Here is a 72,089-nt window from a genome sequence, read left to right as displayed (position 1 = left end):
AAAGCAGGCCTCACAATAAAAGCTAAGAAATGCCAGTTTGGACTAAAGGAAGTAATCTATTTAGGACATAAGGTGGGGAGTGGGAAAATCACCCTCTTATGGAGCAAGGTGGAGGCAATACAAGCGTGGCCGATTCCCTCAACCAAAAAACAAGTAAGGGCATTTCTGGGTGTGGCTGGATTTTATAGGAAGTTTGTGAGAAATTTTGGGGAAATAGCAACCCCCTTGCATGAATTAACAAAGAAGAAGTGTTCTGAGCGTGTGGTATGGACGGATGAATGTCAGAAGGCTTTTGATCTATTGAAGCAAACCTTGTGCCAAGGACCCATATTAATAGCACCAGACTATGAGCAACCATTCATCGTGGCTACAGATGCGTCGGACCTGGCGCTGGGAGTCGTCTTGCTACAGGAGAGAGAAGGCACCAGACATCCAGTGGCGTATCTGAGTCGCGAGCTGACGCCGAGGGAGAAAAACTATTCGTCGGTCCAGAAGGAGTGCCTAGCGGTCGTGTGGGGACTGAACAATTTGCGCCCATACGTGTGGGGACGAAGATTCACGGTAACAACGGATCATTGGGCCTTGTTATGGTTGCAGACTATGAAAAACCATAACACTATGCTGCAGAGGTGGTCCTGGGCCCTACAGGACTATCAAGTGGACTTCCAGTTCATAAAAGGCAAGGACAATGTACTGGCCGATGGACTTTCCAGGCAAGTGGCTGGGACTGCAGTGACATGACCAGACAGAGGAACAAACAAAGACATTTTCCCCATAGAGACTTTTATTTGTTAACGTGATGTATAAATCCTGGAACAGGAATAATACTCTGCTGTTGTTTAAGGGGGGGGGAAATGTGATGTTCCTATATTAATGTATATATGGTAAGTGTTGTTGTTTTAGGAGATACATGGTAAGTGGAGTGAAAGAGGAGGGGGAGTGAATGGGCAGTACAATGCGAGATGATTGGCTGAGTGTTTAAAATGGCTGAATGTATAAAAGGAAGAGTGAGAGTGGAATCGGGGGGGAGAAGAGAACTGAGTGGGTTGCTTGGTGGGGTTTAGAGAGTTGTTTGCCAGGAGGGAGGTGGAGTTCGGATTAGTATTGAGTAAAACCATATGCTTATGTGCCTTAAGAAGAAATCTTGTTAATCTTGTTAGCTTTGTTATCTGTAATAAATACTTAATTTGGTTTACCAAAGGCCTGATCCTTGGCTGGGGTTTCACAGACCAGAAGGGAGGGTAAGGTAATGACCAAGGCTGAAGGGGAACTGTAACAAATGGTGGCAGCGGTGAAGAGAATAACAATACCAGTATTCAGAGTCTCTGGGAATACTAGTATTGGGACGTTACTGGTGGTTGCCTAGCAGGGGGATCTGTTGAGATCTGTGCTAGAGCGGATAGGTAAACCATAAGAGAGTGCGGTCCGGACTGGTGGAGTCCCTGGTGGTGCCTAGAGACAGGCAGTAACCACGAGCAGGTAGGAACCTGACAGGAAGAGCCAGGGAAGGGCTGCCACATGTGCCACCCTAGTCAGAGGCAGCATGCTTCTGAAAACCAGTTGCCGGAAGCCTCAGGAGGGGAGAGTGTTCTTGCACTCGGGTCCTGCTTGCGGGCTTCCCCCAGGCACCCGGTTGACCACTGTGAGAACAGGATGCTGGACTAGATGGGCCACTGGCCTGATCCAGCAGGCTCTTCTTATGTTCTTATGTTCTTATGACCCTTCTTTGATCTTTATATGGTTTCAGAATTGTCGCAATTTTTGATTCTATGCTGTTTATGTGATGTTTAACTAACCCAACCAGTTTCACATTGGAACCAAGGTTAGGTCATATGGAACTCCAAAATCTGAGAGAAATTTGAATGGGGAAAATTTTGGAAGAATATGAATTTGAACAAATGTACTATAAAATCCAAAAGTTGCTGCTCCTTAAGATGAATCCCATTTTTTCATCCAAAACAGATCTTTCAGTTGCTTAGGAGGGGTCTTCACTTGGAAATTAGAGCTGCATATTCAGGGTATGATTCCTGCATCATTGCTGTTCCTGCAATACAATATCTCCAGTCTCTTGTCAATGGCACTCAAGCAACAGATGTTTTGCACTGCAGCTCTTCTACTAGGTTCATCCTGGCTATCAGGCAGGCACTTATGTCCCATTAACACACTGGACATGGACAATTATTACCCACAAATAAAAAGATAGTCCCTGTCTCTAGTGGCCAAGAAATGGGAACTCAGGATCTTCACTCTATAAAGAGTTAGAACTTCACACGTTGAAGTTAGTTTGATTCCTAATAGTTGAGATCCCTGGAGCAAGGAACAGAGTTATTCACCACTTTGAAATCCATTAGCCAAAGGCTCACTAGGGTGTGTGTGTGTGTGTGTGTGTGTGTGTTTGTATTATGGCAGTCTATTATAAGCTGCTTGGAGGATATTTTTTTCCAACTGAAAAATGGGATATATATCTTCAAATACAGTAAACAAAGTCACACCCCTTTCTCTCTTATGGGTGAATAGTAGAGTTGGAATGGACCTATAAGAGCAATGCAGGAATCCAACTTAAGGCATACCCAACAGGTGGCTGACCAGCTGCCTCTTGAAGGCCTCCAGTGTTGGCGAGCCCACCACCTCCCTAGGTAATTGGTTCTGTTGTTGTACTGCTCTAACAGTTTAGATGTTTTTCCTGTTGTTCAGCTGAAATCTGGCTTCCTGCAACTTGAGCCCATTATTCTGTGTAGGGTTGCCAGGTTCAGGGCCTGAGACTGATCCTGTATCTTTAGGAGAAGAGAAAGTCAGCCAAGTGCAGGTGTTCTTGCAGCACTGTAATGGGAAAAACCACAAGGTGGAATTCTCCCTTCCCCCTGCACAACTTTTAAAGATACAGAAGACCTCTCGGTTGCCAGGCTTCCTTCCTACATTTTTATGAAGACTATCATTGGGCCCCATTAGCGCCGTTCTCTCAGTGCCTGTGCATAAGCTTTTGTAAATCGTGATCTCCAAGTTTATGTCTCCCTCCCCTTTAGGATTCAGTTTAAAACCCTCCTGATGAAGTTCTTCATGCTGTGATGAAACACATTCTTCCCAGTCCTTGTGAAGAGCAGCCCATCACTTGCCCAGCAGTCCATCTTATAGGAAGTGTAGCCCATGGTCCCAGAATCCAAATCTCTCACATTGGCATCGCCTTCATAGCCAGTCATTCACCTAGTGTATTTTTCTTTCCCTTTCTACTCCTCTTCTAAGTACTGGAACAATGGATGAGAAAACTATCTGGGCCCAAAGTCCTTGAGTTTCCTTCCCAGAGCTTCAAAGTGTGATGTGATTTTTTTGTAGCTTTGCTTGGCAGTATCATTCATTCCCACATGGATGAGAAGAAAGGGATACATGTCAGTGGGCTTTATGAGTGATGGTAACCCTTCAATCACATCTCTAATCCATCCTCCAGGGAGATAGCATACTTGGTGTGTCCGTGGATCTTCTCGGCATACTACTACTAGTGTCCCACTACTTCTACTCTTCTTGTTGTGGGGTGTGGTTTCAATGCCCCTGCTTCGCTGAGCTTCAGCATCTCACTTGCTGTTGCGCAGGGTCTCCTCTAATTCTTCCCTTATCAGCTGTCCTCCAGTCTCATCCTCAAGTTCCTGAAAGTAGTTCCATGGTTCCATCGGTGCAGGGTGTCTTCTAGCTCCTCTGCTCCTGTCACCCTTTTCCATGGAGTTTCTACCACTTTGTTGTTCCCTCCCCAATGCTCTCCTCTTCTGCTTCAACATACAGTTGCTCTTCCTCCTCTTGTACTTCTCTTTGCTGTTGTTGTTCCAGTGTTCTGTCTAAGAACTCTTTGTCTTCTGTTATACTCTTGAGTGTGACCACCCGCTGCTCCAGACCTCTCACTTTTTCTTCCAACAGCACCATCAGCTTGTACTTGTTGCACGTGTATGCCATGTTGTTCTCAGGCAAGAAAACAAACATTGCACACACCTTGCAGGTCACCACCACTGAAGTATCCTTTCCGTCCATAGTCTCTATTACCTTTTGTTTCTTTCTTTCTGTTTGTATTTGAATCGCTAGAGGGGAGCTCCCTACTGGTGTGGAAATCATATTTCGAACAGATGGAAAGCTTTTTAATCTCAGTAGGCTGAAAGCAAAAAGTAAGGTAATGTCAACCTCTGTCGCAGAACTTCAATATGCCGATGATAATGTAGTCTCTGCACATTCAGAGAAAGATCTTCAAACTATCCTAAATGTCTTTGCAGAAGCATATGAAAAGCTTGGCCTCTTGCTTAACATAAAAAAAAAACACCAAAGTGCTTCATCAACAGGTGTGAACTAGTCCCTCTGTAGCACCATCAATCCAGCTTAATGGTGTGACGCTGGAGAGTGTTTGAGGATCGGGATATTCACAGGGAGACCAACAAGTTTATTTACAAAGCCACTGTACTACCGACCTTACTGTATGCCTGTGAAACATGGACCATTTATAAACACCTATCCCAACTTCTTGAAAGATTTCACCAACACTGCCTCCGGAAAATTCTGCAAATTACTTGGGAAGACAGATGGATTAATGTTAGCGTTTTGGAAGAAGCAAAGACAACCAGTGTTGAAACAATGATCCTTCAACTTCAACTTTGCTGGACCAGCCATGTTGTTCGAATGCCTGATCACGTCTTCCAAAGCAGCTACTTTACTCCCAGCTTAAGGATGGAAAATGGAATATTGGTGGACAGCAAAAGAGGTTTAAAGATGTTCTTAAAGCAAATCTAAAAAAAGTAACATGAGCATCGAGAAATGGGAAGTCTTGGCCCATGAATGTCCCAAATGGAGGTCGGCTTTTATTAAAGGTGCTATGGACTTCGAAGATGCAAGAATACAGGGCGAACGGGACAAACGAGCTAAGTGGAAGGCACGTCAAACAAATCTTCATTGCGGCCATCTTCCATTTGGAAACCTATGTCCTCACTGTGGGAGGCTGTGTGGATCCAGAAGTGGCCTCCACAGTCACTTACGGACCCACTGTTAAAGACCTTATCTTGGAAGACAATATTACTCGGCCACAGGTGATCACCAATGAATGAATTGGAATCGCCAGTGGTTTGTCCTGTCCTCCTTTAAGATTAACAGGAGAGTCATGCTGGTATGTCATTCACGCTACTAGATTTTTTTTATTAGGGACTTCCCCCACCAAACTCCATTCATTCCTATGCAGGAAAGTAAAGCCTTGCTTGCACAAAGACAGTCCTTGGGCTGCAATCCGTATCGTTCCTAATCACTGGCAGACCTGGCTGGGCATGGCAGGAGTTGTAGTCCAGTGGCATCTGGGGATACAAGGTAGAAGACCACTGCACTGGGGGACTTTGTTTTGTTGCAGACAGAACCTGCCTTGGCATTGGGTAGTCTGGTGGTCGCTGCTGCCCTCTGCTGCCCAGGGCTCCTACTGGGAGGAAGGGTGGGATATAAATGTAATAAATAAATTAAATGAATAAAAATAAATTTACAGACAGTGAAACACATCGTATCCTTTTGGAGGTCCCTTCAGTTATACATTTATTTATTAATTATTTATTTATTAGATTTATATCCCGCCCTTCCTCCCAGTGGAGGACATGCCCTCCACCCACATATGCTCCACTCATCAAAATGATGGGTACATTAAACTATAATAGACAAGGTCATCATACAAGCATGTCTCGATCAGTGCACACAGACAGTCTTCTCTGTTTTTCTGCCCTGAGGCACAAGGAGCTCATGTGCTTTCCAGGGGGCTACAGGGAAAATTAATATAAAAGTTGCTGGTTGCTGATCTAAACCCAGCTGGCTGCTGTGTTTCTTTTTGCAAACTGTAGGCAAATATTCAAGTATCTTTGTGGCAACTGATACCCTCCAGATGGTCCAGATGCCAGTGGATTGGCAGGGTGCTGTTTAAGCAAATTTACACTGGGAACAGAAAGTTAAGGACAAGTGTGTTCTCCCCCACCAAGGGTTTTTCAGCTTGTGGCTCCTTCCCTTGTTTCATACACCATGGAATAGATGTGGCAAAAGCCTTGTAAACTCATGCTTTCTAGATGGAGAAGAGAGGCTACGCCAATTGCAAAAGTCAGCAATGTGAAGGCACATGAAGGGGCCCTGGATTGCTAAGTAGCACACAAAGCGGAGAGGGGGGCTATTCTCCCATATGGTCTCCACTGAAACGTCAAAGAACAGCATCAGAAACAACCAGCAACATCAATGCTCTGGGAGTGGACCTTTCCATCATCATTCCCTCTCCCCCCATTTCTTCATAAGTCACCATTGCCTTTTAAAAGATTATTATTATTGTCATATTATGTATCAATTTTCACTTGAAGGCCAATTGTCAGGTGGAAAGGCAAGTTATAAGTACTGCAAATAGATAAACAAAAAATAGAGGCATTTATCCAAATTATGGATCTGGACAATTTTACCCTTTCGAAAATACATTAGCATGTTTGGTAAGCTGTGATAAATACTAGAAACATTTCCCATGTTTATTTATTTATTTATTTATTTAATTACGCTTTTAAACCGCCCTATAGCAACGAGCTCTCAGGGCGGTGTACAGCAAAATAAGACCACATTTAAAAAACGAACAAGTGTGGATTAAAACATACAATATAAAACATATTTAAAAACAAAATTAAAATACGAATAAAATAAAAATACAATTACAGTTAAGTTTAAAATAAAATTAAATTTAAGTTTAAAAGTTTAAAATGCCTGGGCGAAGAGGTAGGTTTTTACCTGGCGCCAAAAAGATAACAAAGAAGGCGCCAGGTGTATCTCATCTGGGAGGGCATTCCATAATTCGGGGGCCACCACTGAAAAGGCCCTAGATCTAATTGTTGTTCTCCGGGCCTCCCTATGAGTTGGGACCCGGAGAAGGGCCTTAGATGTCGAGCGCAGCAAAACCAGAGGTGGCCTGAGACACTTTGGAGCCTGAGGCAGAAAAATCAAATCCTCTTCCTCCCACCCATGTCAAAATCATAACGATAAACTAAAACATTTATAATTTGCACCCTTTTAATGCACCCTAACATTTGCTGCATGAGATGGTCATGTCACCCTGTCTAATGCCAGCCTCATGTAAAATGCAGCATTCTATGAAACAATAGTAAGAAAAGCAAGAGCCAGTCCTCAGTTGTAACTCCAGGGATGATCACAGTTTTGAGATGAAGATTGGGAATGATTACATAAGAGAATTGTTTATTTACCAGAATATACTTAGATCTGTCTGAGACATTGTTTAGGGACATCTAAAAAACTAGTTTGAGAGATCTGAGACTTGTGCTAAGCAGGACAAGCCAAAATAGAGAGGTGGCAGAAGCACATTTCTCCAACTGAAGAGAGACTGCATAGTCATTACACAGTATCTGTGAATACAGGGACTGAAAAGTGAACTTGTGGAGCCCTTAAGACATTGCACAGCAATTCTATTGAAATTAACAAGAATGAATGAAATGAGCATGAACAGAATATTAAAAACTCATGAAATCTGCCCCATTAATTTTAAACCTCCTCAAGTTAATTCCTAGTATATAAATGTCTCTCTCATGCAAAGTGGTAATTAGATCAATACAATTTTAGGTGTGTGTCTTCCTACTGATGGGGAAAAACACTAATAGTTGCTCAAGATTGGGCAATCAGGTTTTAAATACTGAACAACAACAGGGAAACTATGCCTATGGTATCAGGCTACCCACAGATTTTAGCACAAGATGCTAATAACTAATATTACATTGAAGCAAGGCTGTCATTGTTTGTCTGGATGTGGCTCACACTTGGTTTCATCCTGAGAACTTGGTAATTTCACTTATTCCTGCTAGCTGCTGTAGTGGCTATGACATGGACCTAGAATATATGGGGGTCAGATCCTCAAGGATTCTGAAAGCTCATCTGAGGACAAGCAGACAAAAATACGGCAATGCAGAAGGAGATCCACTGGCCAACAGGGATTTCTGAACAAGCAGGCTACATCTCCCAAGCCCCTGAGAATGCAGAGCCCTGAATAAGTGCTAGACCTCAAACCAGAGACCAGCCTATTTAAGAGATCTGATCTTCATTAATTAGATGAGGCTAGAGGCTGTCTTCAGGGCTTGCCCAATTTATGTAGAGTTCTGTTCTGGAGGTTGCTGGAACAAGCTGTCTTTGGAGCTGTCCATGGAGTCTTCAAGCCTTTGTGCTAATGAGTGTCCTTTTGCTAACCATTTCGTTGCACAGTACTAATTCACCTCACAGGGACACCTTATTTTCCACTTCAGAATTGTTAGGTGTCCTCTCCTGCTTCAAAACCACAATCCTGGAAGACAAGCCTTCCTGTTCTCCATGTTATTCTTCACTCTTTCACAGTCATCTCTCCTCCACCATCTTCTGAGATTGGAATCTGGAGTCTGTGAGCTCCTGTGTATATTCAGCTCTAGCCACATGTCCCTCTTGTCCGTCCACCTTTTCTTTCTTCTTAGGCTCCTCTCTGTCATCTTAGTTTCTTCTTGCCATTTCTCGGGACCCTCCCCAATCTCCTTTCCTAACCCTTCCCTATCATACATTTACCTCCTCCTTTCCTAAGTTTCTCCTTCTACCCCCGCTTTGCCTAGGCTCTTCTACTCCCTTGGCCCTCTCTATATTTCACATTTAATTTCTGAAAGTTTATATTCTGCCCTTCCTCCAAGAAGCTTAGATTAGCATACCTGAGGTTACCTTCTTATTCTCAGAGGATCTCTGTGAGTTAGGTGAGGCTAATATAACTGGTCCAAAGACATCTACAGAGTCAATGGCAAGCAGGGATTTGAATCCAGGTCTCTCCTGCCCAATCCCAAATCACAGCAGATATTGATTTATAATGAACCCTCTTCTCTGTTTGCAACATTAATCTCAGAACACATCATTTCTCTGGCATCATGTTTTTTTAAATGATCAAGGTGGTGTGAAACAGTAGGCTGGCCCTACCATTAGGCCTAGTAAGGCAGCTGCTTAGGCTGCTGCTTTTGGGTTTTATGAAAGGGCAGTACATGGTGGGTTGGCTATTTAATTCATTAGTGTTGTATTTTTACTGCTAGTGAAGAGGAGAGGAGGTTGTGAAGAAACTGTGTTTGTTTAAATAGAGGTTTAATGGGTATTGTGTAATGAATCTGTCATTTGTGTTGCATTGTATTAATTTATTTATGCATTTATTTAATTTCTTCCCTGCCCTTTACTGTAAGGTCCCAGGGTGGGTTACAACAATAAATACCGATTGATACTCATAGATCAAAACAAAGTCCACTTGGGTCATCAAACTGTCTCAGAGCAATCGTTGGCTGAAGTCCTGGTACGGACAAGGCCATTATAAGAGGCCCTAACTGAAAGTTTGACCATCAGTTTCAGGGACACATTTGCGTCTGCATAAGGCTCACTAAGCACATCACAAGGATGTTCTTCAGTTGGGTAGACATAATGCGAAACAATTTCAAACTCCTCCCCTATATATGGGTGGGGTGGGTGAATATTAGCCCAAGGCTAATATTTTATTTCTTTGTTTCAGTATAGCAACTGTATTTTATTGACATCACCCAAAGAGATGGGTTGGATGCTGCCAAGTCGAAATGTATTATTCATAGTGGGGGCAAGTAAACCAGGAAGGCTATTAAGGCATTTAACTTGACAGCCTTTTAGAAATCATGCTTGCAACTCTATTTGTTCCAAGTTCCATGAGAATAGATCTTGGGTGATGTGCAATTCAGGCTTGCTTATAGGGCTTGGGAGATGATGTGGTTATGTATGAAGAGATGCTTGCACAATTTCACATATATTGCATAATTTATATTATGCATTCTCTTTCATGTTCCCAGAATGTCTTGGATGATTCAAGCATTATTTCTGTCCACCATGAAGATGCAAGGAAACTATCTATGGCAGTTGTTCCTCCTGTTTACAGACACTGAAGCTGTTGAGAATGCAACCATTTTCTGTTCTGTAACCCCAAAAAGAATAAAGCATTCAGCAATCCCCAAGAAAAAATGTAGGCTTCTGAATGTTCCTGACTCTTTCAAGATAATGCTGGTGTGAAGGTTTTTTAATGTTTTTGACAGGGGAGGTATCTCAACTCAACTCTATTTCTCACGGCAATAAAATTGGAAACAACACCCTAATTTTAAAGGCAGAGTGCTACTTTTGTTTAAGTCTGTGGCTTTAAAATCAATACATCAGGTGTGGGGAAACTGTGGCCCTCTGGATATTGCTGGATTACAACTCCCATCAGCCCCAGCAAGCATGGCCAACTACTTCAGCAACATCTGGAGGGTCAAATATTCCTCACCCTGCAATACATACACAAGGCCGATTCAGCTACTAGGCAGACTGAGGTGTCTACCACATGTGGATCTGTCTATTTTGCTTTCTCTCCGTTCCTCATTTTTCCAATCTTAAGTTCAGTTCTCCACCTTTCCACATCAGTTTGTGGATTTTTTTTTAAGTCCTCATGAAAATTTATGCTAATACATACAAGTTGTATGTAATTTTCCCAATTATGCACATTTTTGAGAGCAATTTCCCTCAATATAATGTACTTTTGTATTCATGAATATATGTATTTTTGGCACATTTTACTCCAGTACATGCATTTTTGTACAAATTATTTGGCTGGAGAACTGCACTGAATAATTCAGAGGATTATGAAGAATGGCTGTGTTTTGGGTCTGGTTTTGTTTCAGAAAGTGTGAATTTGGTAGGTTCATCTTTAAATGTGAACTGAAACAAATTTCTCCCCCATCTCTAACACAGGGTAATAATATAAGTATACATTCAAGGTATCAGTTGTGGCTTATTTTCATGCTCAAACTGTTTTTCTACAGGCACATAATGTTCAAAACAATCTTCAGACTCTGCAGTTGAGGGTCTGCCCTTTCCTTAGTAGGCATCCTCTTCCTAAAAAATGTCAAAAACTGGTGCAAGGCTAGATGCATTAAAGAGACTGTAAGATCTAAACTCCCATTTATGCCATGTTGGAATCTAAATACATGAGATGATAGGAGATCCATAATGGAATCTCCCTCCCTTTTCTATGGCAAATGTGGGGAGATTCTGTTGCACTGCTTGTACAAGGTGTTAACCTTTTAAATCCTTTTATGTAAACGGTCCTGGCGATTTCTATTTGGAAAGAGTAGGAATGGGGAGGGGGGAAGGGTAACCCCCAGCCACCCCCAGTGTCATGGTCCTATATATCATGATCAATAGACCAGGAATAAATACAAAAGACAGCCCCAGAGAGAATACATCTCTCTGAGAATTCAAAAATACAATTAAACTATAATTATTTGTTGATAAATAAATAATAAAATGTCTACACTTGTGGAAATCAGAACAGCAGCATTTAAAACAAAAGACAAAGGGAAAGCAGGGCAACTGAAGGGGGAAATATTTCAACCCACTGTTTTCTTGTCCTCTCTGCTAATGCTAAAAGGTTCGTTCCTGTTGACCCATCACTCTCTGCAGCTGCATTTACCATTAAAAAAACAAAAACAAACCATGAGACAGCCAGTGGTGGCTCTCCCACCATCTCGTCTAGTTTGGCCCTTCGTCTGCTACGTCACATTTTAAGAATGTATTTATCGATGTAAAAAAAAATCTGTCCTACTCTTATAGTGTCTGTGCATCACTCACGGTGGTTTACAACAGTTGAAACCACAATACCAAATATATATATTAAAAAGTACAATGAAATACAACAAAATGCACAACATTAAAAAGACGTTCATAAAATAACAATGGCAGGGATCACAAGTAGAAAATAATGACTGTTGCAGATTATACTTAGCAGGCAAGTGTCTGCTGGAATAAAAATGTCTTTACCAGCTGGTGAAAAACATATATAGATGCCAAAATGATAGTGAGAAGAAAAAAAAACACTGACAAGCCTTTAGTGCAGGAGGTTTGTAGGAATGCTAATATATACAATTGCAGCACTTAGACAACACGGATAGGTAAGGTTCAGCAGCAACCACCCGTTGTATACTGGAATGCAACAAAGCTGGATGCAATGGTAAGGCCAAAGGTGTCATCATCAGTGCTGTACACATAATCATAATTCCCTCTATTTCTGATGTCCAGGCGATGAGACTACCTCTCATTAGCGCCAGCCAGTGTCAGGGATTATGGGAGTTGTAGTCCACAGCATCTGGAAGACACCGTGCTAGCTATGCACATGTTAAGTCATTTGCACGGTTCTTGCCTGTTGTACTTTTTTCTTTCCTTTTGGACATGTATTCCTTAAAAATGCTAAAAAAAAACCCTCACAAAAAAGGAAAAGTATTGTTGTAACCAACTTTTCCTTGCAGCACCACAATGTACATTAGAAGACATCACAGTGGTGTGCAGATAAGGAAGGGTGGGAGGAAACAATCCTTTTGAAAGAAACTTCTCAGTATAACATCTGACAACCCCCCCAAAAAAAACCCCTCTTTGAATACCTTACAATTTAACTATACAAAGTTGATAAGGAGACAGAAGCATCAATGAAGTTTTTCACTTATATGTTTCATGTTTGTTTGGAATGCTTTTTTTTTAATACAAAACCTCCTTGCCTCTCGAAAGAGCAAAAGAAGCCATGCTGAGCTCGCCTGAGGCTGAGACTGAAGTGCAAAGCTTTTGCGGGAGAAATACTTGGCAGCTCTGGTCTTTGATCCAACGTCACACATCTATTGTAGCATGATACAAATCGTTTCTATCCTAAGGCAGGAGAATAATGTAGCCTTAGGACGAGGCTCTGCCTTTTTCCTTACCTCTTTCTCTGGGAGATGAAGCCTTGCATGTTTCAAGGTGAAGCAGATTTCCCATGCTCATCATGCATTATGAAAGCCACGATGATGAAAGACCCCTTTAAACTATATTTGAAATGGGGTGTGTGTGAAGCAACGTGGATCAGATTTTTCTTCTATTTTTGTGCTCTGTAACACCTGAAGGATTTAACCAGTGGTTATCAATATCCAATCCACAGGGTTCCAGGGATGTACATTTATTTTTATTGCCTATACACGAGTATGTTTCTATCAAGGAATTATCTCCAGCACAATTTTTTTTGCAAAATTCCATTTACAAGATTACAGTGGATTTGGCTAGAGTTAGCGATTTCCAGTGCCTCACCTCAGAAAGGACACTGCAGAACTGGAAGAGGTTCAGAAAAGGGCAACCTAAATAATCAAGGGGTTGGAGCAATTCCCATATGAGAATTAGGGGATTTTAAGTTTAGGGAAAAGGAGAGTAAGAGGGGACGGAGAGCTTCGGCTATGGGGCGGTATACAAATACAATAAATAAATAAATAAATAAATTGTGCATGGCTTGGAGCAAGTGGATAGAGAAACGTTTTTCTCCTTCTCATAACACGAGAACTCATGGACATTCAGTGAAGCTGAATGTTGGAAGATTCAGGACAGACAAAAGAAAGTACTTCTTTATGCAGCATATAGTTAAACTATAGAATTTGCTCCCACAAGAGGCAGGGTTGGCCAACAACTTGGATGGCTTTAAAAGAGGATTAGACAAAATTCACAGAGGATAAGGCTAGCAATGGCTACTAACCCTGATGGCTATGTTCTCCCCTCCACTGTTGGATGCAGTATGCCTCTGAATACCAGTTCCTGGAATTGGAATTGTAGAGAGCTGTTACACTCAGGTCTTATCTGGTTGGCCGCCATGAGAAGATGGCCCTGGTCTGATCTAAGAGGTAAAGATAAAGGGCACTCTCACTGGAGCCCCTCGGGATTTCCTGGAAACCATGGCTTCCTGGGAACTGCACCTTAGTAATACTGGGCCCACCCATGTAGCCGGTCATGCTCTTGACCTTGTATTTGTCCTGGGAGAGGAGAGAAGTGGTCTGAAATTGGGAGTGGTTGATTCCACCCCTGTGTCATGGTCAGATCACTACCTGGTAAACACGGACTTCTCGATGCCATGCCCCCTCCGCAGGGGTGAAGGACCTATTAGAATGGTCTGCCCCAGGCACCTGATGGATCCGGATGGATTCCTGACTGCGCTAGGGGAATTGGAACCTGCTGAAGGTCACCTGGTCGAAACCCTGGTGAAGGAGTGGAATGATGGGATCACCAGGGCATTAGACCAGGTGGCTCTGAAACATCCTCTCCCCCTGAATAGAACTCAACTAGCACCATGGTATACACCGCGGTTGTGTAGCTTGAGACAGGAGGTGAGACGACTAGAGCGCCGGTGGCGGAAATCTCGCTCCGAAGATGTCCGGACACAGGTTAGAGCAGCAGTAGCTGCCTACCAAGTGGCAATAAAGGCAGGAAAGAAGGCTTTCTTTGCTGCCTCTATTGCATCTGCGGAGTGCTGTCCCAGGAGGCTGTTCCAGGTGGTCCGAAGCCTGGTCGGTCCAGTTGCTCAGGAACCCTTGGAACAGTCAAAGGCCTCCTGTGATATATTAGCAAAGCACTTCACTGACAAAATCGAACACTTACGGAGCTCGATCCCGTGCACCGTGGATACAGTGGATGAACCAGAGTTGGCCAGTTGCATGCCGGTAAGTTGGGATCGGTTTCAGCTTCTCCCTTTTGAGGATGTGGACAAGGTGCTTTCATCTGTGAAGCCTACCACTTGTCTAACTGATCCTTGCCCATCGTGGCTCCTTATGAGCTGCAGAGAGAAATTGGGCGAGGGGATCAAGGCAGTGGTAAACGCTTCCTTGAAAGAGGGTGTGATGCCATCAGCCTTCAAGGAGGCAATTGTAAAGCCCATCCTGAAGAAGTCCTCCTTTGATCCCCAAGTTTTCAATAACTTCCGCCCAATTTCGAACCTACCATTTTTGGGCAAGGTCATTGAGCGAGTGGTGGCCAACCAGTTGTCGACACACTTGGATGAAACGGATTACTTGGATCCATACCAATCGGGTTTCAGGACTGGTCACGGAACTGAAACAGCCTTCGTCGCTCTGGTTGATGATTTGAGGAGGGCATTAGATAGGGGAGAATTCACCTTTCTTGTCCTCCTCGATCTCTCAGCAGCTTTTGATACTGTCGACCACGGTATCCTTTTACATCGCCTGGAGGGATTGGGAATTGGAGGCACTGTATTACAGTGGTTCCGTTCCTTTCTCTCCGATAGGTACTAACAAGTAGCATTGGGGGAGGAGGTTTCAGACCCTTGGCCTCTCAATTGTGGTGTGCCACAGGGCTCTATCCTCTCTCCCATGCTATTTAATATTTATATGAAGCCGCTGGGGACAATCATCAGGAGATTTGGGCTGCAGTGTCACCAATATGCAGATGACACTCAGCTCTATCTTTCATTTAAATCTTCACCAGAGTTGGCTGTGGAGACCTTGTCCAAGTGCCTGGAATCCGTGAGTGGATGGATGGGAAGGAACAAGCTGAAGCTGAACCCCGATAAGACCGAGGTGCTACTTGTGGGGGACAAAAGAAGGTTGGGAGATGTTGACTTGAAGTTCAATGGGGTGAGTCTACCCCTGAAGGACCAGGTCCGCAGCCTTGGGGTTGTACTTGACTCCAGGCTGTCCATGGAGGCTCAGATTTCGGTGGTGAGCCGGGCAGCCTGGTATCAACTACACCTCATACGAAGGCTGCAACCCTACCTTCCTGTTCATCAGCTCCCCCTGGTAGTACACGCCCTGGTCACCTCTCGTTTGGACTACTGTAATGCGCTCTACGTGGGGTTACCCTTGAAAACGGTCCGGAAATTACAACTGATACAAAATGTGGCGGCTCGACTACTTACGAATAGTCGCCGCCAGGATCACATCACATCAGTGTTGTTCGATCTACACTGGCTTCCAGTTGTTTTCCGAGCCCAATTCAAGGTGTTGGTATTAACCTTTAAATCCCTATATGGTCTCGGCCCAGTTTATCTTACGGAGCGCCTTCAACGCCACCAATTATGCCGCCCGACAAGATCAGCCACTCAAGGCCTTCTCTCAATCCCGCCGACAAAAACAGCTAGATTGGCGGGTACAAGAGAGAGGGCATTCTCAGTGGCGGCCCCCACTCTCTGGAACTCCCTCCCACAAGATCTCCGGCATGCCTCTTCCCTAAATGTATTGCGTAAAGCCTTAAAGACCTGGCTCTTTCAACAGGCCTTTGGGATCTCCGGGGAGGGTTAATTACTGTGACTGAAATGCCTCCTACCCTGTTTTAATATTGTTGCTGCTGTATTATTCTCATACTGTTTTTTATTGTATTATTGTATTTTATCTCGTGTTTTAACTGTTTTGTACGTCGCCTAGAGTGGCCTTTGGCCAGATAGGCGACACAGAAATTAAATTTATTATTATTATTATTATTGTACAAGTTGGACCTGCAACAAAATGTTGCTGACTGGAGTGCTTCCTGTTCTAGTACTCCATTCCCTCTCTGTTTTCTGTTCTTCTCCCTTCCAATAGTTAGCCAGTATTCTACTGAATAGCCACTGAGGATGCTCACCTCTCATAGGGCTGTTTCCCCCCCTTCTTCTTACGGTCTTCCCCCTATATTTTTTTTAACATTTCTGCAATCCTTGGTGTTCCCCTGAGCTGCTGATACCTCCTTCTTGTGTATGGGTGGTGCTGGTTTGGCTACAGAAGGAACTGCACTCACGCCCTAAACACTGGAAATAGAGGGAAAGTTTTTTTATTTATTATACCACATTGTTCCTCCAAGAACTTAATGTGGTTTCACATATAATTTCCACATAGTTCTCTCATCTGGGCAGCTTATAAGACCAGATCTGTTTTCATCAGTGAAATGATGGTTTGTGCTTTCAAGCCATTCTGTGGGCCTTCTGTGCTCAGAACTGGCTCTCTTGAAATTAGCGTTAACTAAGTTAATAAGCCTACATTTCTCCACAATTCCATTTGCTTCTTTGTAAGCTAGATAATACTACAATGTCTAATGTGCAATCAGTTTTAATAGCTTCATATACTGGGGAAAAGAATAGGGAATCTACAAAATATTAGCAAAGAAAATTTCTCAGATCTTTTCATATCTTCTTTTTAAAGAAAGGTCCTGTTATTGTCATTCAGTGGCTGTTCAGGAGGTCTGGAGACCTAATCGTTTCAGGGGTGTAAAACGCTGTCTCATTCAGGAAGCAATAACTGAAGCAATGTAAAACCTGCTTCAGGACTCCAAATAGCCCCTTAAAGCAATCATCATTTCAATGGGTTATTGATTCCTGAGATAGTTAAAAGTGCTGCACACATTCTCAGACTTTAGCAACAAATCAACATAAAAGATGTCCAAACTTTTGATTATGAACAAACACTATATAGCCTAACAAGACAACTAATCTGCACTAAAGGCAATGGACTGTAACTAGCTTGAACATGGCAAAGCACAGCTTTTGTGGACATGTTCTGGATTGTTCCATAGGTATAAATGTACAAGTCTTCCAAGTGCCACACAGCTGAAGCCTATCATGTGACTTATGTTGTTGGCTTCATGTGTGTTTAAGCAGGCTGGCCAGCAAATACAATCTTTGTGTTAGATTCTAAATGGTAGAGTCCCTTCTATTTCTGCTGCAAGGTTCCTTGTGTTCGCAATGGAGTAGCCAAAACAGTTTCACCCCAGCACAAGAGTGAGCCAGTAGACTGGGGGTAACCCTTAGGTGTGGATATGCTAAAAAAAAGTTAGGAAAGACACATAAAGGAGTTCCCCCTCCCCCCCTCCAAACAACTCCATAAGTGATTCAGTGGTACAGAGAGGAGACACATAAATAGAAAATGGTAGAAAGAATAATCTTGTTGAATGAATAGGTAATTTCCTAGTTTACACTGAGAAGCTATTTTAAAATGTCGCCAGGGATGGAAGCTGCCCACCCAGGGACATCAGTTAAGAAATGAAAGATTTTAATGTTGTGGCTTGGATTCAGGACAAATGTACCACACACATATCCCAAATATGGATGGAACAAACAATGGGTTAAAGAGGGCTGTGTATGCTTAGTGGACATGGACTATTGACTGACTGTTCTCTCGCTCGCTCTTGCCCTGGAGCCATTTGAATGGAACCTGACCAGGTACACTCTTCACTGCAATATTTTGTGGCAAGACCCCACCTGCCTATTCTGATGGGCCTTCATTGACTCTTCTGCCTTTGCTCTAAGGCAGTGCTTCTTAAAACAGTCTTCAATAAGAAGCTGGCAGAATTTCTCCTCTTCTGAGGGATAGGGCTCTGCTTGGGTGTGGGAACTGGCAAAAACTGGCACTGTGTGTCTGGGTAGTGGCAGCTGCAGATATTTCCCCCTAAATCACAGCCCATGTGTCCTTTGGGTACCTCATGACCAGAGCTTGGAAGATTACTTTTAAAAAGTAATAAATTACAGTTACAGTTACATGGCCCAAAAAGTAGTAATTACTGTTACAATTACAATTGCTCTGAAAGTAACTGATTACTTTACTTTTCCTCCAAAGTAATCACTACAATTACATTTCAGTTACTTAAAAAAAAAGGTCTACAAGTTGCTGGCCTTGGCTGCTGCACATCTAAGTAGCCTAAAACAACATTAAAAATAAACAAACACATACAGAGGTAGTAGAATAATTATTTTTATTCATAAGATAGCAATGGTGGTTTCTCCGCTGGTAAGGGAGATGGGGAGGGAGGCTGAGGCCACTACTCAGATCTTTGCATGTCAAACTAAGTGCAACCCCCCCTCAGCCAGCCAGCATAATCTCTCTTACTTAACCACCTCCCACACCCTGCCCTGCCACCAACCAAGGGACACTCACTCAAGCACACATTTTCCCCTGAGATGCAAAAAAGTTAAAATACTGCAAATGCAGCACAGTAGCTGGAGAGGGTGGTGGAGGCCACTTTGTGTGCCAAGTGCAAACACAGTATTCACACACAGACACACGCTTTGTCATCTTTCACCTCCACAGTTCTTTATCTCCATTCTGCTGCTGCCTCCTTCTCCACCTTTATCCATGTTCTTGACCTCCGGATCCTTTTTCCCTCCACTCCATTCTTCACCACCACTATCCGTTTTTTTAAATAATTCTTTTCTCCACTCCACCCTGTCTCACTCTCCTCCTCTTCCCTCGTTGCTTCCCACCCATCCACAGAGCATGAGGAAAGAGTGATGCTGCACAGAAGCCCAGTTTGAGGCACATGATTTCCATCCACAAATCAGAGGAGCAGAAGACTTCCCCTGCTCCCCCCCCAAGTAATGCCCAAAAGTAATTCTGGAAACGTTACAATTACTCCACAAAAGTAGTAAAATTACTCCTAGTTCTATTACAATCAAAATGTAAAGGAATTACCCACTCATTACTCAAAAAAGTAATGAATTACTCGTAACTAGTTACTGCCAAGCTCTGCTCATGACCCTTAGTTTGCATTTTGCCTAATAACTGAGCTGGAAATGCCACATCCCTCAGCCTCCTTGGGGGCTCGGAAAGGCCAGTTTAGTCTTTTGAATGGGGGGAAAGCAGCATGTGTGCTTCCAGGAAAGCAAAAAGAGTAATTTGAATTGGGGCAGAGAGAGAGAGAGAGAGAGAGAGACAGACAGGCAGGCAGGCAGAGAAGATGTATTATTATTTTTTTCATGTGGGTTGGCAGAAACAACACTGGAACTCTGCATATTATTTCTGAATATTCAAATCTAAATTTGGAAGGAATCCAACTCTCCAAACGGAGAGTTCGTTGGTCCACCACCTTGTGTTCCTCTATTTTGGAATTTTTGTATAGTAATCTCCCGGTATCTATTAGACAAGCGATACTAGCATCCAACACAGATGCTGTGAAGCTATATCAATCAATTGTGCCCCTTATGAGACCTATGTTGACTTTGAACAAACAACTGCCGGTCACTGGGTTCTTGAAACATAGATGGTTTGACGGCGAATGCAAATTTGCAAAGTGTCATTTGACAAACTACGCCCGCTGTGCAACAAGATGTCCGGAAAAGTTTGAATGGGTGCATTTAGTTTATCTTCGCACCTCATATAAGCGATAACTAAAATTGAAGAAAGATTTATACACCAGATCCCAATGGCAACAGCTAGACCAGGCTGTGGGTAATAAGGATGAGCGTTCGTTCTGGGAACTGGTGGCTACAGGGATGCATACATCAAGCCCCCTAAATCCTTGGCAGATCCCTGCTACACTCTGGCATGCGCATTTCTGTAAGCTTTACGCAATCTCTACTAAGGCTTCAGTAGCTCCTTACCAACTGGCCCACCCTCTACCGACCTGGCCTCCAGTTTTGGCTTCTCAAATTAAATCTCTTATCTCTACCTTGAGGTTGGGCAAAGCCCCTGGAGAGGATATGCTCCCCCCCGAATTATTTAAACACTTCTTGGATTGGTGAGCACCTATCCTAGCCGAACTGTTTACTCAAGTTAATAATACTGGCATCTTCCCAGAGGGATGGAAGCAAAGTATTGTTGTGCCCATTTACAAAAAAGGGGAGAGGCTCGATCCCAACAACTATCGTCCTATTAGTCTTCTTGATACAGGCATTAAATTGTACTCTAAATACCTGTTAGCCAAAGTTGAAGAGTGGGAAGCCACTAATCAAATTATTTCCCCAGAACAAGCTGGCTTTCGCAAAGGCCAAGGTACTATGGACAACTGTTTAACCTTATATTACATTGCAAGGAAAAGCATGTTAGGCCCTATGAAGCATTTATATGTCGCCTTTGTGGACCTGGCGGCAGCCTTTGATTCTATCGATAGAGCAAGGCTGTGGACCAAATTAGCCAATACCAATATAGACAAGCGGCTTCTCTTCCTTATCAGAGAATTATACTCTGATAACACTGCTAGAGTCAGGGTGGGCCCTACAGGCTCTCTTACAGATCCTATCCCAGTCAATAAGGGAGTAAAGCAGGGCTGTCTACTGGCCCCAATTCTTTTTAATTTCTATCTTAATGAAATAACCTCTGTATTGGTGGGTCCTGAATTCCCCCCCCCTTGCCCTTGGAAATAGGAAAGTATCGCTACTTTTGTATGCCGATGATATGAGCCTATTATCCATTACCCAAATTGGCCTGAGGAGATTGCTTAAGAAATGTGGTGCATACTGTAAAAAAGAAAATCTCTTGATAAACTATTCTAAAACTAAAGTCATGGTCTTTGGCAAGAGGCCCCAAAATCTTTCCTGGTCTATAGATGGCCACCCAATAGAGCAATGCCATGCTTTTAAATATCTGGGCATATATTTTCAGGATAATCTTTCCTGGAGAAAACATATAGATTCCATCAAAATTACAGCTTTAAGATCATGTGGTGCTATTCTGAGTTTTTTCAGAACAGCTGGTGGTAATCTTGTCCTTCCTGCTTTAAAAATATTCATAAATAAAGTCCTTCCCCAGATTTTATATGGTGCACCCGTTTGGGGATGGGAAGGTTCTATTTTGCCCAGTCTTGAGGCAATCCAAAATAGTTTTTTAAGAAAGCTTTTGCGCCTCCCCCCAGGTACACTGGCGGCATTTCTGCGAGCAGAATTTGGCCTACCACAAATCAGTGCTCGGGTCCATTATGCTTTGTTCAACGATTGGGATTCAATAAAAAATGCACCTACCAAATTATCAAAGTTATGCCTTGAAGTGGCTCTAAGGGAAAGTTACTGGAGTACCAGAATAACGAGCCTATATCACTCGTACCACATAACACCATTGAGTCCAACTATCTCAAACCATGCTAAGTTGAAGGAAGTAATTTTTCAACATAGTAATTGGATGGATCGTTCGGCCATCAATAACTCCAAATTTTCTAGGTGGTTCAGAGAAATAAACTTGACCATCAGAGGGCAAGCTATCTGGCCTACTCCATTCCACCAAACGCATTAATTGCATTTACTGCCCTAAGATTTCAAACAATGCCGTCTGTGATTCTGCAAGGCCGATACAGCCGAGTCCCATGGGATCACCGTTTATATATCTGTGGTGCTGATGTGGTTGAAGATCTACCCCATTATTTGTTGGAGTGCCCAATATATTCCCACCCAAGACTTAAGTTTCTCGACGGTTTGTTGACAAGGCAGGAACCTTTACAAGAGATAATTGTACATCTTCTATCAGACCAGGACCACTTAGGGCTTATCCAAATGGAGTGGGATAATCCACGGTTTTCATATTCGGTTTGTCATCTGATAGTCCTCACTTTGCCTTTTAGTTCGCTCTTTCCCAATTAAAAAAAAATGCTTTTTTGCACCCGCACCTGCAGTGGTAAGACCCCTACATTCTTTTCACTTTTTCCAAGCTGCGCCTCTAAAACCTCCCCCTATCAACCAATTGGTCAGCAAAAAAATTACGTATGCTCCTCTCCCCCTTTGCAACGAAGCACAATATGGCTGTAAAGGAGTTCTTGCCTTGGAAGGAAAGGCTGCTGGTCGGTTTCACGCCTGCCTTCCCACAGAGAATGAAATTGACACCCTTTTCTTGTTTGCATTTGCGATATTACACTTAAACAAATGTATGCTTTTCTGCCTTTATTGATATCTAAGGAGATACACATGCTGGCAATGCACTTATTTCTCCAAAAAAGCAAGAAATGTGTCCCCCCTTCCTTCCCCCTTTCCTTCCCACGGAGAATGAAATTGACAAAGCTTTCCAGAGCAGGCTTGAAACCGACCAGAAGCTCTTTTCTTGTTTGTATTTGCGATATTACACTTAAATGAATGTATGCTTTTCTGATTTGAAGCAAAAACCCCAGCAAGTAGAATGAAATTGACAAGGCTTTCAGAGGCAGGCTGAAACCGACCACCCCCCCTTTCTCGCTTGCTGTGCATTGCAGATCTCACCCAGAGCGGCCGCCCAGTTTGCAGGCTGGCAAAAAATAAAATGCATCTGTGCAGTAGTTGCAGACCCCCCCAACACCCCACCATTGCGATGATTGCTTCAATTTTCCCGGGCTTATTCTCACACATGCGCAAAAGTGCAGTTACGTGATTGGCTGGAATGAGAAGAAGGGGCAGGGGAAACACCCAAGAACCGCCCATCAGCTGTAAAGTCCGAGGTATTGCAACTCCTGAAGGCACAGCGGATGATTCCCGATTTTAAACAGCAAATCGCATTTTTGCCGGCATTGCAAGGAGCGGATTTAACCCGCGAAAAGTCATTTGGACAACTGAAATATAATGAACACACATAGTGGGCGTGCCACACATTTTGCAGTCATCTGGATGAGCCCTTAGTTACCCATAGGTTTGCTCTCTTTGCCTTGGTGGCACAAAAGCTTCGGGCAAAGTATATCGCAGAACTGTCCACCAAACTTTAGGGGGCTGTATTATGGTCATTTGCTTTTTATTATATTTGCTGTTCATGGTCTTTGTTTTAATGTTGCTAATATTGTATATTGCAAAGGCTTATGGCTAGGCAATAAAATTTTATGGTATTTTGATGGACATTCTTTGCCTTTGTTGTCAGAAATACTCATGAGACTCTAGGGATGCTGCTGTTGCTTTGGGACAAACTCTGCCTAGCTTACTACCTGCCTAACTTGTATATTTGCACACAGGGCCTGCGCCAGGCATGCCGGGACCCTTGGGCACCAGCTTTCCCTGGGCTCCAATGCACACGCACATGCACACACATGAGTGTGCCCCACCTACCCACCTTTCCTGTCTTTTGCATCCCATTGAAAGCAATGCAGATGGGTGGCATGCACACTCAAATGTGCATTCTAATGCATATTTGAATGAATATCCAATTAAAGATCACAGTTCCTGATCTAGGAAATGATATACATGTGTAAGGCTGTTTACATGACTTGATGCCCTTCACTGGTTTGAGGCTTCAGCTTCTTTGCTGGTAATTTTAGATGTTATGTTAATGAAATAAGAATTCTTTCCCCTATAATTATCCTTTATATTATTTATATACTTAATCTCTCCCCCCGCCACCGCCACAACCATAAAACACACAAACAGCAACAGTGAGCAAAGTAAGAAAAATAAATAAAAGAAAACAGGACATTAACCAAAGAGAATCCAGAAATATCCCTTCTCTACTCTGCCATTCTCTGTACATACTAAGGGCGTGGGAGATGGAAGATGAGGGCAAATGGACAGATTCCACTGCCTCATTGACATGGAACCACCAGTCAACACTGATTCATGGCTCTACCCACTTTTGCCTCTGGCTCCACCCATCTCTGGTATGTAGCCTCCAGAATGTCATGGCTTGAGGGATGACAAAGGGTTTCCAACCCCTCTTCTAGTTACTACCTGCTTTGTTGCCCCTTTGGCAAGCCAGCTGCCAGGTCCCATTCACATTCCCTGAGCATCCCGATGGTTGTACCCTTGCTTGGAAGGCTTCTCATACAGTAGACTGCAGCACTTCTTCTTTTTTTATGTGCCTGAAGACCAAGCTATATATGACCCATGGGTGTGTCTCTCTCCACTGGCAGGACATGATATTTATAATTCTACCCTTCTTTTGGACTCACCGCAGCTCACAACAAGATAATTTCAAAATCGATAGCAAAATATATATATAATCAACCAACCAACCAACCAACCAAAAAGTATTGCTTAACTTTTTTCCCCTCCAGCCATGTGCCTGCTGTATATCTCCCCTGCCCACTCACAAATTGCTCTTCTGGATGCAGGAGAAATTGGGGTACAAAAGCATATTGACAAGAGAGGCATCTAGTTCGGCCCTGACTGAGACGTTGTGTTCAAATGAGGAGACTACACTAATACACCAGCCTGGAATATTCATTAGCCTCAGGATCTGCAGTCCCTTCGTGGTATGAATAATATAGGAACGGCCAAAAAGAGTCTTCCCTACAGTTTTTTCCTGGCTAAAAAATCTCCTTTTGAGGTTTTAAAAGAGCATTTTCCAATAGTGCAATGAATGGGTCTCTATGTTCTTTTTTTACAGCAAGCAAGGAAGAAGTAGCAGGCAGTCCCAGTTGATTTATACATTGCCTCAGACAAGATTATATATATATAAAAGAAAAAGACCAAAGACCTCCAGAAATGCACACCATATCGGCTCTTTCAATGCTTCACCAGAGCACAGAGAGCTACAATTCTCTGAAAATGTTCATTTCTGAAACAAGACACCTGAAGCCTAGTTTCTAGTACTAGAGCTGTCCAGAGTCCCCATGATCTGTCTCGGGGTCCCAATTCGGGGTTTCTGGATTGAGCAGACATGCCCTGTGCCAACCTGGGGCCAACCACCCCAGATTAAGTCCTGGTGCTATCATTTAACTGGCATTTAAAAAACCCAATAAAACATAGTTTTGGAAGGGAAGGAGAAGGCACTACGGGCCCATCCATACAACTGTATAATCCACAATGTTATAGCTTTGTGTCCTCATTAATTCACTGTTGTCCATATGACGTTGCGAGCTAGTATGGATTTTCGCATTCAAAAATCCACATTAAAAATACAGTCGAAAAACCAATATAATTTCCTGTATCAATAATCAATTGCATTAACATCCGTTCTCTTGGATGCAATGTCAGGGACTTTCCTTCAATAGGCAGTCCATGGACATTCCTCCATCATATGCCAAGCCCCTGTCTCCTTCCCCCCAATAGCCAGTTGCATTTCTGGTACAGTAGGGCCCTGCTTACCGGCGTTCCGTTTTGCGGTGTTCTGCTCATGCGGCGGCTTTAAATTTGGGGAAATTCCCCTTTTTAAAGCCGATTTTGCGCTTTTATGGCGTTTTGCGACATTTTTGCATCATTTTTGCGCAATGTGGCCCATTATAGTCAATGGGTTCCACTTTACGGCGATTTCTGCTTTACGGCGGGGGGCTGGTCCCTAACCCGCCGTATTAGCGGGGCCCTACTGTACTGAAGTTGGATCCACCCTCTGTCCATGCCTCCTTCTCGTTTCTTACAGTTCATTTCTGCTTCTGGTACTGAACTGGAATACTTCCTCCTTCTGAATTCAATAACTGTATCGCACTGGGTTTTTGTTTTTTTTTAAATACTATTTTGCGATCAAACGTAAAATCAAATGCTTAATGAATAATATTTCCAGTTAAAGCTATTTTGCAATATTACGCAAACAATTCATTAAAAACATGAAGTTTAAAGGAGGACTTTTTAACTGAGCTTCCTTGGGCTGATGGGGGTAAAGGGGGGGAGAGGAGCAAGCTCTAGTACTTTACTGTGGCATTGATCTTGCAGCCGATGCAGCAGCAGGCAAAGCCTCTTTTTGCTGCCCAACAGCTGAAGGGAGGAGGAGCCAAATTTACCAATGATAAAGTCATGATAAAGTTATGGGACAAAGTCTGAGTGGATTTCCTTTTATCGTTTCCTCAGAACCTTCATTAGGAAAGCTCTTTAATAAGAACATACCCCCTCATTAGCTATTTCAGCTAATGATTTTGACATCTTTGGGATGAGAGACACGTTCTAATTATTTGATGACGGAGAGATCCTGTATTCTTCCTTTGAACCTAGACCTAGAACCTAGAACCTTGCTTTTTATACTATTCACACTTAGATCCAACCAAGTTCCACCTATTATTTCCCCTTTGTCAATCTTTTGTCCTCCCTCACAAGCCTCCTTTCAACATCTTATCTCTAGGCATTCCATTGTCCACCTAGTCAAACTTATTCTCATCCTTCTCACACAAGCTCAGCTACCTGTGATTTCTTACCCAGTGTTGTCCTCCATTTCTGAGGCAGGCAGACTACCCTGTGTGTGTGTGGCTTTGAGTTTGGTCTCAGCTAAAAAAAACTCCTAATAAACTAAGCCTGAAGTTCTCTGAAACATCCTTTGTATGTTTTCTGTCCTCATGGAGACAAGATGTTTACATGGTGACATATGAGGCAGGATTCCATAGCAGAGAATACATTGTTGAGTGGAAAGAGAATCTTGGTTGCTGAAGAAGGCGGCTTTACAGGGAGCACAAGTCGCTTATCCAGTGGGGAAGAGAATGAGACAATGTGAATGGAATGAATATTTAGAGCAGGGCAGTGGCATTTCTTTTCTGATGGAGATTCACATGGAGGACTTCCATGCACTATACTACATGTAATGTTGGCATGTGAGACCCCACCATACATTAAAGCACATGTGCCAGTACTATTTTTTAGCAATGTCAGTACAGAGAACCTGGTATTGAAAAATAGCTCTTTGATGTGTGTATGTGTGTGTGTGTTTAGTAGCATGGTACTTGTATAAACCTTACTTGAAATTAAACTTTTTGATATGTTCCTCTAGGCTTAGTGGAGGCTCACATGCCCGCACTATGCAAGGTACATGGGTAAAATGTGATTGCGTGTGTGGTAGATTTGCACATTAACAGCAATTTGCTGTTCTTGTGCTGTTCTTTCTAAGCTTCATGTAATGTATGGGGTTAACTGTGATTTTGCTAAAATGGGATTCAAGCAAGCATTCAAATTGAACTTTTTTCTAGTGGCACATGAATAAATCATATGCTTGCTTACTTAAATTTTGAGAAACCAGTGTGTAAATAATGATGTGCATTTAAATCCGCTTATAGTCAGTCAACCACAGAGGCATACAGAGCCCAGTATGAGCAATGTTTGTTATCCAGGGAACCCTCTTCAGCTTCCGATAAGGATCTCGAGTGCTCCATGATAGTGAGCTTTTGTAGCCTGGGGCCTTTGTGCCACTTGCTGCCTAAGGCAGTCTCTTTCATCTTCATTCATCACAGCATTCAGTAATTGATCAGACGAACATTCATACCAAACATACTGATTGGATATTAATATTAAAAATTATACCAACTTCTTCAAGAGGTTTCCCTCCATATCTCCTAAGTCCGGGGGTGGGAAAATCTAGGTCTGGAGGCCAAATGCAGCCCCCCCCCGGCCCTATCTATCTGGCCTTTGGGACTAATCCCAGGGTAAACCCCTTATCAGCCATGCACGGTCCTTGAGGGTTTTTGTCTTCCTAGAATGTGATATCCGATAAAGCTGTGATAATTGAACTCAGATTCACTAATAGTCAAAAAACCTTGCGGTTTAAGAATGTACCTACAGCCAACTGATATTTCTATCAAACTTTAAAAAGCAGAGAATTGGGCAGCTATAGTGAATGTACCAGGGGAGCAGGAGACCTGACCTCCTCTCTGAGATATTGTACTGCCCTGCAAATTTGTCAAAATGCAAACACCATTTGGGTTGGTCTTTCACAGTCTAATCCACTCCCTGTGTAGCTTGGAAGAATTTGGTAACATGTACCTCTGAGCATATGGTGAGTAGGGGCAATACCTGCCATCTCCAAAGATGGAGAATTATATTTTTGTATGTTTGTTGGTGCTCTTCTTACTTTGCTTCTTTTCTGTGTTACTACTGTTTCTACAGAGAATCTAATCTAGAAAATTATATTTCTCTCATTAATCATACTAGAAATCTGTGTCAAATTAATTCTTATTAATTTCAAAGCATTTTTATTGGTCAATGTCATATGATGGTGAATACAGCCTTTTGTGTTTCAAATTGGAGGTTATGTTGCAGTCGAGGGGCGAAATAAGACACAGAGACATCAGCTTGGGTTGAACAAGGGCCACTTTATTAAATTACAGCAAACCAAACCCAATTTAAAGTGACCTGCAGAGGGAAACCTAGGTGCGGGAACTGTCTATAAGCAAGTAGCTTGCCACACAGCTCTGGGCGACCAGCCCCTGCTGGGGCAAGGGCAAGCCCATCTGCTTACCCTTTACCCCGGCCACACCTTGTAGGTGAGTAGGGGGGCCTTCCCACGTCATCCCCACCCGGGGCCGTATAACCCCTGGGTAGATGAGGATAAGTTGGCCCCAGAAGCAGCCCATATCCTGCCCTCGAGCCGTAAAGCCCTGACAGACAGGCCTCCGGAACCGCCAATCACCTCCAAAGGTGCCTAAGGGGGCCACCTAGCTGTCCTTACCTATTTCCCTTCCCGCACCTTCCCGCACCAGTGCAAGATGCATAGCCCGGTAGGGCATTAACCTGTCTAATACATTCAAGTTAGCCAAATAAGCCAAAACCACCTATTAAACACAACGCCCCCTAACCCAATTCCGTCCCACTCCCATGGTGTGGAGCAGGCAAAAAACCTGCCCGCCAACGAGGGTGGGCAGGATAAAAATTCCTACTTGGCCCCGAAGCAACCCCTAGGCACACCATAAAAGAGGGAGGGTGGGGTGGGCGTCACGCTGGCAAAGAGGAAGGTAGGAGGGGCGGCTGGACTTAAATAAGCCCCAAAGCCCTGCCCCTCCACACTGCACGTTGCACGCACACAATAGGTGCGACGCGCGATGTTGCCCCAAACAAAGATGGAGGCGGCAGCTTCGCCCCCATCTGCAACCTTGCCCCACTCGTCAGCTGCGCGGCGAGCGGGGCATCATTTCTATTTCTATTTTGGGTGCATTAACAGTTGAATCTGAAACTGAATCTGAAAGGAGGAAGGTGAAAGAAACCCAGCAGAACTTACACCTTGCTGCTGTTGGCCTCCTGCAAAACTCCATCTGCAGGCTTCCTCGGGTGTCAACTGCTACCCCCTGCAAGGCCTGGGTGCCAGCTGAATCAGATGGGGCTAACAAGGGAGAAGACAACTGCCAGAGGGTGGGAAGAGAGCTCCCCTTCAAAAGAGCCACCTCTAGCCAAGGTTCCTCCCCTCAGTGTCAGGCTTCTTTTAACATGTGCCAGGGTAGGAGTAGTCGGGGGCCTGCCATTGAGGTAATATTGGACAGGGGACATAATAGTGGTGGGAGGCAGACTGCCTGTTACAGGGGAAGGGATATAAGACATATTCATGCTTGCATCCCTTCTGGTCTCCCTTCCAACCCTCGAGACACTGGTAGCTATTCTGGGAACTCCCTGGATCTTACTGTCCTGCTGATGAATGCAAGGTGAGTGACTAACAAAACCACATTAATTCAGGACTTAATCCTAGATGAATGCGCTGACCTTGCTTGTATTACCAAAACCTGGCTAAATGACCAAGGTGAAGTAGGTCTCTCCCAGCTCTGCCCACCAGGTTTTGTGGCACTCCAGCAGCCTAGATCCAGGGGACGGGGAGGTGGGGTCACAATTGTCTGCAGGGAATCTATCTCCCCTGTCAGGTACCCTGTCCCGAGGTTAGCCACATGCATTAGTCCAGATGATATTAGAGACAGCCCCATGGTTGTCATGGCAGCCATGAAGTCCTGAGCTGGATCTGTGAGTCTAACCTCGGCATGTATGTTGAAGTCACCCAGGACCATCAACTGCCCTCAAGGATCGGTATTGGGACCTGTACTTTTCAACTTGTTCATTAATGACCTAGAATTAGGAGTGAGCAGTGAAGTGGCCAAGTTTGCTGACGACACTAAATTGTTCAGGGTTGTTAAAACAAAAAGGGATTGCGAAGAGCTCCAAAAAGAACTCTCCAAACTGAGTGAATGGGCGGAAAAATGGCAAATGCAATTCAATATAAACAAGTGTAAAATTATGCCTATTGGAGCAAAAAATCTTAATTTCACATATACGCTCATGGGGTCTGAACTGGCGGTGACCGACCAGGAGAGAGACCTCGGGGTTGTAGTGGACAGCACGATGAAAATGTCGACCCAGTGTGCGGCAGCTGTGAAAAAGGCAAATTCCATGCTAGCAATAATTAGGAAAGGTATTGAAAATAAAACAGCTGATATCATAATGCCGTTGTATAAATCTATGGTGCGGCCGCATTTGGAATACTGTGTGCAGTTCTGGTCGCCTCATCTCAAAAAGGATATTATAGAGTTGGAAAAGGTTCAGAAGAGGGCAACCAGAATGATCAAGGGGATGGAGCGACTCCCTTACGAGGAAAGGTTGCAGCATTTGGGGCTTTTTAGTTTAGAGAAAAGGCGGGTCAGAGGAGACATGATAGAAGTGTATAAAATTATGCATGGCATTGAGAAAGTGGATAGAGAAAAGTTCTTCTCCCTCTCTCATAATACTAGAACTCGTGGACATTCAAAGAAGCTGAATGTTGGAAGATTCAGGACAGACAAAAGGAAGTACTTCTTTACTCAGCGCATAGTTAAACTATGGAATTTGCTCCCACAAGATGCAGTAATGGCCACCAGCTTGGATGGCTTTAAAAGAAGATTAGACAAATTCATGGAGGACAGGGCTATCAATGGCTACTAGCCATGATGGCTGTGCTCTGCCACCCTAGTCAGAGGCAGCATGCTTCTGAAAACCAGTTGCCGGAAGCCTCAGGAGGGGAGAGTGTTCTTGCACTCGGGTCCTGCTTGCGGGCTTCCCCCAGGCACCTGGTTGGCCACTGTGAGAACAGGATGCTGGACTAGATGGGCCACTGGCCTGATCCAGCAGGCTCTTCTTATGTTCTTATGTTCTTATGTTAACACCAACGCCAAGACCAGCTCCACCAGCTTAGGGAGGGAGACTGTTGGGCAGCAGGGTGGACAGTACACCAACAGAATCCCCACTCTGTCTCCTTGACCCAATGCCAGGCACACATATTCAAAGCTGGAGGTGTTAGGGACAGGGGAGAGTAGAGGGAAGGAAGAATGGGGAGAGGGGAGCAGAAAAAATGGGAATGGAAGGGGGATTGGAAGGAGGGGATTGGAAGGTGAGTGAGGAGGGGTGAAGGAAGGGGAGGGAAGGGGCAAAATGGTGGTGATGGGAGGGAGGAGGAGGGGAGGGCAGGTTTGATCGTTTGCATGCTTATTGAGTTCAGTGGGATTTACTCCTGTGCAATCATGCTTGAAAATGAAATGGACTGCCTTCAAGTCAAGTCCAACTTATGGCGACCCTATGAATAGGGTTTTCATGTTAAGAGGTATTCTGGCAGTTAGTTCTTACTGAGCATGCCCAACATTATCATTGAGTTCAATACAAAATTTCTTAAATTAATTAAAAATCAGTCAGGCATGCATTTTTTTAAACGTTTAAACTGCAGAAGATGAAGGTCAGAGTATCAGTAGTAGGATTACAGGGACTTTCTGAACATGGATTTTTTAAAATTAATTTCAACAGATTATGAGAACTCTGACAAAAAAAGTCCAAAAGGGGTCTGGTTTCTCTCTCTCTCTTTTTGTACTTTGAACCCTCAATACTCTCTGACTGTTTTGTATATCGCCATGAAAATTGAGAGGGTTGTTAAGCAAGAGTTTCTGAGTACAGGACTATACATTTTGTAAGGTTTTGTTTTGAAATGAGCTTATGGGAAGCATCAGAATGGCATGGGGGTATTTTAACATTGCGGAATGCAAAAAATCCCTGCTCACTATAGTATACAGCCACTCTTGTGGCTGTATAATAATGCTTCATGCTTGCCTGGATGGAGGGGAAAGAAGGGTGTGTCACTCTGTGTAAAACTAGACTGCTGTAGAAAGGTAAAAATTACATTAATTGTTCCACCCATTTTTGCCTCTGGACCTGCCCACAGCTTGCATGTTGCTCCTGAAAGGTTTCCAAGAAGGGAATGTGGCCCTCCATTTGGAAAAGGTTCTCCACCCATGCCTAAGTCCAACCTACTTAAAATCCTATCTCTAGTTTTGTCATTCCATGATTCCCCAGTGGACAAATCCCAAGGGGGGCTTTGGGGAAGAAATCCTTTCAAATCTCTGTGGAGCTCAATTTATTGACTAGGCAAACCAGATCCTCTTCTTTCAATTCCACCTCATATAAATAGTTCATGTGATCCTTCTGATTTCTATCCTTTGCTTTCTTGGTTTTACATCATTCTTGAACACAAGTGATTGAAGTTGAGATAATATTCTATGCAGTGACACACACTTCTCAAATTGCACATCTTAAACTGCATTTGTCACTTGGAATCATGTTGTAAGCCAACCAAGATCAGCAGATATTTCTTGTTTGGATATTTCTAGCATATGAATCCTTAGCTGATAGCAACAAAAGTTTGAGTTCCCCAAACATCTTCCATTTGTAATTCAAGGAGATTCTCAGACAATCACATGGATCAGATTTGAAGGGAGCCAGCCCACTGTGTGAAGATTCCGAGGCAGTTTAGGATGGAATGAAAAGGGCACGTGAAGAATAAAAGAATTTGGAGCTTAAAAAGAAATTGACAAGTAAGGAAAATCCTGCATTTGGATAATTTCTGAGGACTAACTAATAGATTTTTGTTTGGAGGAGTGTGTCTATGCTGTTGCCCTTGTATTGTAATTTGGATCCTCCCAATGCCATATAGGAGTCTTTGCTACGACTTAGACTTCAGCATATGCTATCGTAAGTCAGATAGAGAATGGAATGTTGGTTTATATTATCATCAGTGTTCTGATAGTGTCTGAATTGTTTTTGCCATTGATTTAGTGACCTTTCTTCCCTCTTATTCCTAGAATCCCTTTGTAGCATCATATCCTTCCTTTGTAAAACATCTGTCATAAGAGCCTGGCTACATGCTACATTCACCGCAGTTCCGAAAACAACAGAGTCTCGTGGCATCTTAAAGATTAACAAACTTACTATGGCATAAGTTTTTGTGCACCAGGCTTTTTGGTTTTGCTGCAGCAAACTAGCATGGCTGCCCCCCTTGAAACTGTCACCATTCCAAAAGTGCCCTCCTGTTAGTCAGTCAGCACTCAAGGAAGGCTTGGTGGTGTTCATCTTGATGTCATGCTGAGAAGGAGGAACAGCTGCTGGCCTGTGAGCTTTTGTCTCCTGCTATCTTGTACAGTTAATTTCCCCCATTTCTCAATTGTTAGGGGAAATGAGCAGAGTAAGATAAGAGATAGGCCAGCAGCCTTTCCTTCTCTCTCAAGTGTGACACCAAGGCAAACACCTCCAAGCTTTCTGCAAGAGCTGACTGTTCCGAGGGCACCTTCAGAATTCTCAGTGGTCAAAGCCTGTTGACTTTTCATGTGATAAATGTCATTGTTTAGCCAGGCTGTTCTGTTGTTAGTAGAGGTTCCACATCATTAGAATTGAGAAAGTATAGAAGTGGGGTGGTCTGGGGAAGAGAGTCGAGATACTCAAGAGAGAGAGAGAAATGAACTAGCAAGACTCCAGGTAGCTGAAACTCAGCATGTAAATAGTGGAACATCTGGTAAGATTCCTGCAACTGCACCTTTCCATTAGAATTTTAATTATTTTACTCCTATTTATAAAGCCACCCTATTCCTCCTGCAGAATGTCCAGTTTTTCTTTTTTTATTTTGAGAAAGGAGTCTCGAAAAGGGACTTGGTCAGTTTTCACTACATGTCAGTCTTGATTGATTGTCGAGTTGCCAGGTTCCATTAAAAGTGAGACACTATTTAGAAAGTGGAACCATATAACTACAGCTTCCTGGTCTTTTAGAAAGTGTGGTGCAGCTAAGTGCAGACAGAATGCACTAGAAGGTGGGATTCTTTTTCTCTGATTAAAGGACGGTGTCCAAATTTGTAACTACAAAGCTCACTCATTGATATGGTTGTCAGGTAGCAACCTGCCCCCCCCATTTTCTCTTGAATGTTAACAGTGCAGCAGGTCTCCCTCCCTCCTCACCTGTCACCTGGCATCAGTGCCTCCGGGGAGAGATGAGAAGCAGAGTTCATTCCATCAGCTTTGCTACAAGACCAACTCCATCAGACACCTTCTACATCTGAACTGTTCCTATGCTACCTGGTCATTTAAAAATGACCATTTAAGTATTGGTGCCTATTCGCTTTTTACCTTTTTCTTCCCTGTCCCTTTTCCCTTGTGTGTCATGGTGTTTTTTTTTTAATTATAAACCCATGGGCAGAAGCTGTCTTGTTTTAATTAATTGAAATCACTCTGGCAGCCATTTTGGTTGAAGAGGGAGGAACAAATACTATAAATAATGATGACAATGAAATGCCATTGCTGGCCTTCTGGCTCATTCTTTTCCTGGTCCATCTGCATTCCCTTCTCCCCTACCTACAGCTAGCTGGGGAGGAAAGTGAGTAGATGGATTGGGGGAAGGAATGAGAGGCATATGTGCAGCTGAAGGCAATTTTCTCCTACATTGTTAAGGGAGGAGGTAAACTTTCACTTTCCAAATTACAACCGGACTATCTTCTCGATAAGCGGTCCTTGGATTTGGACACTAATCAGTGAGAGGAATCCCATCCCATCATCCTGGTGTTGCTTATCCACCCAGCTGTGGCACATTTCATCAAAGATCAGGAAAGTTTCCACTTTCTAGTGAGTGTTTCACTTTTACTCCAGAAAGATTATCTTGTTTGACCCTGGATACACGCAGACAGATTGCATTCCGCTTGTTTGGTACTGACCTTTGTACACTGCAGCTGTTCTACCCGGGTTAGTCGAACTGTAAACAACGGAGAGCATGGATGGTTCTCCAAATTACAGAATAATGAAAAGGTCAAAGTCTTTTACAGACTGTCTTGCATTTCTCCAGCCACAAGGTATTAAACAACACAATACTATGCCTTGTTTGGGTGTCTTGAGGTTTTAATGAGAGCAGAAAATGCCTCTGCATGAATCTGTGCTTCTGACAGAGATTGTAATGAGAAGAGCAAATGGTGATAAATTCGTGGCTCTTCTTTTTTGGTTCTGGTCATGTGGCATGTTTTGCTTGTCATGCGAGGAGGAAAGCAGTTACATGGAAAAGTTGCTGCAAATATGCCATTCTTTTTGTGAGGTGATTATAAAATTTGGTAACTAGTTTACTCCAAAGAATAGGTTTTCAGATCACAGAAAGCTTGCCATTTAAGCTGGTCTCATGGACTTTATGAGGCATTGTTAGACAGGCCAGTAATTAGTTTTACTAGTCAATATTGCAGGCACCCTGGGTTCTGTACTGAAGATCACTAATGGGATTTCAGACACACCTAGCTGTATAGTGAAAAAGAGGAGAAAATCATTATATCATGCTTGCTATCTCTTTTCATGCTCAGGATGGTTGAGAAATGGTTTGTTAGGTTAAAAAAAGATCTTGATTATAAGTCCCCTGCATATTAAAACTTTTTTTAAAAGCACACAGAAGAATTCCACATGAATGAGACCACCAAGTTCTAAGTGGTTTGGTGTTTGACCGGGGCCTGTCCAAGACTTTGGCCCATGAGGCAGCTCTCTCATTAGTTAACATTAGGCTCTTGTGCAGCTCCTATTGATTTGACAGGACAACATCCTGGTGGTGACTGGTGAGGTCTGTCTGTTTCCCATTCTGGTAATCTTAATAGCACCCAAAATCTGCCATCAGGCCACTTCTGTTTTGTATTCATTGCTTCCTGGAATACCACTGAGGAGCAATCCAGCAATCAGGCACAAGGATCTAGTTTTGTCTTAGAAAAAGACAGACTGGAGTTGGTAAATTCAAATCGGCAGAGTGTGTTCATTCATTTCAAATCAGCTCATGAAACCTTGTGATGTAAGACAAAAAACATTCTTGCAACCTTTTCGTATGTAGAAAATGCATCACTCTATCATTCAGCCTCTAAATGTTTTTAAACAATGATGGCAATCCATTCTACCTGAAGAACTTTTGTGTTAAGGCAGAAGGGCCTTATTTTGTTTTCCTCATAGGAAGTTTGTGTTTCAGTGAAATGTTCAGAAATGGGTTTTTTATATCAAACCACAGGGAAAATAGTTCAAGAAGAAGATCCAATGATGAAAGTCTGCCACCTTATTACTTTTGGACTGTGAAATAGAGTCATTTCAGGTGCACACAAAAATGTGGAGTAAACAGGGCAATAGATTTACTCTTTGAATACAACATTTTTATAAAAGCTATTTTAAACTGGAAGAAGATTCTAGTAGGGGTCCTGACAACATGTGACCGGTTAGGCCAAATACAACCCACTTGTTATGTACTTTAGTCTAACTAGGTATTTGACAACCCCCAATCAGCCTTTGGGTCTCCTGCCTTCTTGGAGAAAACAAACAGTTCAGTTCTACATATACTTAAAGACCAAAGCAACTCCTTTGCCCCAAGAGATTGTTTCACACTAAGGGAACATCACCAAATCCTCAATTACCTACAACAGATACTCCCCATCATATAACATCAAATCACCATCAAAATGATCACTTATTTATTATTTAGTACCAGGGCAGGATGTTTTACCACAGGGAAGCCATTTTCTATACCATCCCAATGGCCTCCAAAACATGTGTTCTGTCTCAAACTGTATTTCTATCAATGATTATACGGGTCTATACAGTTATATCCCCAAGTTTTGAATAACTTTCGCCCAATTTCGAACCTACCATTCCTGGGCAAGATCATTGAGCGAGTGGTGGCTAATCAGTTGTCGACACACTTGGATGAAACGGATTATTTGGATCCATACCAATCGGGTTTCAGGACTGGACATGGAACTGAAACAGCATTGGCCGCTCTAGTTGATGATATGAGGAGGGCATTAGATAGGGGAGAATTCACCTTTCTTGTCCTCCTCGATCTCTCAGCGGCTTTTGATACTGTCGACCACAGTATCCTTTTACATCGCATGGAGGAATCGGGAATAGGAGGCACTGTACTACGGTGGTTCCATTCCTTTCTTTCCGACAGGCATCAACAGGTAGCATTGGGGGAGGAGGTTTCAGACCCTTGGCCTCTCAATTGTGGTGTGCCACAGGGCTCTATCCTCTCTCCCATGCTATTTAATATCTATATGAAGCCGCTGGGGACAATCATCAGGAGATTTGGGCTGCAGTGTCACCAATATGCGGATGACACTCAGCTCTATCTCTTGTTTAAATCTTCACCAGAGTCTGCTGTGGAGACCATGTCCAAGTGCCTGGAATCCTTGAGTGGATGGATGGGAAGGAACAGGCTGAAGTTGAATCCTGATAAGACTGAGGTGCTACTCGTGGGAGACAAGGGAAGGCTGGGAGATGTTGACCTGGTGTTCGACGGGGTGAAATTGCCCCTGAAGAACCAGGTCCGCAGCCTTGGGGTTGTTCTTGATTCCAAGCTGTCCATGGAGGCTCAGATTTCAGAAGTGAGCCGGGCAGCTTGGTATCAATTACACCTCATTCGTAGACTGCAGCCCTACCTTCCTGCTCATCAGCTCCCACTGTTGGTACATGCCCTGGTCACCTCTCGGTTGGATTACTGTAATGCACTGTACGTGGGGTTACCCTTGAAAACGGTCCAGAAATTACAACTTATACAAAATGCTGCGGCTCGACTACTTACAAACTGTCGCCGCCGGGAACACATCACCCCAGTGTTGTTCGACCTACACTGGCTCCCAGTTATTTTCCGGGCCCAATTCAAGGTGTTGGTATTAACCTTTAAATCCCTATACGGTCTCGGCCCAGTTTATCTGATGGAGCGCCTCCAGCGCCACCAACCATGCCGCCCAACAAGATCAGCCACACAGGACCTTCTCTCAATCCCGCCAACTAAAACAGCTAGGTTGGCGGGGACAAGAGAGAGGGCATTTTCAGTGGCGGCCCCCACTCTCTGGAACTCCCTCCCATATGACCTTCGACATGCCCCTTCCCTGAATGTATTCTGCCAAGCTTTGAAGACCTGGCTCTTCAGACAGGCCTTTGGGACTTACGGGGAGGGTTAAATTTTTACGACCAATAGCCTACTACTCTGTACTGGAACTGTTTTATTGTTTTATTGTTATATTGTATTTTATGATGTATTTTATTATGATGTAATGTATTGCTGTTAAATTGTACGTCGCCTAGAGTGGCCATTGGCCAGATAGGTGACCCACAAATTAAATTAAATTATTATTATTATTATTATTATTATTATTATTATTATATTGCCGGAGTGAAGGTGGTGAAGAGCTGAATAATGTGTGTGTGTTTAAGAAAAGTATTTGCTTTTCAAACTGAGCAAGATGAGATGAAGTCATAATTCCTTACAATAAGGCTAGCTTCAATGAAACACAGTGATAGAGCTGATATGTACTGTTAGCTTGTGTAGAGTTGTACAGATCTCAGTATTATATAGCCATGAGAGTGCCTATATACTATAACCAGCATGGATATTTTGTGTTCCGCAATGTTAAACTGAAAATACCCCCATGCCATTCTGCTGCTCCCCATAAGCTCATTTCAAAACAAAACCTTACCAAACGTATAGTCCTGAATGCTTGCTTAACAACCATCTAAATTTTCATGGCAATACACAAAACAGTCAGAGAGAACCAAGAGTTCAAAGTGTAAAACAAGAAAAAAAACTCTAGACCCCGTTGAACTTTTTCTGTCAGTGGTCTCTTAATTTGTTGAAATTAATTAAAAATCAGCCTTGTTCACAGAGTACCTGAAATCCTGTTATTGACTTTGCCCCATATACTGACCATATTCTGCAGTTTAAAAGTTTAAAACATGCATGGCTGATTTTTAATTAATTTAAGAAATTTAACATTGGAGTCTATGATAAGCACAGGCATGCTCAGTAAGAACCAAGCCAGACTCACAGCTGTTTGGCTTGGCTAATCAGGTGGCCACACCCATGTTAGACATTTATTTTGCTTTAGACAGTCATGGCTTTCCCCAAAGAATCCTGGGAAGTGTAGTTTGTGAATGGGAGTAAATCCCATTGAACTCAATAAGCATGCAAATGATCAATCCATTGTCAGCAAATTTGCACAGGATCCCATTTATTACCTCCTGGATTAAAAAGCAGAGAAATTCACTAATAGGCAAAAAAGAAACCTTGTGGTTTAAGAATGCACCTATAGCCAACAGGTATTTTTATCAAACTCTAAAAAGCATGGAAATTGGGCAGCTATAGTGAATGCACCAGGGGAGCAGGAGAAACATAGGATAGGAGGAGAGCCTGCCTGGGAGTCCAGAGTCTGTGAGTTCAAATCCACGCTTGTGTCTTCTGGGTGTCAAGAACCAACTAAAGATCACCCCCACAGTGAGTGGCTCAGGGGTTACGTGCCCTGCCACATGTGCAGTCATGGGCAAGCTGCATAATCCCAAGAAGCCCAATTGCCCCCCAGCTGGCAGTTGCAGACAAGGAAGGGGCTGGCTTGTGCACCTGTGGCAAGCTGAGCAGGCCCTAGCCAGCTGGGGAAGTCTAGCCTCAGAGGGAGGCAATGGTAAACCTCCACTGAACACCACTTACCACGAACACCCTATTCATAGAGTCTCCATAAGTCAGGATTGTCTTGAAGGCAGTCCATTTCCATTTTTCATAGTGAACGCATCAGGGGATCAGGAGACCTGACCTCCTCTCTGAGATATTGTACTGCCCTGCAACTTTGTCAAAATGCAAACACAATTTGGGTTGGTCTTCCACACTCCAATCCACTTCCTGTGTAGCTTAGAAGAAGAAGACGTGCATTCTTAAACCTCAAGGGTTTTTTTTGCATATTAGTGAATCTACAGCTAAGATACTGGCAAATCTCAACATCTACAGGTGAGAAATGAGTAATGTGTAGCTATTTTTTTACCTTAGGTAAGTGAACTATTATGTGATAACAGTAATGTCTTGGTTGATCTCTAGTGGCATTTAATGGACTCCTATGGATCTTATTTGCTTTGGGAAAATCGTCTGTTGCCTGCATATAATTTATTTATAAAAATATTTATAGCTCATCTTTATGCATAAAACTCAGTCAAGAGGACTTATATAATAGCAGATAAAATTATTCCAATGACAAGAGAATATAATACAAAACCTCCCATAAAACTCACGTTAATAAAACTAGCAGTAGTAACATACTGCTCATACATAAAATACAAGACCACCATCCCAAAGGAACTTAGCAGCACAGAGACTCACTTATGGATAAGCCATATACATAAGTGAAAACAAGTGGGTCATCGAACCCAGTGTAAAGTACCAAAGTGTAGCAGCTTTACAGAGGTCAGCTTAACAGTAAATTGTGATCCTTTGCAGTCCCCATTGATTTTAATTGGACTTGAAAGGGTAGACATCTAGCTGGACTTTATCCTGTTATTGCCGCTGAACTGTTCCCTCTCAGTGTGAATATGTATGAATGATATCCATAGTTAGTATGTCATTAGTCATACTCAGACTAGCTTAAGTCCATGGACAATAACTTGGGTCCATTGATTTCAGTGGAGCTATTGTGAGCATGACTCAGTTGGATATCACCTTAATTCTATTGAAATTTGTTACAGGAGTAAATTCTTGCTCTGCAACTTTTGAATACATATCCTGTAAGTGCTAAGCAAGAGTGTCTAGAACAGAGCTGTGGAAACTTTTGAGCCTCTAGCTGATTACTGAACTCATCTCTTATCAGCAAGGCCAGTGGTCAGGAATTATGGGAGTTGTAGTCCAACAACATCTGGAGGTCCACAGATTTCCCATGTGTTATCTAAAAAAATGTGATGGAAGTATGTACATGCCTCCTTATCTTTGAACCTTTATCTTCAGTTGTAGACAATGCTGGTGCTCTGATCATTGTGGTAGACGACTCCTCTCTAATCTTAGAGGTGTAGGGATTGATTATAGCTGCTTTATACTTGTAAGGGGAAACCTTGGGACACTCCCAGGAACACTTGCTCCCCTTGTTCAAAGTAGAACTCTGCTACTGAAAACAGGCTCTAGCAATGGGCCTGAGAATATATTAAACCATATATATAGGGCACAGAGCTTGGAAGTAACTAGTTACAAGTAACGAATTACTTGTAATTCATTACTTTTTTGAGTAACAAGTGGGTAATTCCTTTACATTTTGATTGTAATAGAACTAGGAGTAATTTTACTACTTTTGTGGAGTAATTGTAACGTTTCCAGAATTACTTTTGGGCATTACTTGGGGGGGAGCAGGGGAAGTCTTCTGCTCCTCTGATTTGTGGATGAAAATCATGTGCCTCAAACTGGGCTTCTGTGCAGTGCCTCTCTTTCCTCATGCTCTGTGGGTGGGTAGGAGGCGATGAGGGAGGAGGTGGAGAGTGAGACGGCGTGGAGTGGAAATTAAAAAAAAAACAGTTAGTGGTGGTGAAGAATGGAGGGGAAAAGGATCCGGAGGTCAAGAACATGGATAAAGGAGGAGAAGAAGGCAGCAGCAGAATGGAGAGAAAGAACTGTGGAGGTGAAAGATGACGAGTGAGTGAGTGAGTGAGTGTGTGTGTGTGTGTGTGTGTGTGTGTGTGAGAGAGAGAGAGAGAGAGAGAGAGAGAGAATACTGTGTTTGCACTTGGCACACAAAGTGGCCTCCACGACCCTCTCTGGCTACTGTGCTGCATTTGCAGTATTTTAACTTTTTTGCATCTCAGGGGAAAATGTGTGCTTGAGTGAGTGTCCCTTAGTTGGTGGCAGGGCAGGGTCTGGGAGGTGATTAAGTGAGAGAGATTATGCTTGCTGGCTGAGTGGGGGGGGGTTGCACTTGGTCTGATGTGCTAAGATCTGAGTAGTGGCCTCTGCCTCCCTCCCTACCTCCCTTACCAGCGGAGAGACCACCATTGCTATCTTATGAATAAAAATAATTATTCTACTACCTCTGTATGTGTTTGTTTATTTTTAATGTTGTTTTAGGCTACGTAGATGTGCAGCAGCCAAGGCCAGCACCTTGTAGGCATTTTTTTAAAGTAACTGAAATGTAACTGTAATGATTACTTTGGAGGAAAAGTAAAGTAATCAGTTACTTTCAGAGCAATTGTAACTGTAACAGTAATTACTACTTTTTTGGGCCATGTAACTGTAACTGTAATTTATTACTTTTTAAAAGTAATCTTCCAAGCTCTGATAGGGCATTTATAAGTAAGTGAAAGATGTTCTTTCAAAACAAGCAAAGAAAGAAAGAAAATGCAGATTTGTTAAATCCTTGGTGGGCGAGCCCATCTTGCAATTTTGAAAGAGAGGAGTTTGCATTACCTGATGATACAGAAAGTCTTTGGTATTTCAAGACCTGCAGGTATACCAGATGAAAAACTTGATTGGATTGAGTGAGTGATGGGCACATGTTTGGGATCAGAATTTTTCAAATTATTATTTTTATTTAGATGTACTTGGCTTCATTTCATCAAGCAATTTTTGAAACAGTGCCACTAATGGGATTCTCAGAAACTGAATGCATGTTAATGTAAAATTACTCAGTTTGCTTGTTTACAACTGGATTTATTGTCATGCCCATGGCTAATTTTTGTTACATTACATGAGCAAGATATCATGTAATTGATGGAAATTCTAAAGATAGTCACTACCTCAACTGGGATGCCTCAAGTTGTTAGGAAGCCCATAATAAATTGAAATACAAGCTTTTTGATATAATCACACACACACACACACACACACACACACACACAAAACACAATAGGATATATGACTTGCTTTTACAAGTAGTGACTTTAATGAATGTATTTAAGTAACTGATTTGGAACAATGCAGCTATCATGGTGCATTCACTGAACAACTGGAAAATTAAGTATTACCTGTCCAAAATAGATCACCTGAATGTGCAGTACCTATGTGCACATATGTGAACGTAGTTGAAGTTGCAAATAATTTTTTTTTAACATGTTCACTTGACTAAGTGGGTAGAAATAAAGGCTAAGAACAGAGAATTAACTTAGGCCACTGCTAGTAAAAGCTTGCCAGTTTGGACCAAAGGACACAAATCAGGAAAGGTGGAGAAGAAGGAGGAAGGGTGAAAGAGCCCAAGGCTTATACCTGGAAAACAAAAGCATGGCTTGTTATTATAACTAAACCATCTCATAGTCATACTTGCAGCCTGATTTTCCAAAGTAAATCCCACGAAATTCATGGAGAGGAGGGGATGAGGAATAAGACTCTGGGCTTATCCACATGGGAGCATACCTTCGTACTAAAGACCAGGGCCAGTTCTAAAGGGCGGCCAGGTGGGGCACTGGCCCGAGGGCCCTTGGAACTACAGGGCCCCCTCCGCTCTCTGGACAGGAGCTTCCGAGCCGCCTGCCATCCCGCCGGTTCACATACCTTTCTCTCTGCTGTTTTTTGTGGTTTGCCATCAATCAAGATGGCAGCCGAGGTTTCCGTAAGGATCTGAAGCCTCTGCTGCCATCTTGATTGATGGCACGCATGCGTGCTACATGTGCGCATTGCTGCCATCAACCGAGATGGCGGCAGAGGCTTTAGCCCCTTAGGGAAACCTCAGCCGCCATCTTGATTGATGGCAAACCTGTGTGTGCAGTGTGCACAGCTGCAAAAAACAGCAGAGAGAAAGGTAGGTGAAGCGAGGAAGGTGGGCGGCTCAGAAGCTCCTGTCCAGCGAGCCGTGGTTGCTTCCACAGATTGTAAAAGGGGAGCAGAGGGGCCCAGGGCAGGCTGGAGCCCAAGGGCCCCAGCATGCCTGGGGCTGGTCCTGCTAAAGACACTGCTTTTACTGTTGTGATAGATTTGCAAGGTCCACACTGGGCAGCGTCGCTGTTTCCTTGTGGCTCCGCCCTCTAATTTTACATGTTTACTCCCTCCAGTTCAAGGCTAAAGCCGGGAGAGTGCCTCCGTGTGCAACGGACAAGAAAAATGAAATTGACTAGACCCCCCCATCCCCTTCTCCATTGTCCAAGCCTGAGTGAAAGGTGGATGGGGGGGAGTGAGTGAAGGACAAAGTAGGCAGCCACAGCTTTTGCAGGTAGCAGAGAGACATGGAGCAGGCAATGGGGCATAAGAGAGCCTGACCACTAAAAAAAAAATGAAGCAAAGTGCCTACAAGGAGGAGCAGAGCACAGCTGAGACGGTTTTTCCTTTCCTTTTTCACATTATAACTGGATTGGGTTAATACGGTTTTAATGGGAAAACTGCATTATAGTTCTGCTTGCCTGCAACATCATCTGAACCATGCAAATTACAAGGGGATGCAAGTAGCACCAGACACACACTATATCACTGTGTGTATGAGCCCTCATTTTTCACTCAAGCAGTGTGTTTCAAAAGTGAATTATAGCAAATTTAAAAGCCACCCTGTCCTTTACCTTTAGGAATTTGAGATATATAAAATATTTAAAACACTTTTAAAAAAGTATATGTTTTCCGTTGTTCTTTTTTTCACTCCCCACCTCCTTTTTGGATCCTTCATAAGAAGCCAGCTTGATAGCAAATAAGGGAGAGAGAGGAGAGTTTGATCATGCTTTGTCTGTCTGGCAAAGCATATCTGAATATGTTTCATTTAAAATAAAAATAACTTGGCCATGTAACACACCAGCACTTTAACGTAAGTTACTAAAAAGAAGACATATTTGACTCTTGCTTTTCTTTTTCTTGAAATTCTACCTTGCAGTTTTATTATGTATATGGCTTGGATCAATGGCTTTAAAAATGACTATCTGCAAGGTCTGCATGTTGGTTCCAATCTGCTGAGACTTTCTCCATCCTGCAGAGACCTGTGTTGCTCCCATGTAGTCAATAGGACTGGTCCAAGACATTTTGCTGCCTAATATATTTTTTAAAAACAATATGTTTTTAACCTTTTTTAAAAAAAGATGTCTTGAAAGCTTTAAAAAATGTTTTTAAAGATGTTTTGTTTTAATGTATTTTAAAGTCTGTTTTTATGATGTTTTAAAGTGCTTTTAGAGCTTTTGTTTGCCGCTCTGGGCTCCTGCTGGGAGGAAGGGCAGGATATAAAGCAAATAATAAATAAATAAATAAATAAATAATTTGGAGCAGCAAATGGTGCCTCCTGTCATCCTCCATCTCCAGGCAAAGTGCATAGTATCCGATCCCAAAGCAAGCCAAGAAATTTTGGAATCTGAGGCAGAAAATTCCACAATTACCTCTCTCCCTCCTTGGCAGTAAAAATACTATGATATACAACACTGTATTAAATCACTAACCATTTGCTGCTCTTTCAACACCCTAAATCAGCCTGAGTCAACCGCCTCACCCTGCCTAATGGTAGGACCGGGTCTGTCAACTACAGGTCTATTGTGTCAAGAAAAAGAAAGACTGTTAATTTTATATATCGGCATACAGTCAGATTTTATAATTGACTCTTTCCCTTTGTTCTTGCTTTCTTGCCTCAAATGGGTTTCTCTCTCTTATGTGTTCCAATAATGAGCTGTTTAGGGCCTGGGATCATGCCTCTTTTAAATTATATGGCTGTGGTCTCCCCTGAGCCATTGGGAATAGGCTTTAAGGAAGACTGCACCCATGGTAACTGGCATGCAAAATGGTTATGTCTCTTTGTGCCTTTATTTTTTAAAAAAAACTCAACTCCATCTAAGACACTCTTAAACGTCAAGCTTCCTGCTTAACAGAGAAGTCTCCAGACAACTGTGTTTCAGATACCTGATGAATTAAAAGGCATCTCTTTAAAAGCTGCACAAATACTTGGTCTCCTTAAGCTGTTCAGTAAGGTTGGTGCACCAGAGACTGAGGCTGAAAAAATGATTGCAGCCTTGTGGCCTTGCCAGAAATTAAATAGAAAGTATTGCATTTTGTTGTAATCTCTCTCTAAGTCTTCCTTAGATGTGAAGCTCATTGACCTTTCTTGTGCACATTTTTTTTAAGAAAAGCATACTGAAGTGGTACCATCTAATTCAGATTTATTAAAGGGAACTAAAAGTTGTAGCGTAAGAGCTGTTCTGCACTTCAAATTGCATGTGGTGCAAAAGTGTGCATCACTTTCTTGAATGCTTTCCCATGTTAAAAGCTCTGTGCATGGAGTAAACTACACACCAGAAAGAGAACAGTACTAAATCTTTCTACCTGATGTGCTAGCTCATTACATGTAAGGAGCTTTTTATCAGGGCGTAATATGGCCTCCTACCTATTCTTCAAAGTGGCATAATTCTACCACCCAAACCTATCATCTCATTCTGCCTGGATCTACTCCAGGATGGTGACTGAAAGATGACATACTGAACCTTGCTGTGCAAAATTCCACATTCAAACTAACCGATTGTCATTTAGTCTATTGCATCAATCACAGTCCTCCTTTGGTTACCCTCACCACTAAGGCTGAGACTGGTTCTTCTCTGGAGTGGCTCCTCAGCTTTGGAATGCCCTCACTAGTGCTGTGTGCCTGATGTCTCTCCTTATGTGTTTTAGCCAACAGGTATTTTAATCAGGCCTTTTAAATTCAGTATATGATGATTTTATTCTGTTGCTGTTTTAAATAGATTTGTATTTATTATCCTATTAAAAAGCTTTTTCTTACTTTCTTATTATTGTTTTAATGTTGATGTTTATTGTTAAAATTATTTCAGGGTAAAATTATTTTTTGGGCAAGGTGGGGTACAAATATGTTAAATAAATATAACTGGAGTACTTTACATACATTTCTAATAACTGTTTTCCTTTTTAAAAAAGAATTAAGGATGTTGTAGGTTGTACGGGTTGGGCAGTGTGGCTATGTTTTACTTGGGGTCCAAAATCTGAGTTCCAGTTTGTGCCCATCAAATAATGGAGATTATTCCACCCATTACACTTTAGGCATCTAAATACAACTAGAAGTGTTTTAGAGGAAAGTGTTTTGGGGCTAGTCATGTCACTAACTATGAACAACAGTCCAATTTACCCAAGTTCCTTTTTTGTGTATTAGAAACTGTTAGCTACCAGTGGAAATATTTATTATGCACATTCAAATTAGTTTTTAGCTTTGCCAAATCCAAATTATAATGTAAATGATTGACCTATTCAAATATTCATAGTTGTCTATTTGCACATCATTATCATTAGTTGCTGTCTTCCCTGATTAAATCTTAGCCTACGCTTTGTACATGAATATGAATCTGTTTCATGTGCATTATATCAGTTTCTTTTGTTCCAGATGATGTCTTGGTTAGGCTGAATGTAAAGGTATGTACTTATTCAAAACTGTAGTTGCTTTGTGGATGCAATGAAACCAGAGTCACCAAAGTTCAAAACAGGATTTGAAAACAGGAACAATGGATTTGAACCAGGAACTATCCTAAGCCACTATTGGGTTGCCAAGTCAGAAGCATCCCAAAGCCTTAGAGCCCTAATGATGTCACATGGGCGGGCCCTAGTGATGTCATTAAGCATGATACATTAAGCATCAACCACAGTTGCTTGGAGCATACGAATCAAACAAAAAAAAATCTGATTAGAAATTAAGATAGAAACTGTAGCTAAATGGGTGCATTCCCAGGTCCAACTGAAATGATGGGACCATTCCTTCTCACCTGCTTAGGGATATGGGTAGGGAACATTTAATCTAGCCTACTTGCTGCTGGTAAGAAGGGTTTAAGTGTCCTCAGGCCAGACCAGTCACCAGAAAGCCATTGTAGGAAGAAGGGAGCCTAGTGTTGTGGAGATGTTAGAGGGGAGCACTCAGAAGTAAAGACGGATGCCCCTGAAGGCCGCATTGCTAAACACACTTATTAAGCCCCATTGAACTCAACAGGACTTGCTTCTGAGTAGATATGGTTAGGATTGTGCTGTTGGTAAGGCTTAACTAGGGATCCTCTGCAAATATATCGCTCTCAAAGCAGGGTTGGCAACCCCCTGCCTGGAATGCCCTGCCTGCCTTTTAAAGTGGCTGCTCCAAACTTCTTTACAGACTTGATCCTTCACTGCAGAAAGAGATTTGAGAAATGAGTAAGAGTAAGAAGATTCTCTACCCTTTCCTACCTTGTGGGCTGCTATAACCTCACTTTGACAGCAACCCGATTCCAGTGACTAATAACTGACAGAGAGAAAACACACCTGGTTTGGTCTGCCTTCAGAGGCAGTAGCTTGGGAGTAACAGCAGTTGAAGCTACATTTCCAAGCATGTGAATTTTCTTTTACCACTACTGAGCAAGAAACAAACCATCATCCAACCAACAACGTGCATCATCAGTGGGTTTAAGGGGGTTGAGCTGAGTGCATGCAACCACTGTTGTTGCTTCTATGGTGGTAAGGGAATGTGGTCAGAGATAAATGAAATGCAAATAGAAATAGAAAGACAGTGATGATTTATTAAATGCAACACCATACCAACCATAACAAGTTTCCTGTAGAAAACTCAACATACCACAACCAGTCAGGGTTCCTAACCAAAAACCAAAACTAAAAAAAACAACTGGCAGCCAAACAGCCAAGGTCACAGAAATCCCCACACAGCACAATCTGAACCGGGAACTGCAGTTAGTGCAGCATGCTGAGTCATGATTGCTGACATGAGTGAGACCCTGTCAGCACATAATACCTGTGCTCTGAAATCTGCACTGGTTGTCGATTTGCTACTAGGCCAAGTTCAAGGTGTGCTTTCCATGTTGTGCGCTCCACATAGTACTTGTTCTGCTCTTGTAAGAAATTTATCTTTTAGTGTGGTGGCACCTACACTTTGGAACTCCCTGCCTATTGACAATAGGCAGACACCTTCATTGTACTCATTTCGGCATCTGCTAAAAACATTTTTGTTTAGGTAAGCCTACACAGGCATGTAGATGCTTTTATGTTTTTTTATCTGTTTTTAACTCATTGTTCATTTTATTATTTTGAATATTTTTAAATTCCTGTCTTTAACTGTGTTTGCCAATAATAATAACCACTTTGAGGGTTTTTTTTACAATAAAGTGGTATGTAAATGCTGTAAGTAAAATACATAAATAAATTTCAGAGTCACTGTGGGCCTTGGGTCTCTTTCCTCTTTTAGGATCAAAGGAATCTTCTTTATACCAACTCAGGCCATTTGGTAGTATCTAGCTCAGTACTGATGACATGGACTAGCATTGGCTCTCCAGGATGCCAGACACTGAATTTTGGATCTTTGCATGTAAAGCATGTGCCCTACCACTGAGCTACAGTTCTTCCCCTGTTTAAAAAAGTATCTTTTGAAATTGTTCTTTTTAGTTCACTAATGAATTCACAGCATACCTAGGGCAGATCTACACCATTCATTTAAGTTTAAAGCACATTCAATATACATTTGAAGCACATGAATCCCACCACAGAATCACGGGAACTGTAATTTGTTAAGGGTGGTGGGAACTATAACTGTGAGGGGGAACCACATTTTCCAGGATTGTTTGGGGGAAGTCATGTGCTTTAAATGCAAGTTGGATGTGCTTTAAATGTATTATGTAGATTTGTATTACTTCATAAACTTTGCCTCAATAAATCATTTTAATTATTTTTTTTAAATGGAAATCAGCTACGAAGTTTACTTGGTAACCATGGGCTATTCACCATCTATCAGTCTAATCTGCCCCTCAGGGTGAAAACAATAGAGGGGGACCATGACCACCCCAAGCAAGAATGGCACACTTAAAATGTAGAGGAATTAATAATTTACAACCATAGTGTGAAATCAGATACATATCGAGACATAGTATGAAGAAATATTTATATAAGCATGAAAGTCAAAAAAATTTATTATTTACACTGCCTGTAAAGATATTTATAGTGCAATCCTATGCATGTTTACTCAGAAGCAAGTCCCAATGTATTCAGTGGGGCTTACTCAAACAAGGAAACATGCACAGAACTGCAATTCAGTGATAAGGAACTTCACTCACCCAATCCAAAATTCAGAACTATATCACTTTAATCTGTTTTGCAACTGTTTTATACTTCTTTCATGATTATTTGATTTATTATAAATGGATTTATTTCTTATGGTGAGCTGCTTTGGTTTCCAACCTTACCTCACAGGGTTGTTGGAAATATTCCATATACACACACTGGAGATGTAACCCCCCCTCATATAATAGCTTATTGTCAAAACTGTCATTGCAGAACATATTTTTTTAAAGTCATTATTAGTTTCCTACCAAATAAAACCGGTGACACCTAAGTAAGCCCTGCCTAATTGCTTAAAACAAAGGATGGGAGGGGGAAAGCAAGATTTCCATCTCAATCCTTTGCTAAGTCCACTCAAAATCCCATTGATTTGCAGCACAATCCTAACCATTTCTACTCAAAAGTAAGTCCTACTGAATTCAATGGGATTTAATCCCATCTATGTGGGAATAGCATTGCAGCTTTACTCCCAGAAAAGTGAGTATAGGATTAAAGCTTCAATTTGGGAAAGTTTTCAAAACAGGCTATGACTTAGACAAATAAACTGACCTCTTCAAGAGCCCTGGAAAATATGAACTTGTTTGACTCCTTATAATTGGAAAAGTATAATATAGTGTAATGGCATCATATGCTGCGGCATGTACACTTTTTCAAATTTCTGTTCAAACATTATTTGAAAGATAAAATGTATAATATGCTATTTTTGCCAGTAATAAAAAGTTGCATATACACTTACTATAATCATAATTGAAGTTGTTTACTGTGTGTGCATGCCTACCAAGATCCTGCTGTGATCTTCACTTCTAGATTTCCTGCTAAGTTATTGTAGAAAGGCCATATTGCTACTGCTGAAAGTTATATACTCAGTCAATCAACTTCTGATGTTCAGACAAGCAGGAAAAGGAAATTCTTTCAGGATTTGCAATGGCTTCTAGCTTTTGCTTGGAGGTCAGCAAATCTTTCATTAACATGGGGATTAGAGCAGCCATTATTAACAGAAGTTGCGGTGGGAGGCCAGGTGCAGTCCTGGAGAAGACCCTCAAAACAGGAGTGTCCAGGCAAAAAACAGAGACCTGACAACCCTAAGCCACTATGATACTCAAGCTCTATGCTTTCTTTGGCTGACTGACTTGCAACAATCAAACAAGTCTCCTTCTCCTATTATCATTATAATCTACTTAGTTTAACTTGTCATACAATTGTATCACATAACTCTGCTCACAGTTAACATGTATAATGTGGCTCTCTGAACTATGTGTGATATATTTATGATATTTGTTATCCTATAGTCAACAAATTCATTCCCAAGGCTAAATGTAGCCTCCAGGCCTTTCTATTTGCCCTTGGGATTCTTCCCAGGTGACACTCCTCACCGACCCTGCTCTGCACCCTCCTGGAGTTCTTTTACATGGCTGGGATGTGTCTTTGAACTGTGATAATGCCTCCTACTTTCCTGAATGGGGAGATGTGCATATGTGGGAATGTGTGTAGAAAGAAATCTCTTATGTAGCTGGGAATGGGATGTAGCCTATTGTAGAAGGGTAAGAGTCACAACCATCGGTCCACCTACTAGCGATGGGCAGTTTGGCTTCTTTCCCTTTCTATCTTTTTTCCAATCTTAAGTTCAGTTCTCCACATTTCTTTTTTCTTAAAACTTCTTCATAACTAAAAGTCTATTTTTTTGTGCAAATGTCTCCTAATATACACATTTTTGTGTGCAATTTTGCCCAATATACACATTTTGCAGTATACTATAACACATTTTTGTGTGCTATTTTCACTAATGCATTTCTTTGCACACTATACTCAAGCATATGTATTTTTGTACACATTTCTTGGCAGGAGAACTGCACTGCAAAATTTGGGGAAGTGCGAATTTTGAAGGAAGGCTGGGGATTGCCCAGGTTTCAACTGTGCAATCACTCTGTGGAATAGGTTAGGATGAGAGATAGTAGACGGCCCCAAATCATGAGCTCCGTGGCTCTGTGGGGACTTGAATCTTGCTCATCCATCCTTGTTCAACTCTGTTACACTATTTCCATTTGCTGTGTGACAGGGTTCTTAGGTATGATTAGAGATTTCTCTTGCAATTCTGGCCAATAATCTGCCTGGTCTCTAATAGTTATGGGTCATTAGTTTTGTCAGCATGCCAACTGTTACATACTGAGACGCATATCCTGTCCTGGCCTTTATCAGTACTACAGGAACCTGTGCACCTCCCTCATTATAAGGGGTACCATTCTTCCAGCTCTTTTCTTTTAATCAGAGGATGCTTTTACCTTCATGCCGTCATCATGATCAAATGGAGTCTTTGCTGAAAGATTGTTTCTGTATGTATACTGCATTGATCTAGTTCCTTACAGTGCAATGAATTAACTCTAACCATATGTTTTTCATCAGGCTTATGTGATGTTTATTTACTTGGGTTTTTAGAAAAGATAGCAAAGAAGTTGAAATCAACTTTGCTTATGCTAAAATGCTGCACAGCAATTCATTAGTATTTGCCATAAATCTCTGACTACAACATAATCTGTATCTTGTCTGTTTATTCCATAGTAAGAATGGGAAGCCACTGTGACAAATCAGAGTCTGTATGATCAACAGAAAACAAAATTGAGCAATTTCTTTAATTTGAAGTAGCAGAATAAATAGATGCTTTAAATGAGCAAGCTCACAATCTAAATGGATTGATAACTGCTGGCATTTGTGTGTGTGTATGGATGTACATGTGCATGTTGCAGCAGCCACAATAGTTAGGAAAACTGCAGAAAGAAAAAAGGAGATCCGTAAGTATGGAAGAGGAGGAAAGACCCATTGGTCCCAGTGCCTGCAGGAAGAAGGAGAACATCACCACCCAGGGAAGGAGAGCCTGCTGTTGCTGCTGCTGTTGGAACACCACCTCCACCACCCTTCCCAGTGGGACTGCTGCCTGGCAGACGTGCCTCCTGCAGGACCAGGTCCCAGGTACCCAGCCAGCTGTGACTAATTTCCATCACCTGTCCCTCTTGGGAGGGATACATAAGCCGGCTGGCTGAGGTGGCCTGGGGTTTTGTCTTTTGTTTTTGTTTTGCTGCTTTTTTTTTTTTTTTTTTTGGGTGCCATTGGTTTTAGCTATGGGTGGGTTCGGTTTCGTTTTATATTGTAGTTCTTGGGTTTTTATGTAGTTTGTATGTTGTATTTTACTTTATCTTGTACGCCACCTAGAGTGGCCGCTTGTGCGGCCAGATAGGCGGCCTAGAAATAAAATTTATTATTATTATTATTATTATAAAATGATTCATTTCAAATTTACTTAGGAAAATAAAGCATCCAATGTCCACTGCAATCTAATAGGCTTGCCTAGTTTGTACTCGGGTCTTATATTCTGAGTTACTCCTACACATTAAAGTAATTATCATGGCACTAGAATACAGCATAAAACAAGGATAAAGAGCACCATAACACTAAATCTCCTGTTCAGAGCTAGAGTTTAAAAACAGGAATGAAGATCTCACTGCAAGTTTAGGCCTGGGAAACAAGCTTTATGAAACTTAAGCCTAACGGGACAGAGAGGGTGGTTTCCTTTTGGCCTCTATGAAGATAACTTTGCTGTCTGTCTCTCATCCATTATCCATTCCATTATAATCACAGCGTAGTCTCTCTATAGTTTTCTGGCCTAATTCATGTGTGCATTTTTCACAAGGGTGGCTGCTCAAAAGGGAAATGCACAGGTACTGCTCTATGTTGTAAGCCTTGTAGGAAGCCGTATCCCTATGCTGCGGAATGTGTCTGCTGAACCTTTTAGAGCAGGGACAGGGAACCTACGGCCCTACACAGAGCTTGGAAGTAATTCATTACAAGTAATGAATTACTTGTAATTCATTACTTTTTGAGGAACGACTGGGTAATTCCTTTACATTTTGATTGTAATAGAACAAGGAGTAATTTTATTACTTTTGTGGAGTAATTGTAATGTTTCCAGCATTACTCTTGGGCATTACTGGGGGGGGGGAAGCAGGGGAAGTCTTCTGCTCCTCTGATTTGTGAATGAAATTCATGTGCCTCAAACTGGGCTTCTGTGCAGTGCCGCTCTTCCCTCATGCTCTGTGGGTGGGTAGGAGGCAACAAGGGAGGAGGTGGAAAGTGAGACATGGTGGAGTGGAGAAAACAATTGTTTTAAAAATGGATGGTGGTGAGAAGAATGGAGGGGAGGGAGATGGATAATGGAGGAGGAGGAGGCGGCAGCGGAATGGAGATAAAGAACTGTGGAAGTGAAAGATGACAATGTGTGTGTGAATACTGTGTTTGCACTTGGCACACAAAGTGGCCTTCACCACCCTCTCTGGCTACTGTACTGCATTTGTAGTATTTTAACGTTTTTGCATCTCAGGGAAAATGTTTGCTTGGATGAGTGTCCCTTAGTTGGTGGCAGGGTAGGGTCCAGGAGGTGGTTAAGTGAGAGAGATTATGCTTGCTGGCTGAGGGGAGGGGGTTGCACTTGGTTTGATGTGCAAAGATCTGAGTAGTGACCTCTGCCTCCCCCCCCACCTCCCTTACCAGCGGAGAGGCCACCATTGCTATCTTATGGATAAAAATAATTATTCTACTACCTCTGTATGTTTGTGTTTATTTTTAATGCTGTTTTAGGCTACTTAGATGTGCAGCAGCCAAGGCCAGCACCTTGTAGGCTTTTTTTAAAAAAGTAACTGAAATGCAATTGTAGTGATTACTTTTGAGAAAAGTAAAGTAATCCATTACTTCCAGAGCAATTGAAATTGTAATGGTAATCACTACTTTTGGGGCCATGTAATTGTAACTGTAATTTATTACTTGTTAAAAGTAAACTTCCAAGCTCTGGCCCTACAGATGTGTTAGACTCCAGCTCACATCAGCCTCAGCCAGCATGGCCAGTGGTCAGGGATTATGGGAGTTATAGTCCAGCAACATCTGGAGGACAAGAGGTTCCCCATCCCTGTTTCAAAGAAGAAAGTGTCCACACATGAACAAGTTGAATTCAATTGGTTTATTAACAAGTTTTTGGTCATCTTCATGGCAGGTCTAGAATTGCTGGAAAAGATGACAAAAGACAACACAAACTTGTATATAATTTGCATATGCTAATTTATTTGTTTAGGTGCAAATTTAGATACAGTTACTATAATTTAAATAGAAATACATCTCCCCATAGTGGGAAAGACTGTGATAATTTGATCTGTGTGTTTGGCCTACTCTGTCTGTTGTCAAGGTGACAACTGTTGATGGACAACTTCATAGCCCCTGCTCTTCTTTCTTAGAGTTCTTCATCTTTAAACCAGACTTGGACCAGATAACCCCTCAAATAGAGGATACCTTCAAATAGAGGACTGTTGTCTGTAAAACAGGACACATGGTCACCAGGCAGGGCCAAACTGGTTGGCAACTGCTACTAGTTGCTTGAGCCAAGGGATCATTGTGACCTGCATAGGAAACTGACAAAATATTGGACACTAATCCTTCCCAAATATTAGAAATTAGAAAAACTTTAATTATGTTTTGCCAACAATAACACAAAGTCACAAAATTAGCATGCTTTACTTAAGCTTCAGTGCTAGTCTTCTTAAAATACTGTCCAATCCAGTAAAAGAATGTCTGTTTTCCTGGTCTGTTGCCTCTTTAATTCAATTGCAGCTCAGCTAGTTGATGCTGTTGATTGTATACAATAATCATAAGATTGTATCTATATGTAAAGTACTTTGAACATCTCTTAGAAGGAAGGACCTCTTAGTGTGATATCAATTATTATTAATGTTTATTATTATTAATATTTATTACCTGCCCTTTACCCAAAGGTCCCAGGGTGGGTTACAACAATTTTAAAATATTTCATTAAAAACAATCTAAAATCACAAAATAGGGTGGGTCCTAAAAATATACGTCTGAGGTGTCAAAGGCCAGGGTAAAGAGGAGTGTCTTTAGCATTTGCCACAAACTGTACAATAGAGTTGTCAGACACACCTTGAGTTCCATAACTCAGGGGCCACCACAGAGAATGCCCTTCCAGAATAGAACCAGACTGCTGGCACTTAAAATTAAAAAGGTAGCAGAGCAGCTTTTAAACTGACTGAGGGGGGAAACCCGACAGGAGCTGAGAAAAGTCCGGTTCGGAATAAACCTCCCCCCTGGGATAAAAGCCAAAGAAATGATGAAATTTTAAAAGGGGTAGGGCTAGAAGTAGGCATTGTGAGAGCAGGGGCACAGGATATCAATTCAGAAGAGCAAAATTACCACAGGCCTAACCACAAGTGCCAAAGACACTTGAAGAGAGACACTGCTTACAAGTGCCTGTACGCTAATGCTAGGAGCCTCCGAACCAAGATGGGAGAACTGGAGTGCTTGGTCTTAGAGGAGAGCATTGATATAGTGAGCATAACCGAGACCTGGTGGAATGGAGAAAACCAGTGGGATACGGTTATCCCTGGATATAAACTGTATCGGAAGGACAGGGAAGGACGTATTGGTGGCGGAGTCGCTCTATACGTGAAAGAAGGCATTGAATCCAGCAAGCTCGAAACCCCAAAAGAGGCAGACTCCTCCACAGAATCGTTGTGGGTGGTGATACCGTGCCCCAGGAGGGACTTAATACTGGGAACGATCTAACGTCCCCCTGATCAAAATGCTCAGGGAGACCTTGAGATGAGATATGAAATTGAGGAAGCATCCAAACTAGGAAATGTGGTAGTAATGGGTGACTTCAACTACCCGGACATAGACTGGCTGCATATGTGTTCCAGTCATGACAAAGAAGCAAAGTTTCTAGATATTCTAAATGACTATTCCCTAGATCAGTTGGTCATGGAACCGACCAGAGGGACGGCAACCCTGGACTTAATCCTCAGTGGGGACCGGGACCTGGTGTGAGATGTAAGTGTTGTCGAACCGATTGGGAGCAGTGACCACAGTGCTATTAAATTAAACATACATGTAACTGGCCAATTGCCAAGAAAATCCAACACGGTTACATTTGACTTCAAAAGAGGAAACTTCACAAAAATGAGGGGATTGGTAAAAAGAAAGCTGAAAAACAAAGTCCAGAGGGTCACATCACTCGAAAATGCTTGGAAGTTGTTTAAAAACACTATATTAGAAGCTCAACTGGAGTGCATACCGCAGATCAGAAAAGGTACCGCCAGGGCCAAGAAGATGCCAGCATGGTTAACAAGCAAAGTCAAGGAAGCTCTTAGAGGCAAAAAGTCTTCCTTCAGAAAATGGAAGTCTTGTCCGAATGAAGAAAATAAAAAAGAACACAAACTCTGGCAAAAGAAATGCAAGAAGACAATAAGGGATGCTAAAAAAGAATTTGAGGAGCACATTGCTAAGAACATAAAAACCAACAACAAAAAATTCTATAAATACATTCAAAGCAGGAGACCATCTAGGGAGGCGATTGGACCCTTGGATGATAAGGGAGTCAAAGGTGTACTAAAGAACGATAAGGAGATTGCAGAGAAGCTAAATGAATTCTTTGCATCTGTCTTCACAGTGGAAGATATAGGGCAGATCCCTGAACCTGAACTAACATTTGCAGGAAGGGATTCTGAGGAACTAAGACAAATAGTGGTAACGAGAGAGGAAGTTCTAGGCTTAATGGACAATATAAAAACTGACAAATCACCGGGCCCGGATGGCATCCACCCGAAAGTTCTCAAAGAACTCAAAGGTGAAATTGCTGATCTGCTAACTAAAATATGTAACTTGTCCTTCGGGTCCTCCCCCGTGCCTGAGGACTGGAAAGTGGCAAATGTAACACCAATCTTCAAAAAGGGATCCAGAGGGGATCCCGTAAATTACAGGCCAGTTAGCTTAACTTCTGTCCCTGGAAAACTGGTAGAAAGTATTATTAAAGCTAGATTAACCAAGCACATAGAAGAACAAGCCTTGCTGAAGCAGAGCCAGCATGGCTTCTGCAAGGGAAAGTCCTGTCTCAGTAACCTATTAGAATTCTTTGAGAGTGTCAACAAGCATATAGATAGAGGTGATCCAGTGGACATAGTGTACTTAGACTTTCAAAAAGCGTTTGACAAGGTACCTCACCAAAGGCTTCTGAGGAAGCTTAGCAGTCATGGAATAAGAGGAGAGGTCCTCTTGTGGATAAGGAATTGGTTAAGAAGCAGAAAGCAGAGAGTAGGAATCAACGGACAGTTCTCCCAATGGAGGGCTGTAGAAAGTGGAGTCCCTCAAGGATCGGTATTGGGACCTGTACTTTTCAACTTGTTAATTAATGACCTAGAATTAGGAGTGAGCAGTGAAGTGGCCAAGTTTGCTGACGACACTAAATTGTTCAGGGTTGTTAAAACAAAAAGGGATTGCGAAGAGCTCCAAAAAGACCTCTCCAAACTGAGTGAATGGGCGGAAAAATGGCAAATGCAATTCAATATAAACAAGTGTAAAATTATGCCTATTGGAGCAAAAAATCTGAATTTCACATATACGCTCATGGGGTCTGAACTGGCGGTGACCGACCAGGAGAGAGACCTCGGGGTTGTAGTGGACAGCACGATGAAAATGTCGACCCAGTGTGCGGCAGCTGTGAAAAAGGCAAATTCCATGCTAGCGATAATTAGGAAAGGTATTGAAAATAAAACAGCCGATATCATAATGCCGTTGTATAAATCTATGGTGCGGCCGCATTTGGAATACTGTGTACAGTTCTGGTCTCCTCATCTCAAAAAGGATATTATAGAGTTGGAAAAGGTTCAGAAGAGGGCAACCAGAATGATCAAGGGGATGGAGCGACTCCCTTACGAGGAAAGGTTGCAGCATTTGGGGCTTTTTAGTTTAGAGAAAAGGCGGGTCAGAGGAGACATGATAGAAGTGTATAAAATTATGCATGGCATTGAGAAAGTGGATAGAGAAAAGTTCTTCTCCCTCTCTCATAATACTAGAACTCGTGGACATTCAAAGAAGCTGAATGTTGGAAGATTCAGGACAGACAAAAGGAAGTACTTCTTTACTCAGCGCATAGTTAAACTATGGAATTTGCTCCCACAAGATGCAGTAATGGCCACCAGCTTGGATGGCTTTAAAAGAAGATTAGACAAATTCATGGAGGACAGGGCTATCAATGGCTACTAGCCATGATGGCTGTGCTCTGCCACCCTAGTCAGAGGCAGCATGCTTCTGAAAACCAGTTGCCGGAAGCCTCAGGAGGGGAGAGTGTTCTTGCACTGGGGTGCTGCTTGCGGGCTTCCCCCAGGCACCTGGTTGGCCACTGTGAGAACAGGATGCTGGACTAGATGGGCCACTGGCCTGATCCAGCAGGCTCTTCTTATGTTCTTATGTTCTTAACTTGGTAGTTGGCAGAACTACCAAAGGGCCCCCTCTGCTGATCTCAAACCCCAAGAGGATCTGTAAGGAAGAAGGCAGTCTCTCAGACATTTGGGGCCTAAGTCATTTAGGGCTTTCAACACTACTGTGAGCACATTGAATTGGGCCCAGAAATAAACTGGCAACCAATGCAGCTGTTTTAAAACAGGGGTTATATGAGATCTAAAGGGAACTCCAGCCAGTAATCTGGCTGCTACATTTTGGAGCAGTTGAAGTTTCTGAGTTATCTTCAAGAGCAGCCCCATGTAGAGGGCATTGCAATAATCCAATGGAAGTTACTAGAGCATGGAGTGCTGTGGCCAAGTCATCTCTGTCCAAAAGGGGCCAAAGTTGGCGAACTAGCCGGTGCTGCTAAGTATTGTTGACTGAATGCAATGAATCCTTTGGCTTAACCTTTCTGTTTGGCATTATCTTTGTAACATCATGATAAACAGCAGAAAAGGAGACCAATTTTTTAGAATCTGCTTGGATTTGGATGATGTAAAAAAATCATTGTCAGTCTCTGTTCTGCAATGACCCTGCAAAATGTTGCAAATCAGAGCTGTGGAACATGAACAGATTTATGGAATGCATTTCTTAGCAAAGGCACACGGTTATCTAAATGACAAAATAAACCCTTCAGGAATGTATAATGCATCTTTATTTTTATTTTCAGTGTATACTTCTAATGTTCTTGGAAGCAGCCACAGATGCAAAAACATTTTGAAGAGAGAAAATAAAAGGACAAATGAGATGAGAAGGTTTTCATAAAGGAAATGTTTGAGATAGGTGTAGATCAATTCCTTGGGTTGCAGTGGAATATCTTCGATCTGAACCTAGATTGCAGGCATTCTCCTTGGCCCCCTCTTTCAATCATTTCTCAAGGAACAGGGCAACCTCTTTCTTCTCACAGTGTGGAGGAGGTGGTGTAAGTCTTTGCCCCCCTTGCCTTTACCCTTATTTAGATCATCCAGAGTTTCTTAAACTGGAGCATTTTTTGCAGTTTCATGTGCGGGAGGAAGCAGGAGCGATGCATCTAAGACATCTTCTTGAGGAGAGTTAGCCCAGGTCTTTTGAACAGCTTTTGTCAGTATTTCGAAACCCACGAAGGCAATGGTTACATGCTATTCAGTTATATAGTCTTGCTAAGATGCTATGTGGTAAGTATGACTTTTTTCACCCGCTAACACCCTTTGAAGAAGAGACTCTGCAGGGCTCTACTTGGAGAAAAGGATTACTTCAGCCCTATACCATATTTGGACCCTTTCAAGGTCTTTGTTTATTATGGAAAGTTGATATAGGGGAAACTTTTCTGATTCAGTGTGGTCCTCCTTGTGGATGTCGGCACCATTTAAGACACACTCAACTTTTGTGAGAGACGCTACCCTAAAAATTACACACCAGTGGTATCTAACTCTGATTAAACTTAGCTATATGAAACCCTCCTTTCCCCCTAATTGCTGTAAGGGGTGCAATGAAAAGAGAACATATACCCATATGTGATGGTCCTGCTCTTTTGTTTCTGAGTTTGGGGATCTTGTGTTTAACCACATCTCTAAAATTACGGTGCAGGTTGTTCCTAAACCCCTGCTATAGCCCTTCTCTCAGTTTTCACTGGTCTTCATCTGCTTTATAAAGATTTCATTATGTTCCTATTTGTGACAGCACTTCTTACAATAGCTGCAGGTTGGAAGTCTTCGTCTGCTTTTTCTCTTGGAAAATGGTACTCACCTGATTGGCGCTTAGCTGACGGAAAAGTTAGTCAGGCCAAAACCTAATGCCTTTGCAAAAGTCTGGTTTCCTTTTACTTACTTTATTAATGCCTCTTCTGATGTTATTAAGCTCCCAGCATCTCTTGCCAACTTATGGTGTGATTTATATAATGAAATTTAGTTGTTCTATCTCCCTGGTTTTGATGTATTGAATTTTCTTTCAATCCTATTTTGTATGCATGACTCCTTTTCTCTTTTTTAATGACCTGTTTTTGTATTTGCTGTTTATTGTTTATTCTTTTGAAAAAATAATTTAAAAAATTAAAAAATAAATCACTTTACCAGCCTCCCACCTCATTTCCCCCTCCTTGCCACCCACATGAAATTATCTTGAGGATGGTATACAGCCCTTGTGCCACAGATGATTCTAAGACATGCTGTTTCCCTTGACCTAGAAATGGTGCAGTCAGCGATTCCCAGAACTCAGGATTGTTTTAGAAAACTGAGAGATGAATTGTTTGATAAGGTTGGTACCTTAAAATGATAACAGTTAATTGAAAATAAAGGCATAAACCATACAGTTCTATATATATGAAATGCTTATTGGAATAAAGTTACTGAATTTCAATTACTGATACGAGCATAAACAGATCAGGCCAAAGTTGTTACAGTGGTTAACCAGATGCCTTATGGGAACTCCACAAGCAGGACCTGAATATGACAATGGTCTTCCCACTAGTAGAGTTTAGCCATACTGTTATGAATGAAGCTGCCTTTTACTGAGTCAGAAGAATGGCCCATATAGCCCAGGGATAGTCAACAGGATATTCTCCACATGTTGTGGACATCTGTAGGGTACAGCATTGCCTACTCCAGGCTAGCCCAAGGCTGTCTCCTCTGAATGAGCAGCAGCTCCGTGGGATGTCAGGGTGTAGCTTTTTTTTAACATTGCTACTCAATATCCCTTTAACTGGAGATACCAAGGACTGAATCTGGGATTTTCATCATGAAAACTATGTGCTCTATCATGCCCCCTCTCCCCCTTCCTGTGTATTTTCCTATATCTGTGATGCAGTGGGTTTTTTTTACAATCATTCCTGCATATGTGAATTCAGTAGCTATAAATGGATCACACACACACACAGAGAGAGACTTGTTCCCACACCACTGAAAGAGAAGAGAGCATTTCAGGTGAACTCTTTTATATAGTCTGCAATAATTCATACAGTTGTCTACTGGAAAACTTAAAACAGCAAATCAGTTTTTTTCTCCTTGCTGTCTTTTATGCATGAGAACTTCTTTATGAACATCCTGAAAGTCACATCACTGTTGTCTTTAAAAACCTTCCTTTAAACATTTGTTTCTTTGGCCTGTTCTCATTGTGAGATATACAGAATAATGCAACATCAAGTATAGAGAGGCCCAGTTGATACTACCTTTTGGACTAAATGAGACACTAGAAATTCTGTGTGTGAGTTTGTGTGTGTGTGTGGAGAGAGAGAGAGAGAGGAATATATTCTCTATGAAATTACTCTTTGTGAAATCCACAATGTGACAATGTGGATTCATACTGGAGAGCAGCTTGAAAGCCCCCCTCCCCAGTATTATTCATTTCTGTGCATAATTCAAGGTGCTGGTGGCAGCTCTGGGATCTCATCACTTAGTTCTGTTGATGACTTCCCTCTGGAGATGAATGAATCACTTCATAGCTGGCCTGTATCATTGTCAGATGTGCTCATTTGTAAGTTCATTCTGTCCCGTTTCTGTATTCATCTACAATTTTTTTGAGAGAAGCAAAAGTCCATGTCACAGTTTTAGGGTCCCAACCCCCTCAAAGTAGAAGGCCCCACTGAATTCAATGGAGCTTGCACATATGTGGGATTGTTAGGTAGCCTAACTCAAATCAAGGCCAGTGGGAGGCCCAAGTCCTCTCTGATTGTTTGCAGAGTCCTTCTTGTTATATCACAAATTCCCTTCAGCAATGTATTAAGCAGCAAACAAAAATCAACAACAGCAACACAAGAATTGCATACTTCAATAAAGTAGCATTTACATGCATCGAATACTTATGGTTCTTGGCAGCATGCTCCTTTTCAGCCAGAGGGCAGTAGAATATAGATTATGCCATGTTTCTCCTACATAAGAAATGGGATGTTTAGTTGATGGTGCATGTTAAAATGCTAATTTTTAAATTTAGATCTTTGAAGCAAAGTGAACCTTAAATAACTTTAAGGAGGTGTTTCCCTCCATAACACGATTTAATGTGTGATCAGAAATAGCAACATTAACCAAAGATGCATCAGAATCCCCCTGGAGACTTGCACTTTATTAATGTGCATCATCATTCAGCACATTTTGAGCCTCCATTGCCACAAACACTTCAGGGATAGATAGGATACTGCTGATTAAGATTTGCTACTGCAATGAGAAATGAGCTGTACTGATGGGCTGTCAGACTTCTAGAGTAAATAGAAGATGTTATGGTGCCTTAAGACCCTTGGATGTTTTGGTGGCAATCACCTATTCATTAACTATGATAAAATTAAAATTAAAAATTAAAAATCATAGAATTGTAGAGTTGGAAGGAACCTATATGGCCATCAAGTTCAAACCCCTGCTCGATGCAGGAATCCAACTTAAAGCATACCTGACAGGTGGCTGTGCCTTTTGAATGCCTTAAGTGTTGGAGAGCCCATCACCTCCCTAGGTAATTGGTTCCATTGTCATACTGCTGTAACAATTAGGGTTTCCTGATGTTCAGGTCAAACCTGGCTTCCTATAAATTCAGCCCATTATTCTGTGTCCTGCACTCTGGGACAATTGAGAAGAGGTCATATCTCCTCTCAGTCTTCTCTTCTCAAGGCTAAACATGCCCAGTTCTTTCAGTCTCTTCTCATGGGAGTTTGTTTCCAGTCCCCTGATCATCATTGTTCTCCTCCTCTGAACCTGTTCCAGTTTGTCTGCATCCTTCTTAAAGTGTGGTGTCCAGAACTGGATGCAGTACTCAAGATGAGGCCTAACCAATGCCAAATAGAGGGGAACTAGTACTTTATGAAATTTGGAAACTATAGTTCTGTTAATGCAGCCTAAAATAGCATTTGCCTTTTTTGTAGTCACATTGCACTGTTGGCTTATATTCAGCTTCTGATCAACAACCATTCAAAGATCCTTCTAGTATGTAGTATTGCCGAGCTAAGTATCCCCCATTTTATAACTGCACATTTAGCTTCTTTTTCCTAGGTGTAGGACTTTGCACTTATCCCTGTTAAATTTCATTCTGTTGTTTTCAGCCCAATGCTCCAACCTATCAAGGTCACTTTGAATTTTGTTTCAGTCCTCCAGAGTCTTCGCAATCCCTCCCAATTTTGTATCATCTGCAAATTTGATAAGCATTCCCTGCACCTCCCCAAGTCATTAAGAGAAATGTTGAAGAGCACTGGGCCCAGGACTGAGCCCTGCAGCACCCTGCTGGTTACACACACACACCCAGTTTGAGAAAGAACCATTGAAATCACTCTTTGAGTATGATTCTGTAGCCAACTGTGTATCCACCTGATCCATCCAGCCCACATTTACCTAGTCTGCTAATCAGGATATCATGGGCTACTTTGTCAAAAGCTTTGCTGAAATTGAGATATATTATGTCCACAGCACTCCCACAGCCTATCAGGAAGGTTGCCCAATCAAAAAATGAGATAAGATTAGTCGGGCAGGATTTGTTCTTGACAAATCCATGTTGACTTCTACTAATCATTGCATTGTTTTCAATTTACAGATTGACTGCTTTATAATCTGCTCAGAATTTTCCCAGGATTAATGTCAAGCTGATTGCTCTGTAGTTCCCAGGTTCTTCCTTTTTGCTCTTTTTGAAGATAGGGACAACATTAGCACCTTTCCCATCCTGCATGATTTTGCCAAGATAATAAATAGCCATTCTGACAGTTCTCCAGCCAGTTCCTTCAATACTCTAGGATGTAGCTCATTGGGCCCTGGAGATTTGAAATCATTTCAGTCGGGTTTCAGGCCTGGTTGTGGCACGGAAACAGCCTTGGTCGCCTTGTATGATGACCTTTGTCAGGAGAGAGATAGGGGGAGTGTGACTGTTGATTCTTCTTGATCTCTCAGTGGCTTTTGATACCATTGACCATGGTATCCTTCTGGGAAGACTGGCTGAGTTGGGAGTGGAAGGGACTGCATGGCAGTGGTTCCGCTCCTACTTGGCAGGTCAGCTCCAGAAGGTGGTGCTTGGGGATCATTGCTCAGCACCCTGGATTCTCCAGTATGGGGTTCCACAGGGGTCAGTTCTGTCCCCCATGTTGTTCAACATCTACATGAAACCATTGGGTGCGGTCATCCGGAGCTTTGGAGTGCGTTGCCATCAGTATGCTGATGACACACAGCTCTATTTCTCCTTTTCATCTTTTTCAGGTGAGGCTGTCAATGTGCTGAACCCGTGCCTGGCTGTGACAATGGACTGGATGAGGGCTAATAAACTGAGGCTCAATCCAGACAAGACTGAGATGCTGCTAGTGGGTGGTTCTTCTGACCGGATGGTGGATGTCCAACCTGTCCTGGATGGGGTTGCACTCCCCCTGAAGGAGCAGGTTCGTAGCTTGGGGGTTCTCCTAGAATCATCTCTGTCACTTGAGGCTCAGGTAGCCTCGGTGGCACGGAGTGCCTTCTACCAACTTTGGTTGGTGGCCCAGCTACACTCCTATCTGGACAGGGATAACCTGGCTTCAGTAGTCCATGCTCTGGTAACCTCCAAGTTAGATTACTGCAATGCACTCTATGTGGGGCTGCCTTTGAAGACGATTCAGAAACTGCAGCTTGTGCAAAATGCAGCGGCCAGATTGGTAACAGGGACCAGATGGTCCGAACATATAAAACCGATTCTGGCTCGCTTGCATTGGCTGCCTGTATGTTTCCAAGCTTGATTCAAGGTGCTGGTTTTAACCTATAAAGCCTTACATGGCTTAGGACCACAATACCTGATGGAACGCCTCTCCCAACACGAACCCACCCTTACACTATGCTCAACATCTAAGGCCCTCCTCTGGGTGCCTACTTGGAGGGAAGCTGGGAGAGTAGCAACAAGGGATAGGGCCTTCTCAGTGGTGGCCCCCAAATTATGGAATGATATGTTTGACGAGGTGTGCCTGGCGCCATCACTGTTATCTTTTCGGCGCCAGGTCAAAACTTTCCTCTTCTCCCAGGCATTTTAGCATGTGTTCTTAAAATTGTTTTAAATGTTTAAATTGTGTTTTAAATTGTTTTTAAAAGATGTGTTTTAAATTTGTATATTTGTTTTTAATGTTTTTAGTTACTATAAACTGCCCAGAGAGCTTCGGCTATGGGGCGGTATACAAATAAATAAATAAAGTAATTAGGTATTCCTTGACCATTTGTCAGTCTCAAGCTGCAATTCTGCCCCTTCAATGGATGGATTCTTTGAAAGCCCTTCTGGTGAAATTTAAAATTCTGTGAGAAGACTGTTTTGGAGATCTCCTCAGTTACATCAAGTCTCGCCTCTCCTGAGGTAGTTCTACAGTGCAGAGCCTCAGAAAGTGAGTCCAGTCCTCTTAGCCAGATTGGAGGCTTTAGCCGGTACACTGAGATTCAAACTCCTCCCTTATCCAACAGGTTTATATCCCTTATCCAGTCTTCCCCTCAGCCAATCAAGCTACCAGATCAATGCTTTTGTAAGTGAACAGAGTGGGTCAAGTGAGGCTTTTGCAAGTCAGATGATCACCTGATTCTTCCATCACTGATCCCATCACTACGTGAACCCACTAGATTGTATCACATCCTGATTACACAAAACATGATATAAGGTTTGAAAAACCAACATATGTGGCAATAAAGGCATCATACCCATTCTTTATCCTATCTTCCTTATACCTGGTATTTCCCCCCCGACACACACACACAGTTTCCCATACTGTATCATTGCTTTTGATTCCCTATAGTAGACTTGACTTGACAGAGAGGATTTGACAAGTGAGCTCAAGAGAGGTGAAAAGCAAACCCATGAGGGTGGAGACTTTGCCCTTGCCGGTATGTCTAGCAGTCATCAACTTTTCATGTTAGATTTTGAAATCATAAGCTGAATAGCAAAAATTATTTTTTTATTTTTTTTCTTAAAAATAATTATTCATGCAGAAAGAACATGTTTTGTGAATTGTGAGAAAGGAAATATGTACATAGTGCCCGTGTTCATCCTTCCCTCTCAAAAACCAAGGAGGAAATCCCATATCTATATAAGCTTTGTGGAGACAGTCATCCAATAGAAATGAATACATGGAGGTGGGGTGTGGAATCATGTCCACTGGCCACATTCCTTACTTTCAAATGTCCATGTTCCATTTGCAACGGAGCCTATATGCAATCCATCCTTCAACTGATAAGGGTACAAATCCTGTGAAGAGAACCTATGTACATGGGCCCATGCACAAGTAGCAGGATCTTTAATGCCTGCAGGTTGGGTGGCAGCCAGCCGGCACCCCTCCATATATGTTCACTGCTACAATGAAAGACTCTTTTGCACAGTGACCCTACAAACCTTAGCCCATGTCACCTTATGTGCATGGTTAAATGGGGTGTTATGCGTCCTTTTCAATATTGGATGGCTTCAAAAGAGGATTAGACAAATTCATGGATGATAAGACTATCAATGGCTACTAGCCACAAATGGCTGTGTTCTACCCCATTGTCATAGGCAGTATGCCCTTGAATGCCCGTTGCTGGGAATCACAAATTAGGAGAGTGCTATTTTGCTCAGGTCCTGCTTTCAGGCTTCCCATGGGCATCTGGTTGGCCCCTGTGAGAACAGGTTGCTGGACTAGATGGATCTTTGGTCTGATCCAGCAGGGCCCTTCTTGTGTTCTTATGTGAAAATGCTCTTTGGCTGGGTGAGTGGGTCTACTAGCTCAACATTATCGGATCTTGCAGCTATGCCAATTTCTCCACCATGGACTTCATGGCACTAGGGCAAGAAAAAAATAACCTCTGCAATGTGCAGATTCTCTTTGGACTAGGCTTGTAAACAATAATTTTCTGAGTTTAGGTGTTGCTAAATACGATTCTTAACTCTTAATATCTGTTGCTCATTCATCTTATTGATAACTTTGATGACTTGCTCTTTATGGGCCCTATATCAGTGTTTGCCTGTGGCTACAAATTTTGTTAATAAGTTATTGACAGTTTGTTTTGCCTTCTGGATCATGCCGTCCTCAGCTGTAAATAATGTAGCATTAGGAATCAAGCCTCCCAATTCCAACTAGGCAAGAAAAAAATATGCTAACCCCCGAAGCTTTAATGTGAAAAGCAGGAAATCGATTGGTTGACATTTTCAATCTTCTGCATCTGCACAATCTATTAATAATGTTACATTTGCAAAAGAACATTGCTAACATCCCTCCCTGCATCCCATTTTTATATATACTGATCCTACTCCCTTCCCCAAGCGGCAGCAAACAACAGTTTGGGAGAGTGTATTTATGAAGAGCTATCCAGGTTTTGAAATCCACTTTGAAGTCTCATGTTTGCCATGGTTTTCTCTATGGGGACTGGTAGAAAGAGATTAAAAATATTTATTAAATTTATATCCTGCACCTTCCTCCAAAGAAGCCCAATTAGTACTTTGTCTTTCGTTATGCTACCTAATAGCAACTATACAAAAGCTTGCTATATCATCAGTTTTGTAAATAGATTCCATTGACTGCTGTGATCTTTCTTATAATTCCCAGGGTCATCCAATGAAACTGAACAGCGGAAGATTCAGGACAGATGACAAGTGACTGCCTGGGGCACCAATCTTTCAGAGCACCTGACATGGGCTACCTACTCCGCTACCCACTCAGAATCTGAAACCAATAGTACATACAATTCATTGTCACTTTTAAAGCTGGGGACACCAATCTCTGTGGCCAGCATTGTGTTAATGGTCATTTTTGTATTGAATTTTTCCCATAAATTAAAAACATTGCTGTTCATTCAACAAATTGCATGTGAGTGATTGTGATCAGATCTGTGCATACAAATGTATTCTCTTATATGACAGAGATAAATCATACGCAAATCAGGCATCAAAGTAATGAAATGGCTAGATGCAATGAAAAATAAACATTCAAAAGTTGAACAAATGGAATGGACGCCAAATACATTCTTCACCTAGGGATAATCGAGGGATAGCCCTGCTTCATCTCTCCATTGTTCTGTCTTCATGGTGATTTGGCTCATTTTAAGAACCAAACAGTGCAGTCCTATGCATGATTACTCTGTTGTAAGATCTATAGAGTTCACTCATTTTTACTCCAAGCAAGTTATGTGTGTATAGGATTCTAGCTAGGCAGAGCAATCCTAACCCCTGGCTTGGTAGTATCAGGATTGAGTGGAGTTGCAGAACAACTGCCACATCTGAACCTCTGGTGTCTTGCACTTGCCAGGGGTGGAAGACTGACAGTAGATTCATGGGCTTTGGATTCAGCAGATCCAAAGCTGCTGGCTCTTGCTCCACTAGATTTTGAGACCTTTGACAGGCTACTGCCGGTGAGAGAACTGTCAATGATAGCTTCCCATCCAGTTGAGCAAAGTGAAGGTATCCATGGAGGCAGAACCTCCTCTGCTGCCAGAGCCCCCTCTGCCATTTCCTAACCGTTTCCAGCAGCAAAGATTAGGATTGCACTGTAAAAGGCTTATTCCTTTGTAGTAATTAAATTATTGGAACTAAGATCTGGATACTTTTGAATGCTTTGGTATCACCTTATGTTATCACTTCTTTCGCAGCAAACTTAGAATTGGGTTTTAGTCTTTGTAATTGGAACTAATTTGTTATTTTGGTGTTATACAATTTTCAATAAGGCTGGCTAAAATTTGTTTCCTGGTCTTTGTCCAGTACTCCTGGGAATTTGCTATATCCAGCCAATACTAGAACAGACATAGATTTATTAACAATAATATCTTGCAACAAGCTCTGAAAGCTCCACATCTCATCAGATGTCTGTAATGCCTAGTGAACTGAATGTTATATGTGCACTCCATAATTGAAGCTCTATGTCAGTGTAGCCAATTATTAATTGTTCCTTTGAACGTCTTATCTGAAATTTATATTTTTTTGCATTTAATTCAAGCCAAATTAATTACAACTTTTCAGAGAATCCTGGATGATTTTTACTTATTTATTTATTTGTGCTTTGCAGTAACTATATTGTCTGCCCTAATTTGCTTTATGTCTTGAAATATATTACTGATTAACATATATTTAATAACTATAGTATATTGGTCACCATATTGAACACTGAATGTCTAAGTTTCCTGTTTGTTTCCAAGGGTGAGAGACGTGGGGTGCTTCCAGAATGTTGATATTTTTGGGTGGAATTCAGCCACATACTGGCAAATTCAGATTGTGCAATTAAAGCTGATAATGAGCTCTTGCATTACAAACCATCCCCCATCAGACTTTTTGTGATAAGAAAAGTAATGGGAAAATGCACTGGAAAGTGTAGAATAACATTTGCTTGATGTGACATCATCTGACCTCCCTGCAAACAAATCGGAATGAATTCTCAATAGATAGCCAACATAGTCTAACCTTACCACAAACTTTGTGCAAATAAATCAGGATGAATTCACAAGAAACGGGTTGTCTGGAAGTGATCTGGGTTTAGGTTTGGAGATCCAAGTGAGTTATGAATTATCATTTTAAAATCTTACTTTTAGTTTTGTTTCAAGGGCTTCCATATCTTAGTTCCATTTTAAATCATTCAATAATATTACACTTTGTTTGTTTTTAAGAGAGCTGTATTACACCTTAAGACAAAGCACCAATATATAACAATTTATTCAGAAGAAGAAACCGAGCTAGGCTAGTGACAACTTAATTCATTTGGTTACGCTTATTTCTGCATACAGAAATGAGGAATTTAACATTTTAATATTGCTGCTACACACCTACTGTCCTTCCAATTTTGTGGCCCTGTTGTGCCCTTATATTATTATGATATTGGTATAGACCAGTTTTTGGACACATGTAACCCAAGTTCAGAATTCTGTGAAAGCTAAATGAAAAGAGCACTTCAATTGGAAGTGTGTGTGTTTTGTTGCCAAATGAACCCCCCTTGTCATTTGGAATTTCAGTGATTTTCAAGGGGGATTTATCCCCAAAGTTTGAGGCTCTCGCCTATTGCACACCTTCCCCCAAGTGTTGCATCATTGCATGGTTACCAAGCAAGACCTTGGAAGCATAAACATGTTTTTACCAAGAAGGGTATTCTCCTCTGCCTTTCTATGGCTAAACAGAAGCATGACCTCTCTAGTTCTACTCAGGGCTACATCGCTGCTATTGAAATTATGCTTGCTGCTTTCTTATAAAAATGAGTTCAACTGAAATATGTAAACACAATTAATCTAAATTAGTTTGAAATATTCAGTGGAAATCAATGCATGCTTTTGCATTCTCCCAGTGGTGTGGATCCAGCTGACTATAACTAGAAAAGTTACTCTAGGCATATCATGAATTCAGTGGTGAGAACTCATAATAGCAAAATGTTTTTATGGGTTGGCAGATTCAAGGGCTGGGAGATATAGCCTGGAGCAAGAAGGAAAAAAAATGATGATCAACTGAAAATTCAGCAGGTTGTGTTCAATTAAGTTCTATTCAGAATAGATTCCTGAAATGAATGGATCTAGTCATGTCCATTCATTTCTATGGGTCTGTTCTGAGTATGACTAGCACTGGGTACAATCCAGAGTGTGCAGCTGAATTTGGGGGAAACCTATAGTCAGGGGTTTACCAGGTTTCTAACAGTTATATCGAGATGATTAAGCCAGAGGCAGAGCTTGGAAAAGTTACTTTTTTGAACTACAACTCCCATCAGCCCCAGCCAGCATGGCGCTGGCTGGG

At 42.1% G+C, this 72,089-nt stretch overlaps 1 long non-coding RNA gene across 1 annotated transcript; it reads left to right on the top strand.

The window, feature by feature from the left end:
* Window positions 1–34,833: 34,833 nt before the first annotated feature.
* Window positions 34,834–69,208, top strand: LOC133390490 (uncharacterized). Its single transcript, XR_009764412.1, has 3 exons — window positions 34,834–34,999; window positions 61,642–61,712; window positions 68,935–69,208. It is a non-coding gene; the product is annotated as an uncharacterized LOC133390490 (long non-coding RNA).
* The last annotated feature ends 2,881 nt before the right edge of the window (window positions 69,209–72,089 follow it).

Source organism: Rhineura floridana, chromosome 1 (assembly GCF_030035675.1).
Source record: "Rhineura floridana isolate rRhiFlo1 chromosome 1, rRhiFlo1.hap2, whole genome shotgun sequence".
Classification (NCBI taxonomy): Eukaryota; Metazoa; Chordata; class Lepidosauria; order Squamata; family Rhineuridae; genus Rhineura; species Rhineura floridana.
Note: the sequence above shows the minus strand (reverse complement) of the source record. Positions and strands in the feature narration are given on the sequence as shown.